This window comes from Hevea brasiliensis, chromosome 5 (genome assembly GCF_030052815.1).
Source record: "Hevea brasiliensis isolate MT/VB/25A 57/8 chromosome 5, ASM3005281v1, whole genome shotgun sequence".
Classification (NCBI taxonomy): domain Eukaryota; kingdom Viridiplantae; phylum Streptophyta; class Magnoliopsida; order Malpighiales; family Euphorbiaceae; genus Hevea; species Hevea brasiliensis.
This window is the reverse complement of record NC_079497.1, coordinates 101,014,458-101,086,546: the sequence shown is the minus strand read 5'-3', so window position 1 is coordinate 101,086,546 and position 72,089 is coordinate 101,014,458. Positions and strand designations below refer to the sequence as shown.

General features: G+C 36.0%; 2 protein-coding genes across 2 annotated transcripts; both read left to right on the top strand.

Moving 5' to 3' along the window:
• The first annotated feature begins 48,522 nt into the window (after positions 1 to 48,522).
• Positions 48,523 to 49,785, top strand: LOC131180132 (uncharacterized). Its single transcript, XM_058147750.1, has 2 exons — positions 48,523 to 48,810; positions 49,486 to 49,785. Exons 1-2 carry the CDS (start codon positions 48,523 to 48,525, stop codon positions 49,783 to 49,785), a joined length of 588 nt encoding a protein of 195 aa, XP_058003733.1.
• A 17,266-nt stretch (positions 49,786 to 67,051) lies between these two features.
• LOC110639783 (TATA-box-binding protein-like) lies at positions 67,052 to 67,899 on the top strand. The gene has a single exon (XM_058147862.1). It carries the CDS (start codon positions 67,192 to 67,194, stop codon positions 67,756 to 67,758), a length of 567 nt encoding a protein of 188 aa, XP_058003845.1. The 5' UTR covers positions 67,052 to 67,191; the 3' UTR covers positions 67,759 to 67,899.
• Positions 67,900 to 72,089: the final 4,190 nt, after the last annotated feature.

The following is a 72,089-nucleotide window of genomic DNA, read 5'->3' as shown; positions in this document are numbered from 1 at the left end:
AAAGTGACCAAAACCAACAAGTTTTGAATACAAAATGTGGTATGTTGGGAGTATTAAAACCAATGTACCTATTGTTTATGCAAAAGTCAACATTTTAGTTGACTAATGAAATGAATAGTGACATGAAAACTTGAAATTCAAAAATTGTGAAACTTAAAAATGCAAAATGCCCTAGTAGGCCTAATGTGATTGGTTTGGATAGTTTGGCATGCCAATAGGGTATTGTTTTAGCAGTACTGCAAAAGGAAAGGCTTTATGCCTGTATTCATGGCTTTATGCCCGTATCCATGGCTTTTATGCCCGTATTCATGGCTTTTATGCCGATTATGTGATATCATGGCTTTTTAGCCATACTGACTGCATACGTGGTTGACGTTCTGCGTCCCATGGTATGACGGCCCGAGGCACCGCGGTGTCTAGTGCCAATGACCCGTTATCCAGTCCAGTCGTTCAGTATAGGTTACTTGGGCATGGAAAAGTATAACTGTGATTGAACTGATTATTAAAGAAAATACGAAAATTAAGTATCACGATGATTACAAAAATACAAAGAAGCTCAAGATCATGAAGAAAATAATTAACGAAATGCATGAAGAAGTTAATATCATAAAACAAGATTAGCCCTCGACTAAACAATAAGTTAGTGATTATTCATTTCTTATGAACACAATAGCAAGAAAATTATTATTTTTATTTGCATATTATATTTTCTTGTATTATTGGCACCACTAAGCTTTATGCTTAGCGCGTCGCTTTTGCAACGCGTAGGTACTGAAGATTTGGACAGAGGGCCCAGTAGACCACAGATTGGGTAAGGCCGTTCACAGTTCTACATCGTGTCCGTGTCACCTCAACTTCTGCAGTGCATTGGTAGGACATTAGGTGTCATTTTGACATTTTGTAACTTAACTTTGTCTTTCTCATATGTAATTAAACTTGTGTAATGTATATTGATGTTTATGTAAATTATGAAAATTGTACTTGTGAATGGAAATGTAAATGTTTACTTGTGATTTATATGTGATCATCACATGTGATGGATGATTGAGAACTGGAATTGAAATGTTGTTGAGATCTTAATATTGATGAGATTTTATTGATAAATTGAAGTTGGAATTGTTTGGAAATTATTTGGAAGTGTTTTCTTAACAGGTTCCGAAGAACTGTTTTCTCCATTTTTAGCCGGTACTCCGCCGGATTTTCTTTAAAATTTTCGGAACCCCAAATAAAAAAATAATTTCGATAAATGGCTTAAATAAATCATATTTCATAAATTAGCTTCAAAAGCATGACACAAATTAAGTAAGGTATATTAGAGTGTGCCAGTACACCGTGTGGCATTACTTACTCGGGTATACTGTACACGGGTAAGGGGTGTCACATAAAGATTGCTAAATGTGTATGTAAATTAGTGGTGAAGTTATATGTTATGATAGTGGAGAAGTTATATGTTATGGTTAGGAGTGATTATGTGTATATATTGTTAGAATTGGATTTGGTGAATTGGAATTGTAATTGGTGTATTGTCAATTGGTTATATACTGCCCAAATTAACTATAATATGAAGTGAGGAATGGATTTGGTACCATATCAAATCAGAATTGGCATGAAAGAGTTAGCTTGGTAAGTATAGAATGTGTAATTGGTAAGTGATGAAGAATGTGTAGTAGGGCAGTGTATGTTTTGACTTAGAACCTTAAGTGTGTGGCTCCAATTGGTATGAGACCAATTGGAGGTGAAACTAGGCACAAAATGTGTCAACTTTCATGAAGGAAGCTTACCAAAATTCTGCCTAGAAGGTAACTTGAAAAATGACCAAATCCGGATTAGTGAATTGAAAGCCTGAAAATTGACCATTTGGGCAGCAGTTGGTGTTTTGGCCATAACTCACTCAAAACAGGTCCAATTGACCTAAACTTTTTACCATGAATAGTTTAGACATATATCTACAATTCTTATGAAGACACCAACACCCAGAAATGACCATAAGCAAGTCAAATAGTTTGCAAAAGTTCAGGTATAAAAATTGGCCGAACGAAAAGTGACTTAAAGTTACCATTTTGGTACATTCTGTCTAGCATTGGTAAATTGACCATAACTTGGTCTACACAACTCAGAATGACCTGAAATTTTGCCCCGCATGCAATAAGACATAGACCTACAAGTTTGTAGTTTGGACCAAAACTCGAAAACTGAGGGAACTAGGTCATCCGGCTAGGTCAAATTAGTATACCGAAATCCAGCAAATTGCAATAAAATGCAATATAATTGAAAATGAATTTGGTAACATGTACCAATACTAAAAGGCTATAAAATGTGACATATTGGTAATATTAAAACCTAATTCACCTAGAGTGCATCGAAGGTCAACATTTTAGGTTGACTAAGGAAAATAATAGAATTCAATAAATTAATTATTAAGCCTTATTCTTATAGACAGTTTAAATGAGTACTGAAACACTTCAAATTGTGTGTTTCAGTTAGCAAAGACTCAGGGAAGGGGAAGGAAACACTAAGTCAGGGCCAAGAGACATTTATCAGAAGTTTGTGCACAACTAGTTTTTAACTGATTTTGTTCTAAATATTTCATATGATTAAATGACATATTTTTCTTATGTATTATGTTTAAGAAGCATTGGATTTAATTCAATGATTATTGAAATTGTTATAGTATGTATGAATTTAGCTTTGTGAAATGGTATTTCCACAAGTATTAAGCATTATTATGAATTGAATAAATTATGTTTTTGGAAAATTGTGATAGAACATGTTTTGAATTGTGATGGGCAATTTGCATGGAAAAATGCAAATTTGTGATTTAAATTGCGATGAGCATAAAAAAAGTATTGGATATTGGAATTGACTTTGAATCAAATTGTATTGTGATTTATGCTCACTAAAAGGATTGTGATATTATTTTATATCTCACTATAGATGCTTGACTAGGTTATTACCCGTCTCTCTCATTTGTTGAGAAGACAATGGAGTTAGTTGTGTTCTGATTACCATGGTACGTGCACAGGCTTAGATTCTCCTCTTATTAGAAGTTAGATCTAAGTTTCTTTTTATGTTATGGCCCTTTTGGAAGTTTCATTATTGTGATGTGTACTGTGCACGATGATTCAACCTCCCCGACCATAGGGAGTTAGAATCACCCTGAAGATGGCCCTTTCGGATTAGTCTTGCATAGTTAGTGAGATAAAGAATGGTTTTTGAGATAAAGAATGGTTTTTGAGATAAAGAATGACTTTTGAGATAAAGAATGTTTTTGAATAGTAAAGAATTGTGATTTCAATTATGACTTATGTATAATTGATTTTGTTGGAATTACCTTAAATGGTTAGTTATGATTTGATAAATTAAACTTCGTGATCAAAGTCATTTTATACAAATGATTCATATAATTGGTAATGAATATTTTGAGTTTTGGAATTTGATGAGTATCCAGATTTCCAAATTATTTGCTGTAATTTTTGTTAAGGTATATTGTACTATGTTTTAAATTATAGTTGTGCACCACTGAGTTCACCACTTAGCGATAGCTTTGTATGTTGTCGCAGGTGAAAAGAGCATAGAGCAATTGAGTAAGCTTCTTTGAAGAGACATTCAGATCAGATCCAGGTATATCATAGGTATACCCATGTACACAGGTTTTGATGTATGCATGTAATAATATGTATGTAAATTATTTGAGCAGTTGTATAAAAACTCTTTTAAAATATTTTGGTATGTAATTAAATGTAAATTATTGTAAATGTAAATTTGAGATTTCATTTACCTGAATGGTTTTGTAATATTAATTTTTGAGTCTTGTAATCAATGAAATATTTCTTTTATGATGAGGTTGGGTTGAAAATGAAATGATTGATTATTGAGATTGTATTGTGAGATGAAATGAAGTTTCTTGGAGTTGTATTTGAGAAAATATATTGGGAGTGTTTTCTTTTTCAGGTTTGAAGAACTATTTTCTCAAAATACAGCCGGCACTCTGACGAAATTTTGAAAAATTTTTATAACACCAAATTTTAATCGATGATTTAAATTTCACGAAAATTGATTTAAAATCCCTTGTAGTATATTTAATCGGTTACCGGTAGGTAAAGTACGATAATTCATTAGGTGTACTACGGGATCATGTTACATCTTACGGAGGAGTAGGGTGTGACACATGTAGTATCGGTAGAGGGCATCAAGGTAGATCCAAGTAAGATAGAAGCTGTCCTTAATTAGAGGCCACCTAAAAATATCACGGAGATTCACAGTTTTCTGGATTTAGCTAGATACTACCATAGATTTGTGAAGGGATTCTCCATGTTGGCATCTCCATTGACCAAGCTGCTTAGGAAAGATGTGAAATTTCAGTGGACGGATAATTGCTAGCAGAGTTTTGATGAATTGAGGAGGTGTATGACTGAGGCTCTAGTCCTGACTTTACCTACACCGGGTAAAGAATATACAATTTACAGTGATGCTTCTCACAATGGGTTAGGCTGTGTACTGATGCAAGATCAAAATGCCATTGCCTATACATCACGCCAGCTAAAATCGCTTGAGAGGAACTATCCGACACATGACTTGGAGCTTGCAGCTACAGTATTTGCTCTTAAGATTTGGAGACACTATTTGTATGGGGAGAAATGCTACATCTACATAGATCATAAGAGTTTGAATTATTTGGGCACGCAGAAGGAGTTGAATTTGAGATAGAGGAGATAGTTAGAGTTGATAAAAGACTATGATTGTCTGATAGACTATCAGCTAGGGAAAGCTAATGTGGTGGCTGATGCCTTAAGTCGCAAGACTATGGCAAGTCTATAGGTTACTCCTTTGTCTATGGTTCATGAGTTGAGATCATTACATGCCAGCTTAGAGATTAATGATGTGGGGCAGACAGCAGTTGCATGGCATGTACAGCCAGTGTTGACTGATCAGATCCAAATGGCTGCTCAGAATGATCAGAAGTATCAAAGGTTGTTGGAAGAAGTTCGGCAGGGCAAGAAACTAGAATTCTCAATTAGAGATGATGGTCTGCTGCTACACCAGGGTAAAATGTGTGTTCCTATTGATGTTGATTTGAGACAGATCATTTTGAAGGAAGCACATGAGTCTCCTTTTGCCATGCACCCTGGTGGTATAAAAATGTATAGAGGGCTAAAGGAGCATTACTGGTGGATGGGTATGAAAAGAGATGCGGCCGAATTTGTTTCCAAATGCCTAACTTGTCAGCAAGTGAAGGCAGAGCACCAAGTACCCGCTAGGTTGTTACATCCATTATCAGTACCAAAATGGAAATGGGAGAGAATAAAATGGATTTTGCGATGGGACTTTCGAGGACACAGAAGAGTCATGATGCAGTATGGGTCATTATTGATAGACTGACCAAGTCTGCTCATTTTCTGCCAGTTCGGATGGACTATAGTTTAAAAAGATTAGCCAAGTTGTACATTGATGAGATTGTGAGACTACATGGAGTGCCAGTATCCATCGTATCAGATAGAGATCCTAGGTTCACTTCTGGATTCTGGGGTAGTCTTCAGAGAGCCCTAGGAACTAGATTGAACTTCAGTATGGTATTCCACCCTTAGACAGATGGCCAGTTTGAGAGGGTGATTCAGATCTTGGAGGACATGCTACGGGCTTGTGTGATTGAGTTTGAGGGCAGTTGGGACACGCATTTGCCTTTGATTGAGTTTGCTTATAACAACAGCTACCAATCAAGCATTGGGATGCCTCTATATGAAGCTTTGTATGGTAGAAAATGCAGAACTCCCCTGTGTTGGGATGAAGTAGGTGAAAGAAAGATGATTGGGCCAGAAATTGTTCAGCAAATTGAAGAGAAAATCAGATTAATCAGAGACTGACTCAAGGCTGCATCAGACCGTCAGAAGTCCTATATTGATCTGAAGAGGCGAGATATTGAGTATGCAGTGGGTGAGAAAGTATTCCTCAAGGTTTCCCTTTGGAAGAAAATTATGAGATTCGGTAGAAAGGGAAAACTGAGTCCTCGCTTCATTGGGACATATGAGGTTCTGGAAAGAGTGGGTCCTTTGGCATATCAGTTGGCACTACCTCCAGAGTTGGAGAAGATACATAATGTCTTCTATGTGTCCATGTTGAGGAGGTATCGATCAGACCCATCTCATGTACTACCAGTGGAAGAAATTGAAGTGAATCCAGACCTTACATATGAAGAAGAACCCATAGAGATTCTGGCTTATGAGGTGAAGCAGCTACGGAATAAGCAGATCCTGTTAGTGAAAGTACTGTGGAACCATCATTCGGGCTAGGAGGCTACTTGGGAACGAGAGGAGGAAATGAGGAGACAGTACCCACAGCTGTTCAGAGATTGATACCAGGTAAAATTTTGAGACGAAATTTATTTTAAGGGGGGGGGGGGGAGAATTATAACACTCCTATTTGCATAGCCTGGTATATTTTACTGCTCCAGTGACTGGTGTTGGTCTGGATAACTGAGGGGATTAGAACCACACTTAAGACAACTAGATAAGCCTTGAACACAAATAATTAGTAATTACCAATTAGTTAAGTATGAAGAAGAAAAAACAGAACATAAGAAGTTAAACGAGCCGAGAGTCACAGTGATGGGTGACCTTCTAGGGAAAGACTGCGAAGTCGATTTAAACTCAAATTTCGAACTGTAAAATGTGACATTGCGGTCCTTAGGGCTATTGCGAACATAGTGGAAAAGAGAAAATCATGAAAAAGAACTGTTAAGCCAGTCAAATAATTAGGTCAGGGATACGGAAGAAATATTGAATTATTTACAAACCGCGTCGAACCAGCGAGGGGAAATTTCGTCAATTGACCCCGAGAGCTGACTCCTGACCTAACTATCAAATAAAATCAGAGAAAAGAAAATTTCGGAATCGGGAATTAAATTAAAGAACCAATAGAAAAATAAATAGAAAAAAAAAGAAAAAGGAAAAGTGGAAATTGGTGACATCATGCATGACATCTTGCATGATGTAATAAACACTAATTAAAAAAAAGATAAAATTTGGAGAATTAGTGGTCTTCCATAAAGGATAAAAGATTAATAAAAGAAAAAGAAAAAAAAAAGAAAAAGAAAAGGGAGTCATCTTCTTGCCGTCCCTCTCTCTTCGATAGCTCCTCTATGTGCAACCCTCCATTAAAGCTTGTTTCAAGCTTTAAAACCTTTACTAAACCCTAGTTTCTTCCATAACCACTTCATAAAACCTTGTGTTTGAGCTTTGAGAAGAAGATTGAAGAAGAAAGAAGAGGAGAAAATTTAAGAAAAGGGAGGTGGAAAATTCTGCACTAAGGTTAGTGATCCAAACTTGAAATTTTTTGTTTAATTCTTGTGTTTATAGTTGAATAAACTTAGAAATTAACATAAAAAGAAACAAAAACAATTGTGAGGGACCAAACCTGAAATTTGGCTAGTCTATGGAGGGGAGTGATTTGCTTGTGTTTTGATTGAATTAATTATGTTAGGAAGCTTAATTGAGTGATGGACTGATGTTAGTATGCTTTGAATTAGTTAAATGTAACAATTAGTGTAGTTAGGGTTTTGGCACCTAGGGTTTGGAAGACAAAAATTTGGAGAAGTAGTCAAATGGTGTGTTTGACCTTGTTTGAGGTGAGAAATGGTCATTTGTGACCAATTAAGGTATGTTGGAAGTGTTGGAATTGAATGGAAATTCGGATTGCTTAGGGCCATTATGCAGGCAGTAGGACCAAGGTCCCTTTCAGGGACCAAAACTGAGAATTTACAAGCCCAATTGGTGTGAGGCCAATAGGAGCCAACACATGCCCATATACCCATACACAGTACAAGTATGAAAGCAGTATCAAACTCAAACCACCTATATACAAAATAACTGTGCTATCTCAGGTCTAAAGATTATATGCACTGATATGATTTATGACAATACATTGACAAGAGTAAACTCTATGTGCTTGTCATAAGTGTCACTGTTTCGGCCTACTTATCATGTATAAGTGCCTATCATGTTTGTTATATGGCATGAGACTCACTATTCCATCTTATTTATATCTCATATAAATAACTTGGAAACAAACATGGATACAATCTTTCTGGATAAGTCATGTCCTTATTATGAAGTATCCTCGATTGTGACCCTATTTAGGATACTTTGTAACACCCCCGTTTGCATAGCCTGGTAGATCTCACTGTTCCGGTGACCGGTGTCGGTCCGGACAATTAAGAGGATTAGAACCACACTTAAGACAACTAGATAAGCCATAAATACAAATAATTAGTAATTGCCAATTAGTTAAGTATAAATAAGAAAAACAAAACATAAGAAGTTAAACGAGCCGAGAGTCACAGCGATGGGTGACCGTCTCGGGAACGACTGCGAAGCCATTTTAAACTCAAATTTCGAACCATAAAATGTGACGCTGTGCTCCTTAGGACCATTACGAACACAGTGGATAAAAGAAAATCACGAAAAAGAACTGTTAAGCCAGTCAAATAATTAGGTCAGGGAGCCGGAAGAAATACTAAATTATTTGCAAACCGGGATGAACCGGCGAGGGGCAATTTGGTCAATTGACCCTGAGAGCTGACTCCTGACCTAACTGTCAAATAAAATCAGAGAAAAGAAAATTTCGGAATCGAGAATTAAATTAAAAAACTAATAGAAAAATAAATAAAAAAAAGAACAGAAAATGAGAAAGGTGTAGGGATATGACATCATGCATGACATCATGCATGATGTCATAAATCCCATAATTAATAATTTGATTAAATAGATTTTTGGGTCTTTCTAAGACATAAAAAGATTAAAAAAAAGAAAAGAAAAAAAAAACAAAAGTCTTTCTTCTTCCCAAAGTGGACGTCTCCCATTTCTCTCTCCCTCTCCATTGTTAAACCTCCATGGAAGCTTATTCTCAAGCTTCATACACCCCAATTTAACCATAAATTCCCCTAAAGTCCTTAAGTAAATCTTACCCCTAGACCTAGATAAACACTTTGGGAGCAAGAAGGAAAAGAAAACTGGGAGCATTGAAGAATTAGGAAATCTACAAATTGAGGTAAGTGCAATTTCAAGTTTATATTCTTATTGAATTCATGAATTTAAGTTTATGTGTGATGAAATTGCATTAGAAATAAAGGAAATCATGTTTAAATAACGAAAGAAAGAATGTGGCAGCCATGGAACCCTAAGGTTTTGATGGTATTTAGTTAGGTTAAACATGAAATCTTGGTGAATAGATGTTATATATGTGAATTGTATATTTAGATTACATGAATTGTGAAAATTGGACAAACTTAGGGTTTGAACATTAGGGTTGAGAGAAAAAAAATGTGAGAAACTTGTAAATGGTGTCTTTGACCTAATGTGAAGTGAGAAATGGTCATTTGTGACTTAATTAAGTGTGTTAGAAGTGTTGGAATTAAAGTCAAATTCGGAGGGAGTGTGGTCATGCTGCTGCAGCATGACCAAGTCAACTTTAAGAGACCAAAAATGAAATTTCACAAGTCCAATTGGTATGAGACCAATTGGGAATGAAAATAGGCACTAAATGACACAATTTTTATTTAGGAAGTATGCCCAAAAAGTGACTAAAACCTAGTGAACAAATGCACCAAAGTTGGAAAATTGCAGGCTGCCCTGTACAAACTGACCAAATGAATAGTGTTTGTTCATTTGGTCATAACTAGAGCTAGCCAGGTCAAAATGACCTGAAATTTTACCAGTGGTTAGATGAGATATAGACCTAAAACTTTCATGGAGAACACAAACCCAAATTATGCCATTAACCCAATCAAATTACTAAGCAAATTTGAATTACTGAATCTGCAGAATTGCAGAATTACCATATGAATAGTAAAGTTTCAATGGCTATAACTCTCTCTAGAAAACTCCGATTTAAGCGATTCTTGAACCATGGAAACCTAAGACATGGTAGAACATTTCATATGAAGAAAATTAGACCAAATTATGGACTTAACTTGATCAAATTACTGAACGAATTTGGATCAATAAATCTGCTAGAACTAAAATCTGTAGCATGAACAGTAACCGTAATTTGGATATAACATGAGCTACAAAACTCCAATTAGAGTGATTCAAAAAGGAGAATAAACTTAAGACAATAGGGAACATTTTTTATGAAGGAAGTTTTGCCAAATTCCAACAGAAAAGTGACCAATGGAACAGTGCAACCTTAGATACCAAAACTGAAAATTTGGCAATTTTGCCTAAAAGACCTAAGTTTTGAGAAAACAACCAAAACCAACAAATTTAGTGACCAAAATGTGGTATGTGGGTGAAGTTGGAATTCCCATACCTATTAAGCCTTAGAAAGTCAACAATTTGACTTGAATAGTGTAGTGAATAGTAACCCAAAACACAAAAATTTCAAGAATATCGAGTTTAGCACATTAGAGTTGGGTAAAAGTGAAGTTAAATTTATTTTGGATTTATGCTAAGTTATGGTATTGAAACACTGTAAAACTGTGTGTTTCAGTGGAAAAAGACTTGGAAGGTCTGAGAGACTGAGTCAAGGTCTAAAGGCGACTCACGTCAGGTTTGTGCACAATAAACCTTATTTGAGCCTTTTGTCATTGAAAAATTGATTTAGTATAATTTATGAAAAATTAATGTTAATCATGAATTGTGTTGCCACCTTGTGAATGAAATTATGACTTTGGAAATTTATCGGATTTCTCATGAATTATTTGAATAAAATGTTTGAAATGGATTTTTGATTCACACTTAGCATGACAGTGCCTTATTACTTCTCCTCCATTCATGGGGTGAGATCGATTATTTTTCCTCCCTCTCTGGTTTACCAGTTGAGGTTGTAGATCGGATGAGTTCTCATTAGCTAGCTAGCCACCTCCCTCATTGATTTCGATTCGTGGGGTTGTAGATTGCTTTGTCGTGGTGTACAACGTTGATCGAAAATTTTGTGTCATGACTTAAGTTGTGTATGACTTGGCAACACTGGGTTTCTTAAATTATTTGACTAAATTGTGTTATTATGAGTTTTGATAATTTGTGAAATGTGATTGAGAAATATTTAAATTGTGTTTTGTTAATGAATGATTTATGTATTGTATTTAAAATTTTTATTGTGCACCACTGAGTATTTTTATACTCAGCGATAGCTTGTTTTCCTGTCGCAGATAAGAGCAAGGAGAAAGCAGCAGAGTGAGCTGCTATCGATATTGAAGACTTCATTGACCTTTTCTGTACGGGTATTGTTTTATACCCTTGTAGTTATTTTGATGTAAATACTGTAATGTCATAAGTATCAATGTAAAGTGAGCAGTTGTATAATAAATTGTAATAATATTATTTTTTTGGAACTTCTTTTTGTAAATTAAGATTTGTGGTTTGTGAATTTCATACTTTATGCACTGTGAATGAAGTTATTAAATATTTTGAGATGATAAACTTTGATTGGATTGTGGAATTATTTTTGAAGTGGATTGAATTGAGTTGACTTGAAATTATTTGGTGGTTGGGAGTTGTGAAAAATTTTTGGAAGTGTTTTTCTCAGGTATTTGAAGAACTATTTTCTCCAAATACAAACGGCACTCTGCCAAAATTTTTATAAAAATTGCGAAAGAATAAAATGGACAAAATTTTTACCAGTTTATAAGCTTTGAATAAATGGTTTTAATTCCTACCAAAATGCTCACCACTTCCAAAATGTAAGAAAATGATTTTAAAATCCCTTGTAGTATACTTAATGAATTATCGGTAGGTGAAGTTCGGTAGTTCATTAGGTATTCTACGGGATCATGTTATGCCTTACAGAGGGGTAAGGTACAACATACTTTGTAGTGTTTCAGTACTCATTTAAACTGTCTCTAACGATAATGCTTGATAATTAATTCACTGAATTCTATTATTTGCTTAGTCAACCTAATATGTTGACCCTCGATGCATTCTAAGTAAATTAGGTTTTAATGTTACTAATATGTCACATTCAATAGTCTTTTAGGGTTGGTACATGTTATCAAATTCATTTCCATGTATATTGCGTTTTCTTGCAATTTGCTGGATTTCGGGATACTAGTTTGACCTAGCCGGACGACCTAGTTCCCTCAGTTTTCGGGTTTTGGTCAAAACTACAAACTTGTAGATCTATGTCTTATTGCACGCGGGACAAAATTTCAGATAATTCTGAGTTATGTAGACCAAGTTATGGTCATTTTACTATTGCTGGTCAAAATGCATCAAAATTGGTCACTTTAGGTCATTTTAGGTTCGGCCAGTTTTTGGACCCGAACTTGTGCAAGCTGTTTGACTTGCTTATGGTCATTTCTGGGCTTTGGTGTCTTCATAAGACTAGTAGATATGGGTCTTAACTATTCATGGTCAAAATTTCAGGTCAATTGGACCTGTTTTGAGTGAGTTATGGCCAAAATACTAACTGCTGCCCAAATAGTCAATTTTCAGGCCTTAATTGCATTTAATCCGGATTTGGTCATTTTTCAAGTTACCTTACAAGCAGAATTTTGGCAAGCTTCCTTCATGAAAGTTGGCACATTTTGTGTCTAGTTTCACCTCCAATTGGTCTCATGCCAATTGGAGCCACACTCTTAAAGTTCTAAGCCAAAACACACACTGCCCTATTACACATTGTTCATTACTCATCAAAGGTCACTTTTAACACTTACCAAACTTCACATTCATGCCAATTCTGGTTTGTATCCTAACCTAAACACATTTCACAACATATTTTTGGTCACTTTGGCAGCTTATAACCACACTCAATATGCTCATTATAGTCCAGAATTTACCAAGTCTAAGTTACACACAATTTAACTACATAACAAGCTCATTTACATGCCTAAACTCAAACCGTTGTACACATATACAATCTGCCATAACAAGCACCAAAATTAAACATTAATATTCCATAAACCAAACATGAAATAATATTTTTTTGGTTCACAATTCAAGCTGCCAATTTGTACCTCACTTTGAATAAAGTTCCAAGCTTCCAAATTCAAGTATACATTCACATATACTTAGTATACATCACCCAATTTATTCCTACAAACATAAACATTTAATCAACCCTTTAATCTACCATTTACAAGCAAGAATAAACTGCCCTTAAGGAGTTTCCATGGCTGCCAAAAATAAACATCTCCCTTAGAACATCAAACTCCAAAATTCTTTCCACAATTCAAGTACCCATAATATCCTCACAAACTTTAATGAAGCAATAACCAAAAACACAAACTTACCACTTGGAAACTCTTCAAAACCTCTCCAAAACTTGGTCTTCTTGTTGCCTATCTACTACCCAAGTGGTGTAGAGCAATTTTAGTGAAGGAAGCTTGAGGTTTCCATGGTTGGATCATGGGTAGATGAAGGTGGAAAAATGGGGCGGCCATGGGAGCTTCAATGGGAGTTATTTTCGGCTGGTGTTGAAATGAGGTTGAAGATGAAGTTTAAATCTGTCCAAATGCATTATAAAGGTGTCCCACAATGTGAGTTAGTGGACCACTAACTTTAGGAAATGACTAATTTAATTAAAGTTACCAAATTTGCAAATTTGCATAATTATTTCCACTTTTATATTATGTACCATATTTTTATTTTTCATTGCATTTTTAAAGTTTAATATCATTTATTTTTAATGGACATTTAGGTATAAAGACAACTCGGGGTGTCAAATGACCACAATGCCCCTGTTCGGGTTGTATTCCCGATTTTTCGGTAACATCGGGTTTTGTCCGTTTTTCGATTTCTCACTTTTCTTTGTACTAATTAATTAATTTTTTTTTAATATTTCTAATGATATTTATACTTCAATTGATGTCTCTTTAAGTCTCAAAAATGTTTTCCGGGTTCCCCGTGGTCCAGGGCTAGTCAACGGTCCACGCCGTGACTTCCTGGTGCGATCACCCATCGCTAGGGTTCTCGGCTCGCTTAACTTGGTTACATTCCTTTGCTATTATTTTTCCTTTGTTTTTCTTGTATTTTCTTTTCTTGCATTTCATTATTTTATGTCTCCTCATCAATATATAAGTGTAGTTCTAGGCATTCTAGCTGTACGGACAACACTGGTCACCGGAACAGTAGAACGCACTACCGAACTTCGGGGTGTTACAATTCTCCCTACCCTTAAAATAAATTTCATCTCGAAATTTTACCTGGCATTAGTCTCTGAACAACTGTGGGTGCTGTCTCTTCATATCCTCTTCATGTTCCCAAGTAGCTTCCTGGCCTGAATGATGGTTCCACAGCACTTTAACCAGGTGTATCTGTTTGTTCCTCAGCTGCTTCACCTCATAAGCCAGAATTTCTATGGGTTCTTCGTCATAGGAGAGGTCTGGATTCACCTCAATCTCTTCAACTGATAGTACATGAGATGGGTCTGATCTGTACCTCCTTAACATGGACACATGGAAGACACTGTGTATCCTTCCTAGCTCCGGAGGTAGCTCCAATCGATATGCCAAAAGACCCACTCTTTCCAGAATCTCATATGGTCCGATGAAACGAGGACTCAGTTTCCCCTTTCTGCCAAATCTCATAATCCTCTTCCAAGGAGAAACTTTGAGGAATACCTTATCACCCACTGCATATTCAATATCTCTTCTCTTCAGATCAACATAGGACTTCTGACGGTCTGATACAGCCTTGAATCTATCTCTGATCAATCTGATCTTTTCCTCTGTCTGCTGAACAATTTCTGGCCCAATCATCTTTCTTTCACCAACTTCATCCCAACATAGGGGAGTTCTGCACTTTCTGCCATACAAAGCTTCATATGGAGGCATCCCAATGCTTGATTGGTACCTGTTGTTATAAGCAAACTCAATCAAAGGCAAGTGTGTATCCCAACTACCTTCAAACTCAATCACACAAGCCCGTAGCATATCCTCCAATATTTGAATAAACCTTTCAGATTGGCCATCTGTCTGTGGGTGGAATACTGTGCTGAAGTTCAATCTAGTTCCTAGGGCTCTCTGAAGACTACCCCAGAATCTAGAAGTGAATCTAGGATCTCTATCAGATACAATCGATACTGGCACTCCATGCAATTTTACAATTTCATACATGTACAATTTGGCCAATCTTTCCAGGCTATAGTCCATCTGGACTGGCAAAAAAGTGAGCAGACTTGGTTAGTCTGTCAACTATGACCTATACTGCATCTTGACTATTCTGTGTCCTCGGGAGTTTCATCACAAAATCCATAGTTATTCGTTCCCTTGCAATGTTTCATAGGGTGCCATTTGTATGCTAGCTTGACACTTATTAATGTATACAAATTCTGTTAGTGGGATGTATCTGTCCCATCTCCCCTCGAATTCAATGACACAAGTTCTCAGTATATTCTCGAGGGCTTATCACATATTACAGGTTATTATTATCATTTCATTTCATTATTTACAGGAACTCAATGAGTTTCAGAATTTACCTGAATTACTCGTTTCAATTGTCCATCCATCTGAGGATGATAAGTTGTACTGATATCTCTAAGCTTATAGCAATTACTGTGGTACAGGTAGTTCACATTAATGTAACCGAGTCACTAACTCTAGCTACCTTACAAGTGTAGTCTTTCGATAGGCTAGTTCTGAAGTTTTAAATTTCTGACTTAAATTTTCACATTTATTTCCGATAATAGTACTCTATTCGGGCACAACTGTATCAATTTATAGATCACTTACAAATATTCTTAATTTATTGTACCACGAGGAAGCACGTAGCTCTACACAATAATCCGTGCCTGCATTGTAATCTGACTTACAATACAAACATTGAGAACATTACATAGTCACTACGTTATAACCTCATGGATTAGGTTTTCTAGCATCTTATCTTTCTCGAATCCACTAATATCCTAAACCGATTCTGATTACAATATCCATTAATAATTACTAACAGTAACATCTTTGCCCTCATCTAGAGCAATTCTATTACTGTAACTTACTTTTAGGTCCTCTTGCCTTACATTAAGTAGGCTCGCCAATTAGCTTTATAATTTATGGTGTGTTAGAAAATACTTTTAGCTAATAATTCTTCCAAAATTAATGTTAATCATACTTGTTATTGTAGTTTTGATCCTAAAAGACTAGTCACTAATGCATCAAAATTTATTCCCCTGTAAAGGAGTAGCAACAAAACATAGAATTCTAACACTAACATATAAATAAGTAGTGCTGGGATCAAATAATAACTCATTGTTTCCTTCAAAAATTAAGAACTTACTAGCAGCTACATCCGAAGTTTCTGCTCTTTCTCCTTGGCACATAGTAGATGCTCTGACTGGTGCGCTACTATATTCAGGTTGATTCACTGTGTTATAGTGGTGAGGAGTACCAACTCTATTTCTATCTCGACTCTGACTGACGGTCTGTGAACTCTGGAGAGTAGATCGAGGTGCTCTAGTACAATCTTTAGCAAAGTGTCCAAGTTTTCCACAATTGTAGCAAGCTCTAGAGGCCTTACGACAAATACCTCCATGTAGCTTACCACAAACATGGCAGAAACGGGCAGAATAGGAACTTTTGGTTGTTTGACGACTAGATCTTGGTGTTCTCTGCCCTAATGATCCGCTTCTGTCATATCTCTGAGCTCGGGGTTCCTCAAATTCTTTTCTCTTCCCCAAATTATTGCTCGAGCTCTGACCCATAGGTTTCTCCCTCTTCTCCATTTCATGTTGCCCTTGTGGGGGTTGGGTTTGTGCTTGAGTTTGAGCTGATAGAGTATCAGCCATTTATTGAAAGAAAGTGGCCATTTGCTGGGCCATTTGTGCAGTAATTTGTACTGGTAAAACTGGTACAGTCGGGCCTTCGACACTTTGTGGAGCTGGGGCCTCAACTTGTACTTCTGCCATCATGGACTGTTCTATTGTCTCATTCTTCTCTTCCATATCTTTTCACAGGATTTTCTATTCCTATACAACCAACACAAGGAGATTCCTCTCCACTAGTTCATATTTATGATGTAAATGTACTATATGTATCAAACATTTGAGCAGTTGTAGTTACCGACAAAAAGATTTCAAATTCACGGTTCGAAATTCACTTTAAAACCATGCTCTGATACCATAAAACATGTCACACCCTACTCCCCGTAAGATGTAACATGATCCCGTAGTACACCTAATGACTTACCGTACTTCGCCTACCGATAACCCATTAGATATACTACAAGGGATTTTAAAACAGTTTTCGTGAAATTTGAAACATCGATTAAAATCTGGTGTTATAAAATTTTTTTCAAAATTTCAGCAAAGTATCGGCTGTATTTTGAGAAAACAGTTCTTCAAAACCTGCAAAGAACAAACTCCCAATATGTTTTCTCAATGCAACTTCAATCACTTCATTTGAACTCATAATTCAAATCTCAATAATCAAATCAATCTCCTCATAAAAGAAACATTTCATTGATTACAAGACTCAAAATTAATATTACAAAACCATTCAGATAAATGAAATTCTAAATTTACATTTACAATAATTTACATTTAATTACATACCAAAATATTTTACAAGAGTTTTTATACAACTGCTCAAATAATTTACATACATATTATTACATGCATACATCAAAATCTATATACATGGGTATACCTATGATATACCTATAGCTGATCTGAATATGTCTTCAAAGAAACTTACTCACTGCTCTATGCTCTTTTTACCTGCGACAGCATACAAAGCTATCGCTGAGTGGTGAACTCAGTGGTGCACAACTATAATTTAAAACATAGTACAATATACATTGACAAAATTTACAGTAAATAATTTGGAAATCTGAATACTCATCAATTTCCAAAACTCAAAATATTCATTGCCAATAATGTAAATCATTTGTATAAAATGACTTTGATCACGAAATTCAATTTATCAAATCATGACTAACCATTTAAGGTAGTTCCAACAAAATCAATTATACATAAATCATAACTGAAATCACAATTCTTTACTGTTCAAAAACATTCTGTCTCAAAAACCATGTTGTATCTCAAAAACCATACTGTATCTCAAAAACTGTGCTGTATCTAAAAAATCATGCTGTATCTCAAAAATCATTCTTTATCTCACTAACTATGCAAGACTAATCCGAAAGGGCCATATTCGATGTGATTCTAACTCCCTATGGTCGGGAAGGTCGAATCAGATTCTAACTCCGTATGGTCGGGGAGGTCGAATCATCGTGCACAGTACACACCAGAATAATGAATCTTCTGCAAGGGCCATAACGATAAAAAACTTAGATCTAACCTCAAATCAGAGGAAAATCTAAGCCTGTGCACGTACCATGGTAATCAAAGCACAATTAACTCCATTGTCTTCTCAACAAATGAGAGAGACGGGTAATAACCTAGTCAAGCATCTATAGTGAGATATAAAACAATATCACAATCCTTTTAGTGAGCATAAATCACAATATAATTCGATTCAAAGTCAATTTCAATATCCAATAATTTTTATGCTCATCACAATTCAAATCATAAATTTACATTTTTCCATGAAAATTACCATCACAATTCAAAATATGTTATATCACAATTTTCCAGAACATAATTTATTCAATCCATAACAATGCTTAATACTTGTGGAAATACCATTTCACAAAGCTAAATTCATACATACTATAACAATTTCAATAATCATTGAATTAAATCCAATGCTTGTTAAACATAATACATAAGAAAAATATGTCATTTAATCATATGAAATATTCAAAACAAAATCAGTTAAAAACTAGTTGTGCACAAACCTCTGATAACTTTCTCTTGGCTCTGACTCAATGTTTCCTTCCCCTTCCCTGAGTCTTTGCTAACTGAGAAATACAATTTGAAGTGTTTCAGTACTCATTTAAACTGTCTCTAACGATAATGCTTGATAATTAATTCACTGAATTCTATTATTTGCTTAGTCAACCTAATATGTTGACCCTCGATGCATTCTAAGTAAATTAGGTTTTAATGTTACTAATATGTCACATTCAATAGTCTTTTAGGGTTGGTACATGTTACCAAATTCATTTCCATGTATATTGCGTTTTCTTGCAATTTGCTGGATTCCGGGATACTAGTTTGACCTAGCCGGACAACCTAGTTCCCTAGGTTTTTGGGTTTCGGTCAAAACTACAAACTTGTAGATCTATGTCTTATTGCACGTGGGGCAAAATTTCAGGTCATTCTGAGTTATGTAGACCAATTTATGGTCATTTTACTATTGCTGGTCAAAATGCATCAAAATTGGTCACTTTAGGTCACTTTAGGTCATTTTAGGTTCAGCCAGTTTTTGGAACCGAACTTGTGCAAGCTGTTTGACTTGCTTATGGTCATTTCTGGGCTTTGGTGTCTTCATAAGACTAGTAGATATGGGTCTTAACTATTCATGGTCAAAATTTCAGGTCAATTGGACCTGTTTTGAGTGAGTTATGGCCAAAACACTAACTGCTGCCCAAATAGTCAATTTTCAGGCCTTAATTGCATTTAATCCGGATTTGGTCATTTTTCAAGTTACCTTACAAGCAGAATTTTGGCAAGCTTCCTTCATGAAATTTGGCACATTTTGTGTCTAGTTTTACCTCCAATTGGTCTCATTCCAATTGGAGCCACACTCTTAAAGTTCTAAGCCAAAACACACACTACCCTATTACACTTTGTTCATTACTCATCAAAGGTCACTTTTAACACTTACCAAACTTCACATTCATGCCAATTCTGGTTTGTAACCTAACCTAAACACATTTCACAACATATTTTTGGTCACTTTGGCAGCTTATAACCACACTCAATATGCTCATTATAGTCCAGAATTTACCAAGTCTAAGTTACACACAATTTAACTACATAACAAGCTCATTTACATGCCTAAACTCAAACCCTTGTACACATATACAATCTGCCATAACAAGCACCAAAATTCACCATTAATATTCCATAAACCAAACATGAAATAATATTTTTTTGGTTCATAATTCAAGCTGCCAATTTGCACCTCACTTTGAATAAAGTTCCAAGCTTCCAAATTCAAGTATACATTCACATATACTTAGTATACATCATCCAATTTATTCCTATAAACATAAACATTTAATCAACCCTTTAATCTACCATTTACAAGCAAGAATAAACTGCCCTTAAGGAGTTTCCATGGCTGCCATTCAAATATTACTGCTCAAATGGCAATTCTGCAGTTTTGCAAGTACAGTAACTCAACTTTGCTCAATAATTTGAATGGGTTAATGGCATAATTTGGGTTGGTGTTCTTCAAGAAAGTTTTAGATCTATATCTCATCTAATCACTGGTAAAATTTCAGGTCAATTTGACTTGTCTAGCTCGAGTTATGACCAAATGAACAAACACTGGTCATTTAGTCAATTTGTGCAGTGGCAGCCTGCTCTCATTTCACTTTGGTCAATTGGTTCACTAAGTTTTAGTCAGTTTTTGGCCATCGTCCTTTAATGAAAATTGTGCTATTTTATGTCTATTTTCATCCCCAATTGGTGGCATATCAATTGGACTTGTAAAATTTCCGTTTTGGTCCTTCAAAGTTGACTTGGTCATGCTGCCAGCAGCATGACCATTTGCCCTACGAATTTAACTTTCATTCTCACAATTTCCACACATCTCTTTTGGTCATTATTGACCATTTTTCATCTCACAATAGACCAAAGTCATCATTTAAGCATTTCTCCAAAAGTTGGTTCACAAACCCTAACATTCAAACCCTAACTCATTCATCTCATGCATTTAATCACAATTAGTGTACTTAACCTTAACCATTCAACTAATCAAAGCTTTTAAACTCATTCTAATGCATCAAACCATACAATTTCATACTCACCTCAACCAGGCCGAAATTTCAGTTTGGTCCTTTTCCCATGTTTGTTTCATTTAAAGGTTATTTACAAGCTCTTAATGCCATATAAACACTAATTAAACAAAGAAAAATTGAGGTTTGTATTACCAACCTTAAGCAGAATTTTCTTCCTCCTTTTCTTCAAATTTTCCTTCTTTCTTTCTTGCTCAATCCTCTTCTCAAGTTGCCTAGATAAGCTTTAACTATGGTGGCTTACTTTTCTATGGTGAAATCTCATAACATACAAGCTCAAAATTGAGCTTTAATGGAGTTTGTGGAGAGGGAGAGTTGAGAGAGGGAGTGAGGCGGCAAGTTTATGGAAGAAGAAGTGATTTTAGTTTTTTTTTTCTTTTGTTTTCTTTTTATTTATTTTGCTTTGGAAGACCATAAAAATCTAATTTAATAAATATTTAATTAATTCTTTTATGACATCATGCATGAGGTTATGCATGATGTCATCACCTTTTTACTTTTTGATTTTTCTTTCTTTTTTTTTCTATTTATTTTTCTATTAGTTCTTTAATTTAATTCTCGATTCCGAAATTTTCTTTTCTCCGATTTTATTTGACAGTTAGGTCAGGAGTCAGCTCTCGGGGTCAATTGACCAAATTGCCCCTCGCCGGTTCATCCCGGTTTGCAAATAATCCAATATTTCTTCCGGCTCCATGACCTAATTATTTGACTGGCTTAACAGTTCTTTTTCGTGATTTTCTCTTTTCCACTGTGTTCATAAGGGTCCTAAGGACCGCGGCGTCACATTTTACTGTTCAAAATTTGAGTTTAAAACGACTTCGCAGTCATTCCCGGGGAGGTCACCCATCGCTCTGACTCTCGGCTCGTTTAACTTCTTATGTTCTGTTTTTCTTATTTATACTTAACTAATTGGACATTACTAATTATTTGTATTTATGGCTTCTCAAGTTGTCTTTAGTATGGTTCTAATCTCCTTAATTGTCCGGACCGACACCAGTTACCGAAACAGTGAAATATACCAGGCTATACAAATAGGGGTGTTACAATTCTCTCCCCCTTAAAATAAATTTCGTCTCGAAATTTTACCTGGTACTAATCTCTGAATAGCTGTGGGTGTTGTCTTCTCATGTCCTCCTCTCATTCCCAAGTAGCTTCTTGGCCCGAATGATGGTTCCACAGCACTTTTACCAATGGTATCTGCTTGTTCCGTAGCTGCTTCACCTCATAAGCCAGAATCTTTATGGGTTCTTCCTCATATGTGAGGTCTGGATTCACTTCAATTTCTTCTACTGGGAGTACATGAGATGGGTCTGATCGATACCTCCTCAACATAGACACATGGAAGACATTATGTATCTTCTCTAACTCTGGAGGTAGTGCCAACCGATATGCTAAGGGACCCACTCTTTCTAATACCTCATATGGCCCGATAAAACGAGGACTTAGTTTCCCCTTTCTGCCGAATCTCATAATTTTCTTCCAAGGAGAAACCTTGAGGAAAACTTTCTCACCCACTGCATACTCAATATCCCTTCTTTTCAAATCAATGTAGGACTTCTGCCGGTGTGATGCAGTCTTAAGTCGGTTTCTGATCACCCTGATTTTCTCTTCAGTCTGTTGAACAATTTCGAGTCCAATCATTTTCCTTTCACCCACGTCATCCCAACACAACGGGGTTCTACATTTTCTGCCATACAAAACTTCATATGGAGGCATCCCAATGCTTGATTGGTAGCTGTTATTGTAAGCAAACTCAATCAAAGGCAAGTGTGTATCCCAACTACCTTCAAACTCAATCACACAAGCCCGTAGCATGTCCTCCAAGATCTGAATTACTCTCTCAGACTGGCCATCTGTCTGTGGGTGGAATGCAGTACTGAAGTTCAATCTAGTTCCTAGGGCTCTCTGAAAACTACCCCAGAATCTAGAAGTGAACCTAGGAGATCTGTCTGATACAATGGATATTGGCACTCCATGAAGTCTCACAATCTCGTCAATGTACAACCTGGCCAATCTGTCCAAACTGTAGTCCATTCGAATTGGCAGAAAATGAGCAGACTTAGTCAGTCTATCGACAATGACCCATACTGCATCATGACTCTTCTGTGTTTTTGGAAGTCCCATTACAAAATCCATTGTTATTCTCTCCCATTTCCATTCTGGCACTGGTAGTGGATGTAACAACCCAGTAGGTACTTGATGCTCTGCCTTTACTTGCTGACAAGTTAGGCATTTGGATACAAACTCTGCCACATGTCTCTTCATACCCATCCACCAGTAATGCTCCTTTAGCCCTCTATACATTTTTGTACCACCAGGGTGCATGGCAAAAGGAGACTCATGTGCTTCCTTCAAAATGATCTGCCTCAAATCAACATCATTAGAAACACACATTCTGCCCTGGTGTAGCAGTAAACCATCATCTCTTATTGAGAACTCTGGTCTCTTGCCCTGCCGGACTTCTTCCAGCAGCCATTCTGATCTGATCAATTAACACTGGCTGCACATGCCATGCAACTGTTGTCTGCCCATCACCATTAATCTCTAAGCTGGCATGTAATGATCTCAACTGATGTACCAAAGACAAAGGAGTAACCTGTAGACTCGCCATAGTCTTGCGACTTAGGGCGTCAGCCACCACATTAGCTTTCCCTGGCTGATAGTCTATTAGACAATCATAGTCTTTTATCAACTCTAACCATCTCCTCTGTCTCAAATTCAACTCTTTCTGGGTGCCCAAATACTTCAAACTCTTATGATCTGTGTAGATGTAACATTTCTCCCCATACAAATAGTGCCTCCAGATCTTAAGAGCAAACACAATGGCTGCAAGCTCCAAGTCATGTGTCGGATAATTCCTCTCATGCGGTTTCAGCTGGCGTGATGCATAGGCAATGACATTTCGATCTTGCATCAACACACAACCTAACCCATTATGAGAAGCATCGCTGTAAACTGTATATTCTTTACCCGGTGTAGGTAAAGTCAGGACTGGAGCCTCTGTCAAACATCTCTTCAATTCATCAAAACTTTGCTGGCATTTGTCCCTTCATCAAAACTTTGCTGGCAGATGCCAACATGGAGAATCCCTTCACAAATCTACGGTAGTATCTAGCTAACCCCAGAAAACTGCGAATCTCTGTGACATTTCTGGGTGGCTTCCAATTAAGGACAGCTTCAATCTTGCTAGGATCTACCTTAATACCCTCTGCTGATACTATGTGCCCCAAAAAGGATATCTCCTTCAGCCAAAATTCACATTTCGACAATTTGGCGTATAGCTGTTTCTCCCTCAAAGTCTACAGTACAATCCGCAGATGTCTATCATGCTCTTCTGCATTCCTCGAATAGACCAATATATCATCAATAAATACCACAACAAACTGGTCGAGGTATGGTCTGAAGATAGTGTTCATCAGATCTATAAAAGCAGCCGGAGCATTAGTTAACCCGAATGGCATGACCAAGAACTCATAATGGCCATAGCCGGTTCTAAAGGCAGTTTTAGAAATACTATGCTCTTGTACTTTCAGCTGATAATAACCTGATCTCAGGTCAATTTTGGAGAATACAGCTGCACCTCTCAACTGATCAAATAAGTCATCAATGCGGGGCAATGGGTATCTGTTCTTTATTGTCACCTTATTCAATTGCCGATAGTCAATGCATAACCGGAGAGTGCCATCTTTCTTCTTTACAAACAACACCGGTGCTCCCCAAGGTGACACACTAGGGCAGATGAAGCCCTTATCAAGCAACTCTTGCAACTGTTCTTTCAATTCTTTTAGTTCTGCAGGTGCCATTCTGTATGGTGTTATGGAGATTGGGTCCACACCAGGCATAACATCAATTTCAAACTGCACTTCTCTTTCTGGAGGTAATCCTGGCAATTCTTCAGGAAATACATCCGGAAAGTCACATATAGTAGGAATGTCCCTCAGTGCTGGTCTCCCCACTTGGGTGTTTATCACATGTGCCAAGTACTCCTCACACCCTTTTCTAATCTTTTTCCTGGCCAGTGCAGTTGAAATGATGTTTGAAGGTAATAACTGTCTCTCCTCATGTATTACTACATCACCATACTGAGGAAGACCAAAAGTGACATCTTGATCTCTGATCCAATCATGGCGTGATGCCTGGCTAACCAATCCATGCCCAAGATAACGTCATAATCTCTTAAGGGCATTTCAATTAAATCAGATAGAAAAGTATGTCCTTGGATCACCAAAGGACAGTCCCTATATAGCCTATTTACGTTGACCTCCTGGCCTAATGGACTAGTTACTAGCACATCATAGTCCACTGGTACACACTGAATAGCGGTAGAACACATCACACTAGCACTAACATACGAATGTGTGGAGCCAGGATCAAATAACACATGTACATCTTGGTCAAGGATAGAAAAATTACCAGCTACAACATCTGATGTTTCATCCTCCTCCCTTTGACGCATGGTATACACTCTAACTGGTGCGCCACTGGGTATTGGCTGGTTAACTGTGCTTTGACTTCCAGGAGTGTTACCAGGACCCCTACTTTTGCCTCTACCTCTAGCAGCTGACTGTGACCCTCTAGGTGTAAAGACTTAGGCTGATCCCTTAGATGTAGCAGGAGGTCCAGACCGGCGCGGACTAGTGTAATCCTTAGCAAAATGTCTGCTCCCTCCACAATTAAAACATGCACCTGTGGCCTTGAAACAAACCCCACCATGAGTTTTACCACAAGTTTCACACTGTCGTACTGATAGAGATCCTCGAGAAGCTTGTTGGGTCGGCTAACCAGACCGAGGTGGTCTTTGGCCAGAAAATCTGCCTCTGCCTCTACGGGAGCTGGATCCCCCAAACTGTTTCCTCTTGCCAGAACCACTTTCAGATGCTTGTCCAGTAGTCTTTTCAGCCTTTTCTTTCTCTTGTGAACCCTTCTTCACTGCCCCTTCAGATTCTATCCTTTCTAATTCCAAGGCCTGTGAGATCAATTCAGCAAAATTCTGATATCGAAAACCCACGACTTGCATTCTCAAATTCTGCCTTAACCCAGACTCAAACCTTTTGCACCTATCTCTGGGGGTGGAGACTAAGCTTCCAGCATAGTGGCTTAACCTTGAGAAGTCTCTCTCATACTCTGCTATGGTTCGGTTCCCTTGTTTCAAACTTAAAAATTCTTGCAACTTCATATCCACATATGCATCGGGAACCCATTTCTATCAAAACTCCCTCAAGAAGTCTGTCCATGTAAGGACAGGTGGCTCCACCAGGCTGTGGGGGATGGTCTTCCACCATTCATATGCATCCCCTTGGAGAAGAGATATTGAATACTCGAACTTCAACTCTTCCGTACACTGTAGCTTTCTAAAAACTCGCTCCATTCTTTCCAACCACTGTTCTGCCTCCAGTGGATCCACAGTGCCTTTAAACTCGGTGGCCCCAAATTTCATCAATTTTTCATACTGCCGAGCTGAGGGATGTTGTTGTGCTACAGGTACTGGCATCTGAGCTTGGGGTGGCACATTACCCGCCATTTGCTGGAAAAATGCAGCCATTTACTGTACAAAGCGAGCGAGGCTGCGGTCTTTGGAGCGAGGCTGGAGTGGTGACCCACTCACATGCTGGAGGTCTTTGGGGCTTCCTTGAACCTCAGCCTCAACAGATTGTTCTTCGGAATGATCTCCTCCTTCCATTCCGTTTTTCACAATTTTCTACTTCCTGAGATCAAACACAAGGAGGTTGACCTCCGTTAGTGCATATTCATGATTTAAATACGTCATATGTATCAATTAAAGACACTTGAGCAGTTATACTTATCAATAACATATTCATACACATAGTCAAAATTTATTGCAAAATCATGCTCTGATACCACTAAAACATGTTACACCTTACCCCTATGTAAGGCATAACATGATCCCGTAGAATACTTAATGAACTACCGAACTTCACCTACCGATAACTCATTAAGTACCCTACAAGGGATTTTAAAACAATTTTCTTACATTTTGGAAGTGGTGAGCATTTTGGTAGGAAATTAAAAACCATTTATTCAAAGCTTAAAGACTAGTAAAAATTTTTGTCCATTTAAATTTTGTCCAATTTTTATAAAAATTTTGACAGAATTCCGTTTGAAACTGGAGAAAATAGTTCTTCAAATACCTAAAAAAAATACTTCCAAAAATATTTCACAACTCCCAACCTTCAATAACTCAATCATCTCAATTCAATGCACTTCAAAATAATTCCACAATCCAAATCAAAATTTATCATCTCAAAATATTTAACAACTCCATTCACAAGGCATAAAATATGAAATTCACATGTACAATTATTAATTTACAGAAGGAAATCCAAAAATAATATGATTACAATTTATTTATAACTGCTCAACTTACATTGATACATACAACATTACTATATTTACATCAAAATTAACTACAAGGGTATAAAATAATACCCGTACAAAAAGATCAGTGGAGGCCTCAATTCAATAGTAGCTCACTCTGCTGCTTTCTCCTTGCTCTTATCTGCGATAGCAAAATAAGCTATCGCTAAGTATAAAATACTCAGTGGTGCACAATAAAAATTTAAAATGCAATACATAAATCGTTCATTGATGAAACACAAATTTGAATACTTCTCAATCACATTTCACAAATATCAAAGCTCATAATAACACCATCTAGTTAAATAATTTATTAAACACAGTGTTGCCAAAATCATATACACTTAAGCCATGACACAAAATTTCCGATCAATGCCGTGTTGTACACCACGACAAAGCAATCTACAACCCCATTAATCGAAATCAATGAGGGAGGTGGCTAGCTAACTAATGAGTACTCATCCGATCTCAACCTCAACTGGCAAGCCAGAGAGGGAGGAAAATAAACGATCTCAACCTCATAAATGGAGGAGGAATAATGTGATACTGTCATGCTAAGTGTGAACACAAAATCAATTCAAAATAATTTATTTAAATAGTTTATGAGAAATCTGATCAATTTCCAAAGTCATATTTGCGATTATAAAATGGCAACACAGTACATAATTAATCACAGAAGTCAAATTTTTGAGAATAAAATATTTAAACAAGAATTATTGTGCACAGACCTGATGTGAGTCGCCTCTAGGCCTTGACTCAGTCTCTTAGAGCTTCCAAGTCTTTTTCAACTGAAACACACAGTTTCATAGTGTTTCAGTACCATAACTTAGCATAAATCCAAAAATAAATTTAACTTCACTTTTAACTAACTCTATTGTGCTAAACTCGACGTTCTTGAAATTTTTGTGTTTCGGGTTACTATTCACTACACTATTCAAGTCAATTTGTTGACTTTCAAAAGCTTAATAGGTATGGGAACTCCAACTTCACCCACATACCACATTTTGGTCACCAAACTTTTTGGTTTTGGTTATTTTCTCAAAGCTTAAGTCATTTTGGCAAAATTGTCAAATTTTTGTTTTGGTGCTCTTAGTTGCACTATTCCATTGGTCAATCTACTGTTAGAATTTGGCAAACCTTCCTCCATAGAAAGTGTTCCTTATTGTTTTAAGTTTATTCTCATTTTTGGATCACCTCAATCGGAGTTTTTTAGCTCAAGTTATGGCCAAAATACAATTACTGTTCACGTGCACTGTTCATACTGGTATTTTGGTTCTGGCAGATTTTTTATCCAACTTTGTTCAGTAATTTGATCAAGTTAAGTTCATAATTTGGTCTAACTTTCTCCATATGAAATGTTCTACTATGTCTTAGGTTTCCATCGGTTCAAGAATCACCTAAATCAGAGTTTTCTAGAGAGAGTTGTAGCCATTCAAACATTACTGCTCAAATGGAAATTCTGCAGTTTTGTAGGTACAGTAACTCAACTTTGCTCAATAATTTGAATGGGTTAATGGCATAATTTGGGTTGGTGTTCTTCATGAAAGTTTTAGATATATATCTCATCTAATCACTGGTAAAATTTCAGGTCAATTTGACCTGTCTAGCTCGAGTTATGACCAAATGAACAAACACTGTTCATTTGGTCAATTTGTGCAGTGGCAGCCTGCTCTCATTTCACTTTGGTCAATTGGTTCACTAAGTTTTAGTCAGTTTTTGGCCATCGTCCTTTAATGAAAATTGTGCTATTTTATGTCTATTTTCATCCCCAATTGGTGGCATATCAATTGGACTTGTAAAATTTCCGTTTTGGTCCTTCAAAGTTGGCTTGGTCATGCTGCCAGCAGCATGACCATTTGCCCTACGAATTTAACTTTCATTCTCACAATTTCCACACATCTCTTTTGGTCATTATTGACCATTTTTCATCTCACAATAGACCAAAGTCATCATTTAAGCATTTCTCCAAAATTTGGTTCACAAACCCTAACATTCAAACCCTAACTCATTCATCTCATGCATTTAATCACAATTAGTGCACTTAACCTTAACCATTCAACTAATCAAAGCTTTTAAACTCATTCTAATGCATCAAACCATACAATTTCATACTCCCCTCAACCAGGCCGAAATTTCAGTTTGGTCCTTTTCCCATGTTTGTTTCATTTAAAGGTTATTTACAAGCTCTTAATGCCATATAAACACTAATTAAACAAAGAAAAATTGAGGTTTGTATTACCAACCTTAAGCAGAATTTTCTTCCTCCTTTTCTTCAAATTTTCCTTCTTTCTTTCTTGCTCAATCCTCTTCTCAAGTTGCCTAGATAAGCTTTAACTATGGTGGCTTACTTTTCTATGGTGAAATCTCATAACATACAAGCTCAAAATTGAGCTTTAATGGAGTTTGTGGAGAGGGATAGTTGAGAGAGGGAGTGAGGCGGCAAGTTTATGGAAGAAGAAGTGATTTTAGTTTTTTTTTTTCTTTTGTTTTCTTTTTATTTATTTTGCTTTGGAAGACCATAAAAATCTAATTTAATAAATATTTAATTAATTCTTTTATGACATCATGCATGAGGTCATGCATGATGTCATCACCTTTTTACTTTTTGATTTTCCTTTCTTTTTTTTCTATTTATTTTTCTATTAGTTCTTTAATTTAATTCTCGATTCCAAAATTTTCTTTTCTCTAATTTTATTTGACAGTTAGGTCAGGAGTCAGCTCTCGGGGTCAATTGACCAAATTGCCCCTCGCCGGTTCATCCCGATTTGCAAATAATCTAATATTTCTTCCGGCTCCCTGACCTAATTATTTGATTAGCTTAACAGTTCTTTTTCGTGATTTTCTCTTTTCCACTGTGTTCATAAGGGTCCTAAGGACCGCGGCGTCACATTTTACGGTTCGAAATTTGAGTTTAAAACAACTTCGCAGTCGTTCCCCCGGAGGTCACCCATCGCTGTGACTCTCGGCTCGTTTAACTTCTTATGTTCTATTTTTCTTATTTATACATAACTAATTGAAAATTACTAATTATTTGTATTTATGGCTTCTCAAGTTGTCTTTAGTATGGTTCTAATCTCCTTAATTGTCCGGACCGACACCAGTTACCGAAACAGTGAAATATACCAGGCTATACAAATAGGGGTGTTACAATTCTCTCCCCCTTAAAATAAATTTCGTCTCGAAATTTTACCTGGTACTAGTCTCTGAATAGCTGTGGGTGTTGTCTTCTCATGTCCTCCTCTCGTTCCCAAGTAGCTTCTTGGCCCGAATGATGGTTCCACAGCACTTTTACCAACGGTATCTGCTTGTTCTGTAGCTGCTTCACCTCATAAGCCAGAATCTTTATGGGTTCTTCCTCATATGTGAGGTCTGGATTCACTTCAATTTCTTCTACTGGGAGTACATGAGATTGGTCTGATCGATACCTCCTCAACATAGACACATGGAAGACATTATGTATCTTCTCCAACTCTGGAGTTTCGACAAAAGTGGGTCCCCGATGCATATGTGGATATGAAGTTACAAGAATTCCTGAGTTTGAAACAAGGGGACAGAACCATAGCAGAATATGAGAGACACTTCTCTCGACTGAGCCATTATGCTGGAAGCTTAGTCTCCACCCCCGGAGATAGATGTAAGAGGTTTGAGGCTGGGTTAAGGCCGAATCTGAGAATGCAAGTTATGGGTTTCCGACATCAAAATTTCACTGAGTTGATCTCACAAGCCCTGGAACTGGAAAGGATAGAATCAGAAGGGGCAGTGAAGAAGGGTACACAAGAGAAAGAGAAGACTAAAAAGACTACTGGACAAGCACCTGAGAGTGGTTCTGGGAAGAGGAAATAGTTTGGGGGATCCACACGTAGATGCGGTAGAGGCGATTCTCGGCCAAAGACCACCTCGATGCAGTCGTGAGACCCAGCAAGCACCCCGAGGAGCTCTATCAGTACGGCAGTGTGAAATTTGTGGTAGAACTCACAATGGGGTTTGTTTCAAGGCCACCGGTGCATGTTTTAACTATGGAGGAAGCGTACATTTCGCTAAGGATTGTACTAGTCCGCGTCGGTCTGGAGCTTCTGCTACATCTGAAGGATCAGCCCAAGTCTCTGCACCTAGAGGGTCACAATCAGCTGCTAGAGGTAGAGGCAGAGGTAGGGGTCCTGGTAACACTCCTGGGAGTCAAAGCACTGTTAACTAGCCAATATCCAGTGGCTCACCAGTCAGAGTGTATACCATGCATCAGAGGGAGGAAGCTGAAACATCAGACGTATTAGCTGGTATTTTCTCCATCCTTGACCAAGATGTACATGTGTTATTTGATCCTGGCTCCACACATTCGTATGTTAGTGCTAGTGTGATGTGTTCTACTACTATTCAGTGTGTACCAATGGACTATGATGTGCTAGTAACTAGTCCTTTAGGCCAGGAGGTCAGGGTAAATAGGCTATATAGGGATTGTCCTTTGGTGATCCAAGGACACACTTTTCTGTCTGATTTAATTGAAATGCCCTTCAGAGATTATGACATTATCTTGGGCATGGATTGGTTAGCCAGGCATCATGCGATGATTGACTGTAGACTGAAGACAGTCACTTTTGGTCTTCCTCAGTATGGTGATGTAGTAATACATGGGGAGAGGCAGTTATTGCCTTCAAACATCATTTCAGCTGCACTGGCCAGAAAAATGATTAGGAAAGGGTGTGAGGTGTACTTGGCACATGTGATAGACACCCAAGTGGGTAGTCCAGCATTGAGAGACATCCCCACAGTATATGACTTTCCGGATGTGTTTCCTGATGAATTGCCAGGATTACCTCCAGAAAGAGAAGTGTAGTTTGAGATTGATGTTATGCCTGGTGTGGAACCAATCTCCATAACGCCATACAGAATGGCACCAGTAGAACTAAAAGAATTGAAAGTACAGTTGCAAGAGCTGCTTGACAAGGGCTTCATCTGCCCTAGTGTGTCACCTTGGGGAGCGCCAGTGTTGTTTGTAAAGAAGAAGGATGGCACTCTCCGGTTATGCGTTGACTATCGACAGTTGAATAAGGTGACAATAAAGAATAGATATCCATTGCCCCGTATTGATGACTTATTTGATCAGTTGAGGGGTGCAGCTGTGTTCTCCAAAATTGACCTGAGATCAGGTTATTATCAGCTGAAAGTACAAGAGCAGAGTATTTCTAAAACCACCTTTAGAACCCGCTATGGCCATTATGAGTTCTTGGTCATGCCATTCGGGTTAACTAATGCTCCGGCTGCTTTTATGGATCTGATGAACACTATCTTCAGACCATACCTCGACCAGTTTGTTGTGGTATTCATAGATGATATATTGGTCTATTCGAGGAATGTAGAAGAGCATGATAGACATCTGCGGATTGTACTACAGACTTTGAGGTAGAAACAGCTATATGTAAATTATCGAAGTGTGAATTTAGCTGAGGGAAATATCTTTCTTGGGGCATGTAGTATCAGAAGAGGGCATCAAGGTAGATCAAAGTAAGATAGAAGCTGTCCTTAATTGGAGGCCACCCAGAAATATTACGGAGATTCACAGTTTTCTGGGTTTAGTTGGATACTACCGTAGATTTGTGAAGGGATTCTCCATGTTGGCATCTCCATTGACCAAGCTTCTTAGAAAGGATGTGAAATTTCAGTGGACGGACAAAGGCCATCAGAGTTTTGATGAATTGAAGAGATGTTTGACTGAGGCTCGATCGACTTTACCTACCTTTGGGTAAAGAATATCTGACTTCTGACGATGCTTCTCACAATGGGTTAGGCTGTGTATTGATGCAAGATCGAAATGTCATTGCCTATGCATCACGCCAGCTAAAACCGCATGAGAGGAATTATCCGACACATGACTTGGAGCTTGCAGCTATTGTGTTTGCTCTTAAGATCTGGAGACATTATTTGTATGGGGAGAAGTGATACATCTACACAGATCATAAGAGTTTGAAGTATTTGGGCACCCAGAAAGAGTTGAATTTGAGACAGAGGAGATGGTTAGAGTTGATAAAAGACTATGATTGTTTGATAGACTATCAGCCAGGGAAAGCTAATGTTGTGGATGACGCCTTAAGTCACAAGACTATGGCAAGTCTACAAGTTACTCTTTTGTCTATGGTACGTGAGTTAAGATCATTGCATGCCAGTTTAAAGATTAATGATGATGGGCAGACAGCAGTTGCATGGCATGTACAGCCAGTGTTGATTGATCAGATCAGAATGGCTGTTCAGAATGATGAAAGGTATCAGAAGCTATTGGAAGAGGTCAGGCAGGGCAAGAAACCAGAATTCTCAATAAGAGATGATGGTCTATTGCTACACCAGGGTAGAATGTGTGTTCCTAATGATGTTGATTTGAGGCAGATCATTTTGAAAGAAGCACATGAGTCTCCTTTTGCCATGCACCCTGGTGGCACAAAAATGTATAGAGGGCTAAAGGAGCATTACTGGTGGATGGGTATGAAAAGAGATGTGGCGGAGTTTGTTTCCAAATGCCTAACTTGTCAGCAAGTAAAGGCAGAGCATCAAGTACCAACTGGGTTATTACATCCACTACCAGTGCCAGAATAGAAATAGGAGAGCATAACTATGGATTTTGTGATGGGACTTCTGAGGACATAGAATAGTCATGATGCAGTATGGGTCATTGTTGACAGACTGACCAAGTTTGCTCATTTTCTGCCAGTCCGAGTGAACTACAGTTTAGAAAGATTGGCCAGATTGTACATTGATGAGATTGTGAGACTGCATGGAGTACTAGTATCCATCGTATCAGATAGAGATCCTAGGTTTACTTCTAGATTCTGGGATAGTCTTCAGAGAGCCCTAGGAACTAGATTGAACTTCGATCGCATTCCACCCACGCATGCATGGCCACCCGAGAGGGTAATTCAGATCTTGGAGGATATGCTATGGGCTTGTGTGATTGAGTTTGAGGGCAGTTGGGATACACACTTGCCTTTGATTGAGTTTGCTTATAACAACAGCTACCAATCAAGCATTGGGATGCCTCCATATGAAGCTTTGTATGGCAGAAAATGTAGAACCCCATTGTGTTGGGATGACGTGAGTGAAAGAAAGATGATTGGACCCGAAATTGTTCAGCAAACTGAAGAGAAAATTAGAGTGATCAAAGATCGACTTAAGACTACATCAGAGCATCAGAAGTCCTACATTGATCTGAAGAGAAGGGATATTGAGTATGCAGTGGGTGAGAAAGTTTTCCTCAAGGTTTCTCCTTGGAAGAGAATTATGAGATTCGGCAGAAAGGGAAAACCGAGTCCTCGTTTCATTGGGCCATATGAGGTTCTGGAAAGAGCGAGTCCTTTGGCATATCAATTGGCATTACCTCCAGAGTTGGAGAAGATACATAACATCTTCCATGTGTCCATGTTGAGGAGGTATCGATCAGACCCATCTCATGTACTACCAGTGGAAGAAATTGAAGTGAATCCAGACCTCACATATGAGGAAGAAACCATAAAGATTCTGGCTTATGAGGAGAAACAGCTACGAAACAAGCAGATACCATTGGTAAAAGTGCTGTGGAACCATCATTCGGGCTAGGAGGCTACTTGAGAATGAGAGGAGGACATGAGGAGACAACACCCACAGCTGTTCAGAGATTAATACTAGGTAAAATTTCGAGACAAAATTTATTTAAGCGGGAGAGAATTGTAACACCCCCGTTTGCATAGCCTGGTGGATCTCACTGCTCCGGTGACCAGTGTCAGTCCGAACAATTAAGTAGATTAGAACCACCCTTAAGACAACTAGATAAGCCATAAACACAAATAATTAGTAATTGCAAATTTGTTAAGTATAAATAAGAAAAACAGAACATAAGAAGTTAAACGAGCCGAGAGTCACAGTGATAGGTGACCGTTTCGGGAACGATTGCAAAGCCATTTTAAACTCAAATTTCGAATCGTAAAATGTGACACTACGGTCCTTAGGACCATTATGAACACAGTGGAAAAAAGAAAATCACGAAAAAAAAATGTTAAGCCAGTCAAATAATTAGGTCAGGGAGCCAGAAGAAATACTGAATTATTTGCAAACCGGGATGAACCGGCGAGGGGCAGTTTGGTCAATTGACCCTAAGAGCTGACTCCTGACCTAACTGTCAAATAAAATCGAAGAAAAGAAAATTTTAGAATTGAGAATTAAATTAAAGAACTAATAGAAAAATAAATAAAAAAAGAAGAGAAAATGAAAAAGGTGTAGGGATATGACATCATGCATGACATCATGCATGATGCCATAAATCCCATAATTAATAATTTGATTAAATGGATTTTTGGGTCTTCCTAAGACATAAAAAGATAAAAGAAAGGAAAAGAAAAAAAAAACAAAAGTCCTTCTTCCCAAAGTGGACGTCTCCCATTTCTCACTCCCTCTCCATTGTTAAACCTCCATGGAAGCTTATTCTCAAGCTTCATACACCCCAATTTAACCATAAATTCCCCTAAAGTCCTTAAGTAAATCTTACCCCTAGACCTAGATAAACACTTTGGGAGCAAGAAGGAAAAGAAAACTTAGAGAATTGAAGAATTAGGAAACCTACAAATTGAGGTAAGTGCAATTTCAAGTTTAGATTCTTATTGAATTCATGAATTTAAGTTTATGTGTGATGAAATTGCATTAGAAATAAAGGAAATCATGCTTAAATAACGAAAGAAAGAATGTGGAAGCCATGGAACCCTAAGGTTTTGATGGTATTTAGTTAGGTTAAACATGAAATCTTAGTGAATAGATGTTATATATGTGAATTGTATATTTAGATTACATGAATTGTGAAAATTGGACAAACTTAGGGTTTAAACATTAGGGTTTAGAGACCAAAAATGTGAGAAACTTGTAAATGGTGTCTTTGACCTAATGTGAAGTGAGAAATGGTCATTTGTAACCTAATTAAGTGTGTTAGAAGTGTTGGAATTAAAGTCAAATTCGGAGGGAGTGTGGTCATGCTGCTGCAGCCTAACTAAGTCAACTTTAAGGCACCAAAATGAAATTTTACAAGTCCAATTAGTATGAGACCAATTGGGAATGAAAATAGGTACTAAATGATACAATTTTCATTTAGGAAGCATGCCCAAAAAGTGACGAAAACCTAGTGAACAAATAGACCAAAGTTGGAAAATTGCAGGCTGCCCTGTACAAATTGACCAAATGAACAGTGTTTGTTCATTTGGTCATAACTCGAGCTAGGCAGGTCAAAATGACCTGAAATTTTACCAGTGGTTAGATGAGATATAGACCTAAAACTTTCATGAAGAACACAAACCAAATTATGGCATTAACCCAATCAAATTACTGAGCAAAGTTGAATTACTGAATCTGCAGAACTACAGAATTACCATATGAACAGTAAAGTTTCAATGGCTGTAACTCTCTCTAGAAAACTCTGATTTAAGTGATTCTTGAACCGATGGAAACCTAAGACATGGTAGAACATTTTACGTGAAGAAAATTTGACCAAATTATGGACTTAACTTGATCAAATTGTTGAACGAAGTTGGATCAATAAATCTGCTATAACTAAAATCTGTAGCATGAACAGTAACCGTAATTGGGATATAACTTGAGCTACAAAACTCCAATTGGAGTGATTCAAAAGAGGAGAATAAACTTAAGACAATAGGGAACATTTTCTATGAAGGAAGTTTTGCCAAATTCCAACAGAAAAGTGACCAATGGAGCAGTGCAACTTTAGACACCAAAACTGAAAATTTGGCAATTTTGCCTAAAAGACCTAAGTTTTGAGAAAACAACCAAAACCAAAAAATTTAGTGACCAAAATGTGGTATGTGGGTGAAGTTGGAATTTCCACACCTATTAAGCCTTAGAAAGTCAACAATTTGATTTGAATAGTATAGTGAATAGTAACCCAAAACACAAAAATTTCAAGAACGTCGAGTTTAGCACATTAGAGTTGGGTTAAAGTGAAGTTAAATTTATTTTGGATTTATGCTAAGTTATGGTACTAAAACACTGTAAAACTGTGTGTTTCAGGTGAAAAAGACTTGGAAGGTCTGACAGACTGAGTCAAGGCCTAAAGGCGACTCACGTCAGGTTTGTGCACAATAAACCTTATTTGAGCCTTTTGTCATTGAAAAATTGATTTAGTATCATTTATGAAAAATTGATGTTAATCATGAATTGTGTTGCCACCTTGTGAATGAAATTATGACTTTGGAAATTTATCGAATTTCTGATGAATTATTTGAATAAAATGTTTGAAATGGATTTTTGATTCACACTTAGCATGACAGTGCCTTATTACTTCTCCTCCATTCATGGGGTGAGATCGATTATTTTTCCTCCCTCTCTGGTTTACTAGTTGAGGTTGTAGATCGGAGGAGTACTCATTAGCTAGCTAGCCACCTCCCTCATTGATTTCGATTAGTAGGGTTGTAGATTGCTTTGTCGTGGTGTACAACGCGGCATTGATCGGAAATTTTGTGTCATGACTTAAGTTGTGTATGAATTGGCAACACTAGGTTTCTTAAATTATTTGACTAAATTGTGTTATTATGAGTTTTGATAATTTGTGAAATGTGACTGAGAAATATTTAAATTGTGTTTTGTTAATGAATGATTTATATATTGTATTTAAAATTTTTATTGTGCACCACTGAGTATTTTTATACTCATTGATAGCTTGTTTTGCTATCACAGATAAGAGCAAGGAGAAAGCAGCAGAGTGAGCTGCTATCGATATTGAAGACTTCATTGACCTTTTCTGTACGGGTATTGTTTTATACCCTTGTAGTTATTTTGATGTAAATACTGTAATGTCATAAGAATCAATGTAAAGTGAGCAGTTGTATAATAAATTGTAATAATATTATTTTTTTGGAACTTCTTTTTGTAAATTAAGATTTGTAGTTTGTGAATTTTATACTTTATGCACTGTGAATGAAGTTATTAAATATTTTGAGATGATAAACTTTGATTGGATTGTGGAATCATTTTTGAAGTGGATTGAATTGAGTTGACTTGAAATTATTTGGTGGTTGGGAGTTGTGAAAAATTTTTGGAAGTGTTTTTCTCAGGTATTTGAAGAACTGTTTTCTCCAAATACAAACGGCACTTTGCCGAAATTTTTATAAAAATTGCGGAAGAATAAAATGGACAAAATTTTTTCTAGTTTATAAGCTTTGAATAAATGGTTTTAATTCCTACCAAAACGCTCACCACTTCCAAAATGTAAGAAAATGATTTTAAAATCCCTTGTAGTGTACTTAATGAATTATCGGTAGGTGAAGTTCAGTAGTTCATTAGGTATTCTACGGGATCATGTTATGCCTTACAGAGGGGTAAGGTGCAACATACTTTGTACTAGAAATACTGTCACTCATATTCTTAACAACTTAAAAATAGAATTTCTAACAAAATATCAATGGACCTTTTCTATTACTCATAAATATATTATGTAAATGGAAAAGTGAAAATGCCTTTTATTAATAAAAAAGATGTACAAGATACATACTAAATGATATGCTCTAGGGCATACTACTAACAGTACTCTAATCAGCCTATCATTGAAAAGATGGCGAAGTTAGCAATAAGTCAAAAGAATGAACAACAATGGCAAGAGCAAATTCTAAGCTTTAATAGTCACAGTTATTGCTAGAGGAAGTTGTAGACTACAGGCCAACCCATCTTGATCAGTACAAGAAATTATCATTTTGTACCTTCGGTAAGGCTAACTGGATGTACGAGTTATATCCCAGCTATAGTAATGAGGCAATTCTGCTCGACTTAATTCATTCCCAATATTGAAGGGTTCCATCGAACTCATTTCTATCATGAACACGGTAGAGAGGACGAACTGAAAGCCTTGCGCAAATCCTGGGAAAAGATAATCTTGATGGAACGTTCACCTAAAGGGCCAAGTAAAATAGAAAAGTATCTCTTATGGAGAAACAGGAGGGGCAAGGAGTATCAAGTCTCCAAACTGATAGGGTCCGAGGGTAGCATGTCTCACTAAGAAGTCCGCTCAGAAGAAGTTAGTACTAGATTGGTTAGTCTTCTTCAGAGTTCAACCACCGAGAATTAGCAACTAAAGGAATGCATAAAACAGTTAGAAGATCAACAATAAATCCTAAAAAAGGAGGTAAAAAGGCTTAGAGAGGGAATGATAGTAGGGGAGGCAGAATATGAGGGACAAAAAATCCAGTGGAAAAAAAGAGAAAGCCTTACTCCAAACCATGGTAAAAGAGGCAGGGATACAAAATGGCAAGTTACGAGAAAAATTGGAATATCATGAGATACTGGTGGAAGAATACAAACAAGAGAATAAAAGGAGGAAGCTTGAGCTTAAGGATCAAGCACAACTAATCAATGATATCTTGAAGGAATGTGCCAAGGAAAGAAATGAAAAGGACAGACAAGCCACCATCTATCAAGAATTGCGAGAAAATGTTGACCGGTTAGAAAAGATGATAGTGCAAGGAAAACAAGAGCTGCTGCCAAAATCCGAATATGCTTTAAGGATGTTCAATCCTGTAAAAAAAAAGCAAGATTATATGAGTACCTCAAAAGATGTCATTATATTTTAAGGAGCCTTCCTGAGCCTAGGCAATAGCATAATGCTATGTATGCTTTACGAATAATAGAATCGTGTTTTGGGACCTTAAAATTTATGAATGAATAGTATAACTCCCGTGGGATTTATCCTCATTAAAGCAATGCGAAAAGACCTATGCGCCATATGAACAAGTATCATAGCCACACATACGCCCCGTCATTCACGGTTGGACTATCGAATGATGCCATTATAAAGATTAACGTGATTCACCCTCGACAGACACCATTTTAGCTATTACTTGCTGCAGTATCCTTTAATCAGTCAGGATGTTAGTTATGATAAAATTATTTTAAGAAATAAAACTGATAATACATTTTCTTTACAGGAAACCAATATTGCTCCCAATAAAGCAAATCCGATTGAGCAACCAATTGTGCCAAAGAGAGTTTACTTAACAAGATCTCGAATGAAGAGAATAATGGAAGAACAAGAACAAGTATAGAACTTGCTGGGACAAGTTTCAGAATTAAGGGAACAGATCTCAGAGGTAATGAAAATGATGAGAGAAATGTCCCAAAATAAAGAAATCACCCGATCGGCACTAGAACTAAATTTACCAGTAATTCTCCCACTTACAACAACAATTGATTCTCATACCCAAAAGCTTCATGATTAAGCCTCAACTTCTTTCACCTTCCAAACTCCCATCCCTGACCCAACAATCACCTTCAATCTAACATTCCCAAGTAGTGAATTACCTGTCTCCTACCATCAGGCTATCCTAAACGCAGAATTTCATCCTTCAGCACCAATCCCTTCAGTTTACCCTACAATTAATCTTCCAACTGGGGGAATAGCTTATGCAGTAGGGGGAGAAAATAAAGAGAAAGAGAATAATTGTCTGCTCTAGAGGAAAGACTAAGAGCTATTGAAGGGCTGAATACGTATGGCTCAGTTGATGTGTCTTCACTGAGATTAGTACCAGATGTAGTGGTACCACCAAAATTCAAAGTCCCAAAATTCAACAAGTACAGTGGAAACTCTGACCCTCGTATCCACTTGGCCACCTATATAGCCAAAATGTCCGCTCTTATAGAAAATAACAGACTCTTAATACACTTTTTCATGAAAGCCTCTCAGGAGCAGCCTTGCGTTGGTGCATATAATTGGATAGGAGTAAATTACGCTCCTGGAAGGATTTGGCAGATGCTTTCCTCAAGCAATATAAATTCAATTGTGATGTCGCCCCCACAAGGAGAGACCTCCAAAACCTGGTGCAGAAAGAAAGGGAGAGCTTTAAGGAGTATGCTTAGAGATGGAGAGAAAAGGTCGCTGAGGTTTATCCTCCTGTGACAGACAATGAACTTTGCTCTTTGTTCATTGAGACCCTGAAGGCCCCTTATTTGAACTTGATGATTGGAAACACCTCCAATAGCTTCTCTGATATTATCCAGATGGGGGGAAGGATTAAACTAAATCTCAGGTTGGGGAGGTTACAGGAAGTAGCAGGGGAAAGTTTTGCGAAAAAAACTACTAATTTTGGAAAAAGGAAGGAAGGGGATGTGCACTCCATTTCTAAGCAAACTCACTCACAACCACAAAACAATTTTTGCCCATACCTCCGGCCCAAAGCCCAATAATAGCAAACATTCCTCCTCTATTCCCAAATTTTCATCACCTACAATATCCTCCCCAAGCTGCTTATAATCCTAGACCCCCTGACCAACCTGCTCCATTCAGGCCACCTACTCCTCAACCCAGTCCAAGACCATCAAGGAATCCTGACCTGCCATTACCTCTCCCACTCAGTGAAATCTACTGTTACTTAGGGGGTATCAATTAGATAGTGCCCATCCCACTAGACCCTGTCCAGCTGCCATCTCCCAGGTGGTACGATGCCAGCGCTAGATGTGAATATCATGGCGGGGCTGTGGGACATTCAACAGATAACCATGGAGCACTTCGAGGAAGGGTACAATCCCTGATTAGGAATGGGTGGCTGAAGATTAAAGGGAATAGCTCTGCTCCTAATGTCACTTCAAACCCCCTACCCCATCATGATACGGGAAAAGGGAACGGTGTGAATATGGCAGAGTTCCTAGATGAGAACTTGATTATGGAAGTAAATCAGTTGATCCCATACTTTGATGAAGTTCTCACAATGGTAGTATAGGAAGGGTAAATGCACCCACGAGGATTCGACTTTGAAAATGATCAGCCAGGCTCAGGATGTCCCTATCATAATGGAGTAGCCAATCATGAGCTACAGAACTGCGATGAATTCAAGGAGGAAATCTGGAGAATGGTATCGCTTAGAATCTTGAGGTGCCAATTGAAGTCAAAAGAAGAAAAGGAAGTAAACACAACTAGATATGGTGAAGACATCTCAATATCCACTCCAAAGATGGTTTTTTCTGCACCTACCACACCAACACTGCCAGCACCACCCTTGATAATCATATGAACCCCACCACAGCTGCCAGTTACTGTACCTTGGAATTATAATTTCCAAGTTTTTACACAGAGTGCATCTAGCAACACTTCTACTCCTACCCTCGACCATACCTACACTCAACCCATCACTACCCATAAACCATGTTTCACCCCCTATGACTCACCCATACCAGATCAAGAAGTAGAATTTATTACTAGAAGTGGGAAGTGTTATGGAACTGATGAAAAGAAAAATAAAAGGAAAGCAGAGGCAAGAGAATCGCCCGTGAATGGAGAAAAAGTGGGGAAAGTAATGGAGAAAGGAAAATCCAGTGAAAAGAAAAAGGAAGATGAACTGTTGTTGCAAATCATGAAGTAGAGTGAGTTTAACGTGATTGAATAATTAAAGAAGACACCTGCTCGAATCTCCTTGCTGTCATTAATATTGAGCTCGGAAGTGCATCGCCATGCCTTACAGAGGGTTCTGGACTAAGCCTTTGTAACCCCCATTGTAACATCCTCACTTTAGCTAGTCCGTACAGTCTACTATTCCGGTGACTAATATCGGTCTGGGCTGCTAGAATGTTTGAAATTATAATTAGAATAGAGTGGGGAGTTATAAAGAAACCAAATAATGCTCATAAAAATCAAGGAAAATTTTTAGGAATGAAATGCACTAAGGTTAAACGAGCCGAAACCCCAGTGATGAGTAACCCGAAGGAGAAGTGACGGTGAAGGCCGTTAACAACCCTAAACCCAGGGGAAAATTCATAAAATAATTTTTGGGACTCCAGAGAAGGGTCATTGAGGTTTCTAAGGCATTAGAATGCCAAGAAAATGCTTAAAAAAATTTTTCAATCGATACAGACAATTTTAACTCGTTAAGCCAAACGGAGGGCATTTTGATCATTTTATCTTCAGACATGATTTTTGGCCAACTTGTTCAGTTAAATAAATAATTTATATGACATAAAATGTGAATAAATATTGTTAAAAATTTAATTGGAATTAAATAGGCAAGAAAAGGATGGAAAATGAGAGAAATTGGACTTATGACATCATAATGATGTCATTATAATCCTCCCACCTAATCAAATGTTGACACATGGCACAAATTTATTTAAAAAGACTTAATGGGCAAAAAAAGGAAAGAAAAAAAAAATCAAAAGCTCCTTCTTTCTTCTCCAAGCTGAAACCCTCTCTCCCATTCTCCACCATTATCAAGCTTACCAAAGCTTGATTTCTTTGGTTTTTCACCCATTAAAGCCTAAGTTCCCAACACAAAAACTTGCTCTTTCATCTTGGTGAATCTTTTGGGAGCAAAAAGAAGTGTAAAAGAAGAACTCTTACTAGGTTGAAATTCACTCCATTAGAGGTTAGTGACTTAACTTGCCTTTTCTCTTTCAATTCTTGTTGAAAGAGTATAATTAAGTGTAAATTTATAAAGAAACTTGTTAAACATCATGTGTATGCCCATCCTAAATTTTTGGCAGCCTTGAACTTGTTTGAGTTTTGAAGATTTCTTAGAATTAAAATGATATTGTGACTACCCTTAACACTAATATATTGATTAGGAAGGTGAAGTGCAAGTAATGCAACAATCTAGAATGGTGGAGCTAGGGTTTAGACCCAAATTGAGACTTTGTTCATGTATTTGGTGAAAGAGAGTTTTAATGGTCAATTACTGACCATTGGGCTGTGTGTGAATAAGAAATGAAGTGGTTTGTTTAGTGGGAATTGAAGTTAGTGTGGCTGCCCTTGGTGACCTGCAGGACTGGGCATGAGTCCAGCAGGTTTGGGCAGCAATAACTAGAGTTGTGGAGGTTCAATTGGAGCAAGGCCAATTGGACATGAAACTAGACACATAATGGCACAACTTTGGTGAAGAAACCATGCCCAGAAAACCAAACTAAGTTGACCTAAAGATTGCCCTAATCCAGGTGACCTGCATGCTGCCTGGCAAAATGACCAAATGAACAGTGTTTATTCATTTGGTCATAACTCAGTGTAGAAAGGTCCAATTGACCTGAAATTTTACCAAAAACTATCTAAGACATATATCTACAACTTTCATGAAGAAACCTAACCCAAATTTTGACAATAATATGTTCAAAAGGTGACCTGTAGTCACTGTACAAAACACTATAGATTTGGTCAGTCCAGAAAATTTGGGAAGTTGGCAATCCGACCAATCATGGTATTTAGGCCATGACTTGAGCTACAAGACTCCAAATGGAGTGATTCAAAAAAAGAAATGTAAATAGACACAATAAGAAACAACTTTCATGTTGACAACTTTGCCAAATTCCCACTGCAAAAATGACTAATGGAACAGTAAACACAAAGCTTGAAATCTGAAAATTTTGAACAATTAACATTAAGCTTAGAAATGGTATTGGCAACCAATACCAACAATTTTAGAATGCAAAATGTGGTATATTGGGAGTATTAAAACCAATGTACCTATTGTCTATGAAAAAGTCAACATTTTTGTTGACTAATGGAATGAATAGTAACACCTAAACTTAAATTTCCAGAATTGTACAATTTAAGAGTGTAACATGCCCTAGTACACCTAACAAGATTGGTTTGGATAGGTTGGCATGCCAATAGGGTTCTATTAGCAGTACTACATATGGCTTCATGCCATTCTGTGTTTTATGGCCTCACGTGCCATTCTGTGATAAAATAGCCTTTGGCTATGTTAATTGAGTTATTATACTTGAATTTTATCCCTGATGATTATTACGGCTTATTAGCTATTCTGTTGCACACCGGGAGACACAATGTGACCGATGGTGTGATGGTCCGAGGTACTTAGTATCCAGTGCCAGTTTACCCGTTTATCCAGTTCAGTCGACTAGTAGGGGTTACTCGGGCAATGATAATGAATCTTACAAAATTTTAATCGAATCATACTGCAATAAATACCAGAAATTAAGTCTACCTAAAATGTAACCATACATTCTGCATATTTATGTTATTTTAGTTATTTTATTTTATATTGTCACCACTAAGCAGAATTGCTTAGTGCGTTGCTTATGCCACGCGCAAGTACTAGAGACATAGCTGGGGAGTCCAGCAGACCTCATACTGGGTGAGCTTTCAGATCTGCACACAGAGTCCAGAGTCACCTCACATTTGCAGTGCATTGGTGGGACATTAGGCTATTTTTGGTCTTTTGTATTTGTAAACTTTTGTTATGTATATCTTAAATGCATGTAATTATGCTTTTGATGTAATTATTTATGAATCAGGTTCAGTAATAATTTGAGTTTTTCTTATGGAGTTGAATATGATATGAATGAATTGAATTTTTGAACTATTGATGTCATCTAAGAAATTGTGGAAAGATGTTGGTAGTTGACTGAGATTGAAATTATGATTATATTGGAAGTGTTTTTAACAGATTCAGAAGAACTATTTTTCCAATTTACAGTTGGCACTCTGCTGAATTTTCTATAAAATTTGCGAAAAATTCAGATTAATCAAAATTATAAATAAATGAATTAAAAAGGGTAAATTGTAATGAAAATATGATTTGGTGCTCCGGCACACTGTGTGGCATATCTTGCTTGGCTACACTGTAGACAGGTAAGGGGTGTCACACCCGTTATTACACCGAGGCAATTTGAGAAGATAGTTGGACAAATTCAGGCATCCAATTTCATCACTTTCTCAGAAGACAAAATAGACCCGGCTGGCTTGAAGCATACCAAAGCTCTGCATGTGACAGTTAAGTGTAAAGGATGTATGGTAGCTGAAGTCTTGATTGACAATGGTTCGGTGCTCAATGTCTTACCTAATGCAACCCTGGCAAGACTCCCAGTAGACCCATCTGGGTTACGTCAAAGTGCTATGATTGTGAGGGCATTTGATGGCACGAAGAGAGATGTACTAGGAGACATTGACTGGCCACTTCAAATTGGGGCATGTACTTTCGATGTTACATTCCAGGCAATGGATATTGAACCAGCATACACTATACTGTTAGGAAGGCCCTAGATCCATTCAGCAAATGCGGTGCCCTTAACCCTGCACTAGAGCATTAAATATGTCATGAATGGCAAAATTATCATGGTGAGAGGAGAAGAAGCTATGCTAGTCACTAAGCCCCAGTCAATTCCTTATGTGGAAGCAACTGAATGATCCTTAGAGAGTTCATTCCAAACAATGGAATTGCAAGGAACTGCCCTAGGAGATGGGGGAGCTGCGGTCATGGTTGCAAAAGTGATGCTGAAAAATGGCTATGAAGAGGGCAAGGGATTAGGTGCTACCTTGTAACGAATTGTTGAACCTGTGTCAGCTACTCGGAGAAATGGTCAATCTGAGTTGGGATATGATGAAGATGCCTTGACTGACGGAAGGTTCTGGATGAGGAACATGCTCAGGGATCAGAGACTTGACAAATCACTCGAAATGAGGAAAAACGTTTCGAAAATCGTAGATGTTTTTACTAGGCCAATCATTGAAAACATAGAAGAAGAGGATGGAGAATCTCCCTCAGGGCTATCTATCAATGTCCTACACCTAGATCCCATGTCCGAAGTGCTGATCTCACTAACTGCTGAGGGGCAAGAGCTTGACAATTAGGAAGCCGATGATATCTCTATGCTTTATTTCAAGTAAAGTATATTTTGTTACCAACACTTGATTACTTTGTCCATGGTGTCAAGTGTAATTCTGTAAATGGACCTTTTCTTATGATTAAACGATTAAAAAATTAATAGCGCACTTTCCCAAGCTCTGTGTCCGATATTTTCTTTTAAAAGTTCATTGTTAAAATCTATTCTTTAATATTCTCCATTTTCATTTCTTCAAGACCATTGACCAACCCAGCCATAATAATCCAATCAACTCTGAAATTCCTTGTGTTAAGTTTGAGAGTCCCATAATCGCCATTGACACAAGTGATTCCGAAGAAGAGTCTATGAAAGAACAGGGGGAAGCGAATGAACCCAATCTGGTACCCTGTGGAGATGAAACAAGTACCTTAAATTTGGGGACAGAGGAAAATAAGAAGGAACTTAAAATAGTGAATAACGAAGAATTAGAAGACATGATTCAATTGCTAAAGGAATTCATCGATGTATTCGCTTGGGGTTACGATAATATGCTGGGACTGGATCTCTAAATAGTCACACATAAAATTCCCTTAATTCCTGGGACAGTCCCAGTTAAACAAAATTTGAGGAGAATGAACCCTAACACACTGCTCAAGGTTAGGGATGAAGTTAAAAAGCAATACGATGCCGAATTCCTAGAAGTGGTAAAATACCTTGAATGGGTAGCTAATGTCGTCCCCGTAATGAAAAATGATGGTAGGGTAAGGGTATGTGTTGACTATAGGGACCTTAATAAGGCAAGTTTGAAAATGATTTTCCTCTCCCACATATAGATGTGCTAGTGGACAATGCTGCAGGATTGGGGAGAAGTTCATGTATTGATAGAGCCTCAGGGCATAATCAGATTTTGATGGACAATGATGATAAAAAAAAAGACTACCTTTATCACCCAGTGGGGAGTCTCTTGCTATCGGGTGATGCCCTTTGGGCTAAAGAACGCTGGGGCTACCTACCAACGTGCCATGGTCACATTATTCCATGACATGATACACAAAGAAGTGGAAGTTTATGTGGATGACATGATCATTAAATCCAGAGGGACTAAATGCCACGTACTAGTATTAAGAAAAGTGTTCGAAAGGCTCAAAAAGTATCAACTGAAGCTGAACCCGGCTAAATGTGTGTTTAGGGCAAGATCAGGAAAGTTGTTGGGATTTAGAGTGAGTGAGAAAGGAATAGAAGTGGATCCAGACAAAGTTTGAGCCATTCAAGAAATGCCATCCCCAAAGACGAAAAGGGATGTGCGTAGTTTCCTAGGAAAATTGAACTACATTTCAAGATTCATCTCTAATCTCATCGCCAAGGCTGAACCCATTTTCAAGTTACTCAAGAAGAATACCGCTAAGTGGGATCAAGCTTGTCAAGAAGCTTTTGAAATGATTAAGCAGTACTTGTCAAATCTGCCAGTAGTGGTTCCTCCGATAATGGGTAGGCCGTTAATCTTGTACATGGCAGTTCAGCAAAGCTCGATGGGTTGTGTTCTGGGATAACATGATGACACTGGGAGGAAAGAAAGAGCCATTTACTATTTAAGCAAGAAATTCAATGAATGCGAGTCAAGATACTCATTCTTGGAAAAACCTATTGTGCATTGGCATGGATAACGAATCGACTCAAACATTACATGTTGAATCATAAAACGTGGTTCATCTTCAGAATGGATCTAATCAAGTACATATTTGAAAGTCTATTCATACCTGGAAGAATATCAAAATGGCAGGTCATACTTTTTCAATATGACATAGTCTATATGACAAGAAAGGTAATAAAAGGAAGTGTGATAGCTGATCTCCTGGCTGAAAACCCAATCAATGATTACGAGGCTCTAGATTTCAAATTCCTAGATGAGTATATTAATGTAGTAGGCGATGATGCTGAGGGACCAGATGATGTGTGGGAAATGTATTTTGACGGAGCAGTCAATTTATCCGGTAATGGGATTAGAGCAGTGCTGGTAGCCCCAGATGGGAAACATTTCCCAATAGCTGTTAAGCTAAGATTTTACTGTACTAGTAACGTAGCAGAGTATGAAGCCTGCGTGAGTGGCTTACAGGCTGCCATTGAAATGAAGATAAGGAAATTAGAGGTGTATGGGGATTCAGTTCTGATCATTTACCAAGTCAAAGGGGAATGGCAAGCTAAAGACCCGAAACTGATCCTGTATCAGAAATATCTCCTTGAACTGATCAAGGAATTTGAAGAGATTTCTTCCACTCACCTGAGCCGTGACAAGAACTAATTTACCGACGCCTTAGCTACTTTAGCCGTGATGACCCAGATGGAGGAAGGGCAGATAACGCAGTTATTACAAATTAAAGCAAGGAGTGAGCCAGCATACTACTTTATGATTGAAGAAGAAACAGACAGCAAACCCTAGTATCATGATATCCAGGTGTACATCAAAAATAGGGAATATCCTCCTGGGGCAAGAAGAAATGAAAAAAGAATGATCAGAAGGTTAGCGATGGGATACTTCCCTAGTGGGGAAATCTTGTACAAGAGAAGCTCCAATGGTGAGTTATTGAGATGTGTGAATGCAAAAAAAGCAAGAAGAATTCTATTTGAAACCCATGAAGGGAACTGCACTACTCACAACAATGGGTATATGATGGCAAAGTAAATCTTAAGGCAGGGTTACTTCTGGACCACATTGGAAAAAGATTGCATTGAGTACTTTCGAAAATGTCATAAATGCCAAATTTATGCTGATCAGATAAATGTCTCACCTCATCAGCTCTACAATCTTATCTCACCATGGCCTTTTGCAATGTGGGGTATTGACGTAATTGGTCCAATTAATCAAAAAGCATCCAATGGACACAGGTTCATTTTGGTGGCCATCGATTACTTTACTAAATGGGTTAAAGCTACCTCATATGCTCACATCACTCAAAAAACATTTTTGAAGTTCCTTAAGAATAATATTATCTGCTGGTATGGTCTTCTTGGTGAGATTGTCACTGACAATGCCAAGAATTTAAATGGTCCGAAGATTCAAAAGTTGTGTGATTAGTATAAGATACGGTATCTCAATTCATCACCATATCGACCCCAAATGAATGGAGTTGTAGAAGTTGCTAATAAAAATCTCAATCGAATAATAAGGAAAATGACTATCACTTATAAAGATTGGCATGATATGCTTCCCTTTGCCCTTCATGCCTATTGGACTACGGTAAGGACGTCGACTGGGGCAACTCCATATTCGCTGGTCTATGAGATGGAAGCTATTTTGCCAATAGAGGTGGAAATTCCTTCCTTAAGGATTTTAAAAGAGGCAGAATTAGATGAGACAGAATGGGTTCAATCAAGGTTAGATCAACTGAATTTGATGGATAAGAAAATACTAACAGCAGTATGCCACGGGCAGTTGTACCAAAGAAGAATGGCTAGAGCATTAGATAAGAACGTACTCCCGCGCGAATTCCAATAAGGAGATCTAGTTTTAAAAAAGATCCTCCCAAATCAAAGCAATTCCTGGGGCAAGTGGTCACCAACTTTTGAAGGGCCTTATGTGGTCAAAAAGGCATTTTCTGACGATGCACTAATCTTGACTCACATGGATGGGGAAGCATTGCTAAGGCTGGTGAATGTAGATGCTATAAAAGGTATTATACGTATAAAAAAAAAGGTGGAGGTGAAAACCCGAAAGGGCGCTCCTAGCAAAATGGGGGAAAGAAGGTGAAAACCCGAGAGGGCGTCTTCTGCAAAATGAGCGAAGGGTGAAAACCCGGAAGGGTGCCCCAGAAAAGAGAGCTAAAAAAAAAAACCTAGGAGTGAAAACCCGAAAAGGGCGCTCTTAGTCAGAGATGGTGGAGAAATAAGGAGGGTCTTAAGATCAAGGGACAATAAGTTACACAAAACGCTTTTCAGAAGGTCACTTGGAATGCTGGCGATTGAGGGACTTCAAAGTTAACTGAGATTGTTTGTGAGATTTATCCTTGTACCCTTTTCTCTAAAAATTGTATCTTTATTCTTTTGATCATAAAATCATAGTATGATTATCTTCTTACGCCATGAATAAATTTGTGCATATCTTGTCTACCTTGGTTTATTCACTATTAATTTGTTGAAAGCTTTCTTATAGGATGAGAATTTAAACACATGTAACTTCATATACTTTATTTTGAGATTTGCAGGAGGGTAAACAATTATCAGGCAACTGGTGCATCTAAGAGTGAAAACCCAAAAGGGCGCTCCTAGTAAAATGTGAGAAAGGAGGTTAAAACCCGCAAGGGCGCTTTCTGCAAAATGAGAGAAGGGTGAAAATCAGGAAGGACGCACTAGGAGTGAAAACCCAAAAGGGCACTTCTAGCCAGAAACGGTGAAGAAATAAGGAGGGAGCTAAAAGGGCGCTAGGAGAAAATCATGGGCCAAGCCTTGAGACTCGTTTTGACATTTTTCATTAATCATTTATCTTTGAGACCTTGTTAAGTAAACTTTGCTTAGATAAACACCTTGCATCAGATTTTCTTTGTGAGCATTAAAGGTACATACATAAAACTTATCTACAACAATTGGTTAAGTCAGCTTCAAGTTGATTTTGATTTCCTGCTATCAACCTCTGAGTTCAAGACCCAAGTTGATTTTAATTCTCAGCATTTAATTTCTGTTATCAACCTCTGGATTCGAGATCCAAGTTGATTTTAATTTCCAGTTATCAACCTATGGATTCAAGATCCAAGTTGATTTTAATTTTCAGCATTTTAAATTCATGTCATTAACCTCTGGATTTAATATCCAAGTTAATTTTAATTTCCTGCCATCAACCTCTGGATTCAAGATCCAAGTTGATTTTAATTTTCAACACTTTAATTTCCTGTTATCAACCTCTGGATTCAAGATTCAAGTTAATTTTAATTTTCAGCACTTCAATTTCCTGTTTCCAACCTCTGGTTTCAAGATCCAAGTTGATTTTAATTTTCAGCACTTTAATTTCCTATCATCTACATCTAGATTCAAGATCCAAATTGATTTTAATTTTCAGCACTTTAATTCTTGTCGTCAACCTCTGGATTCAAGATCCAAGTTGATTTTAATTTTCAATATTTAATTCCTGTTATCAACCTCTGGATTCAATATCCAAGTTGATTTTAATTTTTAACATTTAATTCCTGTTATCAACCTCTGGATTCAAGATCCAAGTTGATTTTAATTTTCAATACTTTAATTTTCTGTTATCAACGTCTGGATTCAAGATCCAAGTTGATTTTAATTTTCAGCTTTTAATTCCTGTTATCAACCTTTGGATTCAAGATCTAAGTTGTTTTTAATTTCTAGGATTTTAAATTCATGTCATCAATCTCTGGATTCAAGATCCGAGTTGATTTTAATTTTCAGATTTTAAATTTCCTACCATCAACCTCTGGATTCAAGATCCAAGTTGATTTTAATTTATGTCATCAACCTCTGGATTTAAGATCCAAATTGATGTTAAATTTCCAGTTACCAAGCTCTGGATTCAATATCCAAGTTATTTTTAATTTCCAGCATTTTAAATTCATGTCATCAACCTCTGGATTTAAGATCCAAGTTGATTTTAAATTTCCAGTTATCAACCTCTGGATTTAAGATCCAAGTTGATTTTAATTTTCAGATTTTAAATTTCTTGCCATCAACCTCTGGATTCAAGATCCAAGTTGATTTTAAATTTCCAGTTATCAACCTCTGGATTCAAGATCCAAGTTGATTTTAATTTTTAGATTTTAAATTTCCTGCCATCAATGTCACACCCTACCCTTCCGTAATATGTAACATGATCCCGTAGTACATCTAATGAATTACCGTACTTCGCCTACCGGTAACCCATTAAATATACTACAAGGGATTTTAAAACAATTGTTGTTCATTTTTAAATTGGTGCATAAATTTTTTTTTCAGATATTAAAAACCTTTATTTAAAGTCCAAACATAAATCAAATTTTTAGATATTTAAAATCTCCGCAATTTTTACAAAAATTTCGGCAGAGTGCTGTCTATATTTGGGAAAAACAGTTTTTCAAAACCTGTGAAAAATACTTCCAAATAATTAATTTCAACCCCATTTGCAACCACCAAGCTTCAAATCAACAGCAATAGCAATACTTCAATTCAAAATCCAAATTTCAAATCAAGAATTGATATCTCAAAATATTTTATAAACTCCTACACATTGCATTTTAAATACTTAATTTACATTCATAAGTTAATTTACAGATGCAAAATCTCAAAAATAATATTATTATACATTGATTGTACAACTGCTCAATCTACCTTAATACATATGACACTAAACCATTTACATCAAAACAATTACAGAGGTATTAACAAATACCCGTACAAAAATTCTTCAACTGTGCTCCTCTCTGGCTGTAGCAGTTCACTCTGCTGCTATGTTCTTTTCTCTATCAGCGACAGCATTTTAAAGCTATCGCTGAGTAAAGTTTACTCAGTGGTGCACAATAAAACGTAAAATGCATAATATAAAACAGTCATGAACAATTCATAATTCAAAAATCTCATAATCGCATTTCAAAATTTTTCAAATCACATTTATAACAAATCATAATTTTCAAAGCTTAATATAACACAACTTTGATTAAACAATTTAATAAACATAGTGTTGCCAATAAATAACACAACTTAGGCCATGACACAAAATTTCCGAACATGCCGTGTGTACATCACGATAAGGCAAACTCACCCCACTAATCGAAATCAATGAGGGAGGTGGCTAGCTAGCTAATGAGTACTCATCCAAACTCACCTCAGACTGGCAAGCCAGAGAGGGAGGAATATAATCAAATATCAAACTCACCCCACAAGTGGAGAAGGAACATAGTGATATTGTCATCCCAAGTGTGAATCAAAAATAATTTAAATCAAGTTATTCAAATATTTTATGCAAAATACAATAAATTTCCAAAGTTAAATTTCCATCCATAAAGTGGCAACACAGTAGTTCTCAAAACCCATAATTAACACAATAATTTCACAATGCATAACTAAACAAATTTTCTATGAGAAAACGATAAATTAAGGTTTATTGTGCACAAACCTGACGTGAGTCACCTCTAGGCCTTGACTCAGTCTCTTAGACCTTCCGGGTCTTTTTTTAGCTGAAACACAAAATTTATAGTGTCTCAGTATCTTTACTTCATAACAATTCCAATAACTAATTCCAATATGTTTAAACTTACATTCTTGTAAATTTTCATGTTGAGGTTACTATTCATGATACTATTCAAGTCAAAATATTGACTTTCTTATACTTAAAAGGTATGGAAACTCCAACTATACTCACATACCACATTTTGATCACCAATTTTGTTGGTTTTGGTTGTTTTCTCAAAACTTAGGTCTTTTAGGGAAAATTGTAAATTTTCAGTTTTGGTGTCTTATGTTACTCTGTTCCATTGGTCATTTTGCTGTTAGAATTGGGCTAAGTTTTCTTCATAGAAATTGTTCCTTATTGTCTTAAATTTATTCTCCTTTTTGAATAACTCCATTTGGAGTTTTGTAGCTCAAGTTATAGCCATTTGAATCATGGTTTCCGGATTGGCCTAACCCAGATTCCTGGGCACCAAAACTGGTTCTGGCAGTTTTAAGTCACCAACTTTGGGTGGCTAAATGACTTGGTTAAGGGAATAATTTGGGTTTATGTTCTTCATTAAAGTTTTAGGTCTACATCTCAGCTTTCCACTGGTAAAATTTCAGGTCATTTAGACCTGCCTAGCCCAAGTTATGTCCAAATGAACAAATACTATTTATTTGGTCATTTTTGTACAGGTCATATTGCCTAAGTCCGGATTTGGTCAATTTGTTCACTAGGTTTTGGTCACTTTTTGAGCATAATTCCTAAATGAAAATTGTGTCATTTTGTGTCTAGTTTCATTCTCAATTGGCCTCACACTAATTGGGTTGGTAAATTTTCAGTTTTGGTCCCTGAAAGGGACCTCGGTCATGCTGCCTGCATAATAGCCATATCTAATCCGAATCTAAACCTAATTCTAACACTTCCAACATACCACAATTGGTCACATATGACCATTTTTCAGCTCAAACAAGGTCAAACACACCATTTGACCAATTCTCCAATTTTTGTCTTCCAAAATCCTAGGTCAAAAACCCTAATTCACTAATTGTTACATCTCACTAAATCAAAGTATATAAACATTACCAATCAACTTATTCAAGCTTATTTCTAGGCATTTTACTCAAATTAAGTTGAAAAGATGAACTTACTTGTTGAGCAGAATTTGTAACTCTAAATCTTCTCTTCTTTTTTTTTATTTTTCTTGTTTCCAATCTCTCTATCAAAGCTAAAGAGCAAGACCTTACTTTGGTGAGTATGAAATTTATGAAGAAATAATAGGGTTTAAGAAGCTTAAATGACCATTAATGGAGGAAATTGAAAAGAGAAAGAGAGAGGAGAAAATGGGAGCCGGCTAAAGTTGTTGGGAAGAAGGAAAAATGCTTTTTCCTTTTAATTTTTATCTTCTTATAATAAGATAATTATCCCATAATTAATTAATTAATTTTTAAAAGTTTAATTATGCCATGCATGAGGTCATAATTCAATTATATTTTGAAATTTTCATCATTTCATTTTTTTTAATTGTCTTTTAAGTCAAAATTATCTCAAAGTTTCTTAAATTAAAAATTATCATTTATTGGGTCATGCATGTGTCATCCACCATGATGATGTCATAATTCAAATTTTCTTTTCTTTTCTTTTTCTTTTCTTTTTCCATAGTTCTTTAATTTAATTCTTAATCCCGAAATTTACTTTTTTTCGATTTTATTGGACAGTTAGGTCAGGAGTCAGCTCCAGGGGTCAATTGACCAAATTGCCCCTCGCAGATTCGACTCGGTTTGTAAATAATTCAATATTTCTTTTGGATCCCTGACCTAATTATTTGACTGGTTTAACAATTCTTTTTCATGATTTTCTCTTTTTCACTGTGTTCGCAATAGTCCTAAGGACCGCGGCGTCATATTTTACGGTTCGAAATTTGAGTTTAAATCGACCTCGCAGTCCTTCCTGAGAAGGTCACCCATCCCTGTAACTCCCGGCTCATTTAACTTCTTGTTTTTTGTTTTTCTTATTTATACTTAACTATTTGACAATTACTAATTATTTGTGTTCAAGACTTATCAAGGTCTCTTAGATGTGGTTCTAATTCTCTTAATTGTTAGGATCGACACCGGTCACCAGAACAGTATAACTTACCAGGATATGAAAATAGGGGTGTTACAATCAACCTCTAGATTCAAGATCCAAGTTGATTTTAATTCATATCATCAACCTTTGGATTCAAGATCCAAGTTGATTTTAAATTTCCAGTTATCAGCCTTTGAATTCAAGATGCAAGTTGATATTAATTTTCAGCATTTCAGCCGCCCAAAATATGGTTCTATATCTTGACATGAATTCTATACGAGAGATTTTTATTCTCCCTACCAGAAAACATGTAAAGAGGGGCAGCTGTAGGCACCACATTTTAGGCTGATCTCTAGTCACGATTTGCATTTCAGCCGATCCTCCTCATAGGCGTTTTACCCAATCTTTACCATTTACTTGACCTCAAGTCATTTTCCCTGAATCCACAATAACTTATTTTCAGATGAATAGCAAATCCAGAGTCTATCCAATCTCATGAACAAATTAAGTATTTTCCGATCCCTATGTTTATTCGACCTGTTATTAAACCACCGAAATTTTCATTGTGTTTTTCTATTCCCTAACCCCAAACTTCAGGTAATTCCAGGTAGTTTCAGGATCAGGTCTCACTCGCATTATTCAAATTAATATCTTATTCGATCTGTAAATGATCCTGAACCTAGCAAAATTGAACCGAGACCTGGTTTCAAATCATTTATTTTGAAACGTTTTCTAATCTCATCTTTGCGCTTAATGTTTACTGAGCTCTTTAAGCGATCATGCTCGATAACCGATCTTAAACTTTTTGTTTGGACTTATCCAATTAATTGGGAATTGAGTTAATGCTCATTCATTCTTAATTTGGTATTTTTCTGATCTCATCAAGAACCAATCACTAAAGAAATTAAAATTCATTCCAAAGAAAAATTATACAAAAGTTATTCGATAGGAGGGTCTTCCTTAACCTGCCCTTCAGTTATATTTTCGATCTCGACATTCTCTCTCCTCTCTCTCAGGCTCTTCCTCGCTCTCATCTTCAGCTCTTGGGATGAGCTCCTCCATCCAAGAGAAGTCCTCTTCAGGATAGCGTTTCACGAGTTCGGCCAAAAGATCACTATGGGCATTCACATAGGCACTAGCCTCTCTAGCCAGGGCCTCTTCCTCCTTTGCTTTGAGCTCTTCAGTAAATTGAGCGAGATCAGCAGATCGGCAGGCCCAAGCATCTTTAAGTTCCCCCTCCAATTTGGTTATCCTTTCTTCATAAGACTTCGCCCGATCTTCTAACTTAGCAATATGATCACTAGCGGTTGAGAGTTGGACTTTAGCGGCTATTGTGTCCTGAACCACTTTTACAATCTCTTCTCTTAAGAGATGAGCCTTTTCTCTGATCATATGCTGGTTTGCAATAGCCTCCAAACCCAAGCTCATCGTCTGAGTCAGGAGATCGTCAATGCTATCCTGGGCCATCCTATTCCAATCTTCTTGAAAACAAATGGTAGTGCCCAGGACCTTAGCCAGATCATGATTTCTCTGAACTGAGCGATTCCTTTCCAGAGATTGAAGGAGAACCTGAACTTCTTAGGAGAGCATCTTAACGGTTGGTCCGGAAAACCCCCCTTCTGCACTTGAAGAGATCGGAAGAGGTGGAGGTTCGGCCTATCAAGGCAGAGAAGGAATGACCTCTACCTTTGAGGTTGGCTGTTCTGAGGGTCAGAACGGAGAGCTTGGTACTTCTACTAAGTCCTGTCTTGGCGTCTGGACAGCAGCAGCAGCTTCTTTCATCTCTTATACTTTTCGGGTGAGCTCCCTCTTTCGCTTATGGCTTTCCTTTGCAGTCTCACCTCCTGCCATACCTGCGCAAAGAACAAGTTAGTGAGTTCACTAATATAAAGAGACTAAGGATCTAAATTATACCGATCCCAGGGCCGAGGTCAGAGAGTTGTAGCTTATAGTCCTCACGGGTGATCACCCGCATCATCCACCATTTTAGTTCGGCCATAACCACATCCAAACATGAATACTTATGAGTGGTCGCCTGATCTTTCAACTCCTTCACCATGGCATCCTTGTCTTTATTTAGGGTGATCTTCTTCGGTACTTTAGGAACTAAATACTGCCAGCTATGTGGAATTCCTTCAAAACCGTTTGGATCCTTGCTCCTCAGTATGAAAAACCGAATTTTCCAGTTCTTTAGCGAGGAGGGGAGATCGGTAAAGAGCCCGCAGTTCAGCTTGGCTTGGAAAAACCAATATTCGTCATCTCTTCGCCGAGCGAGCCTATGTAATTGAGCAAAAACCTTCACCATGGGCTCAAGCTTTTTAGCCCGGCATAGACCTCTGAAGGCCACTAGGGTTTGCCAGGAGTTCGAATGCACCTGGGCTACACAAACATAGTGGAACTTCAGAACGTCTTTATAGAATTCATCTAGGGGAAATTAAAGCCTGGCATTTAATTGCTCTTCATACACTATGATCAGGTTGATTTCGTCAAAGAAATTATCAGCCCGAAGATCAACATGGCATCTGATAAGTTCAAAAGAGTCAATTGGAAGGTTGTACTCTTAGCTAATAGACTGGAGATCAGCCTCCCATAAGACCGATGGCAACTCGTCCACAGATAAGTTCTCTTTCCTTGAAGTCGACACTTGTTTTAACCTAGTTGCTTGACCATGGATGGGGATAATAGCTGTGGAAGGTTCAGGTCACTCACTTGGCCTGACCACATCACCTTCATCTGACGTCCATGAAATGTGAATAGAGGGAGGGCTCGCAACTCTCTAACCATCAGTACCACTCATTTTCAAAGATAAAGATAAAAATTGATCAGAAAAAAGATTAAAGCTCTTACCGGAGTGTAAATCAGTGCTAGAAAACTTTAGAAAATGAAAGAGAGAATCGTAGTTACTCAGGGAATCTGAAAATGGCGTAAGTGGGCAAATGGTCAATAATCCTTCCTATTTATAGCTGCCCAAGCATTAAATGCTCACGAAGCTCTAAGTGACGCATCGATTAGTGGAATCTGACCGTTTTAATAACTCATCAAAAGAGAATTCCAGAAATATAGCAGGGAGATCGGATAGTTAAAGGTCAGTTACGAAGGATCAACCATAGCAAGTAGTTTTGAATCAAAGAGATCAGTCGATGAGCGTGATTTGGGAGATCAGATGGGACACAGTTATAAGAAATTGAGAAAATAATGCAATAATAAAACAAAATAAACAATCAATTTTGAATAACTAAAACTTCATTTCATTTCCAAAAGGTCAGATTACATCATTTGGGCGAGCTCTCAAGATTAATAATTACAAATTTCCCTTCACTACATTCTACCTATCTGGCTCCTATGGTTCGGACCACTCTTGATTCCAGGATGCCGTTCAAGAGATACGTGGAGATCAAGAGGGTAGCTCTTATCAACTATGGCAAAGACTATGGGAAGCTCGGTGTCTTTATCAATGTCATCGATCAGAACTAAGCTACGATCGAGACCCCTGATATGGTTAGGAGCCAAATGAACTTCAAGAGGTGGTCACCGATATCAAGATTGAAATAAACGGTCCCCTTGTTAGAGATTGGTCTGCAGATCATACTGGTAAACAGGTCCGAGATCGGCATGGTAGTCAATTTCGACCCTGATTGGTCAAATAGTCCAGTTCACTCATCGTCATCAGAGGTTGCCCTCATAAGTCTTTGATCGCCAAAATCATCCATTTTCAAGCAATGGGCAAGAAAAACATTCTAAAAAAGATCAAGGTGGTTTTCATGAGGAGAATTCTTGCCGAAAAAGTCAAGAGCAGAAAAGTAAAACATTAGAAATTCACCAGAGAAGGGAGAATGTGAGTGTGTGAAGGACGAAATTCCTCTACGTATATATAGGGCCTTGGCATTTATTATGTGTAGAACTCAAAGCAGTTTATCGCTAATCGAAGAATTAATTGCTTTAAGGGGTGAGGAAGGGATCAGAAATTAAGATTGGGAAAAAAAGATATCAGATGCAGAAAGAGTCAAATTGAAAGATCAGAACAAGAGGTCTCAGGTCTACCAACCATAAAAGAGATCGACTAAACTGAGAAATGACCTATAGAGATCAAAGGGCTTGGAGAATCAAAATCACTTTCAATCATGACCCTCAAATTTGTAAGATTAACTCCTCACCATCGGATCTCAAACTGTTAAAGCAGCCTAATACATCTCAATTTGACACCATTGATCACACTTGTAAGGACAGATTTGAGACCTTCAGATCAAAAGTGAATAACTGATTTGGCACCTTTTGCTCCCAGCCCTTGGTTCCATTCTGTAAGGCAGAATTCCTGATCGTTGGATTAAAGAATGAAAGGACAGAGATTTTGAACCAAATCCAAACCCTCAATCTTGATTCTCTTTAATTCTAAGACGTCAGATCACGTCCTTTTAAATCCGAGCCCTCCATCTTCTCCTGCTAGAATCCTAACCCTCTATTTTGAATACCCATTCCCTATAAATACCTGCATGCAATACTGTAGGAGGGGATAGCGATTATCGTGAGGAAACCTCTGAATTTCAATATAGTTTTATTACCCTTCATTCTGAAGCTCTTGAAATTCCTAGAGACTTTAGAAACAAGTTTTCTAAAGGATCTTTTCACTAAAACTATAGGTCTTGCAATCCATACCCTTAGCAATCGTACACCCTCTTGAAAGCCCAACCGCAATTCGTCATTAAAGCCTCATTGTCATCTCCTTTGGCAGCTCAAAGTCACTCCGTCATCCCAGCTATAGCAGCTCTAGAGTTCACAGAGCATCGGTATTTATTCATCCATTGTTTCAGCTCTCTACAGGTAAGCATTTAACTTGTCAATCTCTAAATATCGCTAGTTTGCATTCATGACGTGGGTATTCTTAAGGTGCCTTATCACACCGAATTTTTAGAATAGGGTCATATCAAGTTTGACTTGTGTCATATCAAGTTTGACTTGTGTCATAAATATTATCTTAGGTCTCCTATCATTCACAAGTCTTATAGTTATCATTACTTTTAATTTTTTTATTTCATATGAGTGAAAGTTCGGGTCGCTAACACTCCGTAAATGCCGTAAGGAGTATGGATAAAAGTGATGACTTGGAAATTTTTGATCTGAGTAAATAAGGAAAATAGATTATTCCTGATTGATGTAAAAGGTTTGGATGAGTTGTGAGGTCGAAAATCGAGATTAGCCCTGACAAGTAAATTATGAGATAAAAAAAAATTGAGGCAAGCCCGAATGATAAACTATAAGATCGAAAAATCAAGACAGACTCAAATCATAAGACACGAAACCCGGGATAGAAAAGTTCGGACAATAAGCTATAGAGGTGAAAACAAAGGAGTTCGGATGGCATAAAGATCGAGGAATTATGCGGAAGATCGATGAAGAGTTTGGATCAACATTCGCGACTTTTAAATTCACTTTTCAAAATAGGGAGTTCAGAAGAGAGTCCTTTCCTGCAATTCCTATAGTTTTATATTTTATAAAGTGTTCGATGTCAAATCAAAGAATCGGGAGAAAGTCTTTTCCTGAATTCTCTTAGCCAAAATTCTAATAAAAATATTTTAGGAGATCCATAGAGAGTCCTTTCCTGAATTCTCTTAGCCAAAATTCTAATAAAAATGTTTTAAGAGATTGGGAGAGAGTCCTTTCCTGAATTTTCTTAGCCCAAATTCTAATAAAAATGTTTTAAGAGATCGGGAGAGAGTCATTTTCCGAATTCCCTTGGTCAAATTTCTAATAAAGATGTTTTGCATAAATTAGGGGAGATTGGGAGAGAGTCCTTTCCTTTCAAGCCCCGATACTTTCATTATAAAATTTATCATATATTCTAAACAATGGGTCTGTGGGAGAGTCCTTCCCAAGAATCTCGAATCTTATATTGAGGCCCGATGGAGAGTCCCCCTCAAGGCCCTCATGTTTATATTATTAAGGTAGAGTTATTCCTTCAGTTTGGCTTAATCAAAATATCAAATGTTCCTCACTTCAACAACAGCGACCAACATCATAGTACTAACCCCAAAATTATCGATCTTAAATTATAAGGAGCACATCGTTAAATCTACTTACCCTCATTAATCGATAAGGTGGGGTGCTTAACATCTTTTCCACCCGTGAACGGATCCCGAACCTAAAATATCTGTTTTAGAAGTGGTTTTTATAAATTTTTAATTTTTTTTTATTTTTTACAAATGGTTTCCTTTAATTTCCCTCAAAATTAAAGTGGCGACTCCTCACTTTTTCTACTTCAGTGAGAATCGTCCAACGACCGCAAAACCCTTACGACACTTGGCTTAAATTGGGTGATAAAAAGACATTTTTTTTCCATGCTCAAGTTATTCAAAGGACAAGGAGGAATTTTATTGATGCTATTTAAGACATTAATGGAGATTCGATTTATGGTTATGATAATGTTAAGGCTGTGGCTATGCGATACTGCTCCAACTTTTACACCACTACTCACCCTATCATTAATGATGATATGTTGCCCCATTTTAGTCCATGGGTCACATCATATATGAATAATGAGTTGATCATACCTATTTCAATGGCAGAGGTAAAAAAAGCAATTGTTTTCTAAAAAAAAGCAATTGTTTTCTATCAATCCCTCTAAAGCTCTTGGCCTATTCTATCAAACTTCTTGACACATTCTAAAGAAAGATTTGATAGCAACTATACTTGAATTTTTTAATACTAGTAAAATGCTTCGGGCCCTTAATCATACTTTGTTATCTCTAATTCCAAGATTAAAAATGTGTAAACTATGAAGGATCTTCCTCTTATCGGCTTATGCTCAGTGTTTTATAAGATCATTTCTAAGATCTTGGTTCATAGGTTGTAACCCTTCGTGGCCATATCTCACCTCCTTGGTTAATGCATTTCTGAAAGATGTCCTATCATAACTCACCTCCTTTTTGCAAATGACTCCATTATTTTCTCCAAAGCTAACAATCATGAAGATATGTTGATTCATCAAGTCCTTGATCAATATGAATCCATCAATGATCAAGTTATCAAATTATAAAAGTATGCTATTGTTTTTAGTAAAACCTTATAGCCAAATAAGAAATTCAATTTCTAATATTCTACAAATCCAGAACATTTCAAGACGTGATTTTTTTTGGGACTTTCATCAATTATTCCTAAATCACACACTCAGGTTTTTGCCTTTCCAAGAGATCATTGCCAAAGCTCTCAACGTAATTGATGAATTTAATATGGCTAATCAAAATGATCATCCATTGGCTTTAGTTGTTCTTACTCCTGCACCCACATCTTGGCTTTCACCTCCTTTCTCATAGATTAAGATTAACTTTGATGTTGCAGTAGATAAAAGAACATAGGTGTTGTTGCTACAATTGCTAGAAATAGTGTAGGTGTACCTCTTGGCTGGTATTGCAAATGGTTTCTTGGGATTACTGATCCTTTGACTATGGAAGCTTTAGCTTGTAGAGAAGTAGTGCTCTTAGTTGAGAATCAATGTTTCAATGCATTAATTGTGGAGAGGATTCTAAGAATATTATCTCTACAACTCAAGGACATTCTATTCATAGTGATTTGGATGGGATTTTTTAGGATATTTTTGCATTTACACATTTTTGTTCTACCTTAGAATTTACTTTTATTTGTAGATCTTGTAATTTTGCTACTCAATTTTTGGCACAAAAAATGCTACATGATGACTCTTTTGCTTGTAATCCTTTGCAGAAGACTACTTTTGTAATTTACTCTTTACCTCCTTATATATATATATATGTCCCATAAACATGCAAGTGGGCCTTAAAACCCAAAAAAAAAAAACTACGTAAAAGTTTTTTTTTTTTTATTTAATATCTGTTTTGATCCAAATGTTTAACTTTTAGTGGCTTGCTATTTCACATTTCTTTCCGACATGGAATCAGAGTAATTGTGTAAAATTACTCTTATGTTGTCCTTCGATGCCCTGAGTGCTTTAGCAATGCAATTAAATATTGTAATTAAAAAAATATAATTTTATAATTTCACTTTAAATTTAAATTTTATAAAAAGAATCCCCTATACATTGTTCATGTGTTAACATTGTTCATGTGTTAAATTAAAAAGTCATTATATTTATATGAAGGAAAATTAAAACCAATGCTATTAAATCAGGTTCTCCCCCACTGGATTGATGTAGTAAATTGTTCTTAATGGATTGACATGACCTCATTAAATATCTAGAATGTCAAAATTAAAATATGACAATAATAATAATAAAAGATTATTGATGGCTATTAGTTTAAAAAAAATTGGCCATTAATTTGTGATTTTATAATCACTTATAATATAATTTAATCAATTTTAAATTATTTCATATATTTAATAAATATTTTTATTATATTATTATATTTTCTATTAGTTTAATATGAAATCTTCATTAAAAATTTAAGAGACAAAAAATATAGTTTACATCAAAAGTTATGAAAATAAAATGTAGATATTTGACTTATTTATAATTAGTATATATTATTTTTAATGTTAATAATTTAATTTTTTTTATTTCACTTTTCTAATATTAATTAATACTTATTATTATTATTATCATTATGACCAGCTTATAGCCATTGAATTAAAACAACCAAGTAAATGAAAAATATTTTACTATTATAAGAATTGAATTTAAATGCTTTTGTTACCGTATTTCAATTAAATAATATTTAATTATAAAATTAATTTTTATTTAAATGATTTCCATTTGTTTGTCATATATAATATGTCATATGAGACATTTGATATATATCAACTACTATCTTCTCGCCATATATTTTCATTTTACCTAAGTGCTCTCAATTCTTTTTTTAATTTACTCTTTTTTTATTATTTCTTTCAAAATTTATTAGTTGTTAGTTATTATTCTCAAATTTATTTATTTAAATATATTTAATTAATATTTATTTAATAACTAATTTTTTTTATAAATTTATTATTTAATATTTCTTAAATTTTTAATATTTTATTTCATTATAATTATATATCGAATACAATTATAGCTAATATTTTAATTATTTATTTTTTATTATCATTAATTTTTAACATAATTATTTTTAAATTTTAATTAAATATATAAATTGTTATACATAAATTATCTCTCAACTATATTTTTATATAGAAGCAGAATTTCAAAAATAAATTAGCTACAAGATAATAAAATTAAAGTTGCAATATCAAAATTACGAGATCTGTCTTTTGAAAAATAATATATATTTTTAATATTTATTATATTAATAGAAAATGATGGTATTTTAAAATTTTGTTTTTTATGAAATATATTTATCTTATATCATAAATTAATGTAAAACGTTAGCAATTTTTGTGAAAAAATTATTTTATAAAAATATATCAGATTAATAAAAAAAATTTACACTTTAAACAAATTTAAAGATATAGTTTTTTTTAATAATATAATAAAATGTTTTTTAATTGATAATAATGTTATATATTTTCATTATTATTAAAATTAAATAATTCAATTCATTATTAATAATTTAATATATTTTTTATTTTATTAATAACAAAAATTATTATATTTATAATTTTTTAAATAGCATTTTTTTCATATTAATCTAATATATTTTCTACATTGATATAAATTATGAGATAAAATATAAAATTTCATGAAATTTAAATCATTTTCTAAATAAAAATTTTTTATTACATTTTAAACAAAGTAATTATAGAAACTATTATTAATATATGTATAAAATAAATTAAATAAGTATTTTAATTAATTGCACCATAAATTAATTAAAACATTATTATTATAATAGATAAAACTTTATTTAAATTAAATTATATAAGAGAGAAATTTTTGTTGAAAATTAATTTAATAGTAATAATTTATCTTATTTAGAATGTAATTAAAAATAAATTAAAAAATAAAAATTATAAATTGTTTATGCATATCATGAGTATTATATTAGTTTATAATAAATGAGCTGTAATATTCAACATTGATTGATTTTGTTTAGGATAAAATTATTATTTTTATAAAAAAATATATTTAAATTCAGCTATAATAAGTTTCACATTTTATGTAAATTAAATTTAATTATATAGCTATATATTTTATTTGATAAGTAAAGATCATACGAATTTTATATGTATAATTTTTAAGAAAGTTTTATCATGCAACTTTTAAAGATTTAATTGCTTATTAAAAATAAAGTTTTCTGCTTTGAAACGAAATTTACGGTGTAAAAAATACTTAATTAGAATTCAAATAAAATTAGGATGTATTAATAATAATAATTAAAAATATATATATATATATATATATATATATATAGTAATTATAATTTTCATATTAAAAATAATATAAGAATTAAAAAATTTTATTATTTTATCTGACATAGAAAAATATTATATTTTTATAATAAATAAAATTAATTATACAACATTAATAATTTTAAATTTTGAATCTTATTAAAATATTTAAATAATTTAAAAAGTGAATATATTTTATTTATTTTTAATATTATTTAATAAAATTTATAAACACAATTAAAAACATATGTAAATATTTTAATTACTAATTTTGTCAAATAAACGGTGCCCACTTTGTCACGTCGCCATTGCAGACCAGATTAATCCGTCTTAGCGAAGCTATTTCAACTTGGTGGCCAAGCTGGTACTGGAGATATCTTTCTTTTGCAAGTTTCTATTTTCCTTTTTAGAGAGTATTTGGCTTAATTAATAAGTCAATCAAATTTTATTATGAGTAAAAAATTATAAGTAAATTGATGTTTAATTTAGTTTATAAATTAAAAAATTATTTAAAATAAGTTAAAAATTATAAATAAAATATCTATTATTAATGACTTATCTACCTATTTTAAAATTATAATATGATTAAATAAAAAATTATATTATCCTAATAATTTTTTAAATATTAGTATTATTATCATTTTCTGCAACACTTGATAATATATCATTTTTGTCATTTTCATAAATTGAATTACATTTAAATGTCTTTTAATTAAATAAGTTAATTTTAAATAATTTTACTAAATAATTAATTATTTATATTTAAATTAATTTATAAATTAAAAATATATTTTAAGTTAAGTATAAACCAAACAACCTCTTACTCACAATTCTATTGAGATATGGATTTATTCATCTCTGTATATATTTATAGACGGAGAGAACGATCCCAGATTTTAATTTCTCATATTGTTTCTTGCTTTCTATAGAAAAATAGACATCAAATCTTTGGAAGTACAATAACCCAAGAAGAACAAGAAGAAGAAGAAGATGGCTGCCAGGAGGAACAACCCTTCAGGTATAGTTCCTACTATACAGAACATTGTATCGACAGTAGATTTGGACTGTGTATTGGATCTTAAGCACATAACACTGCATTCTCGCAATTCTGAGTTCTTTCCTAAGCGTTTCTCCGCTGTGATTATGAGAATCAAAGATCCCAAAACTACTGCCTTGATTTTTGCCTCTGGCAAGATGGTCTGCACTGGTGCAAAAACCGAAGCGCAGTCTAAACTTGCTGCCAGGAAGTTTGCAAGAATTATTCAGAAGCTAGGGTTTCCTGCCAAGTTTAGAGACTTCAGGATTCAGAATATTGTTGCCTCTTGCGATGTTCAATTCACTATCAGACTTGAGAAGTTTGCCTGCACATCCTATGGTGCCTTTTCCACCTACGAACCTGAACTCTTCCCTGGCCTTATCTACCGCATGAAAAAGCCAAAGCTCGTGTTGCTTATCTTTGTCTCTGGGAAGGTTGTGATCACTGGAGCCAAGAAAAGGGATGACTTCTACACTGCCTTCGACAACATATACTCTGTTCTTGCAGAGTTCAAGAAGTAAGGGAGGTCTTCTCGGTTATGATCTGTAGAAATAGATAAATTTTGGCCTAGAATTAAACCAATCACTGCAATGATTCATGCCACTCACATTGGGCAATGGGTCCCATTTTATAATGACAAATACTATTCCTTGTTTTACCAAGTTTTACTTTCTTTTTCTCTTCTGTATGAGTCCCAATTCTGAACCTAAAACACACAGATATCACATGCAAATTAAGCAAGCATATATGATGTAGAATGTGTCTTATTTTGTTCTTCACGGAGGCAGTAATTTCTTTTTGCTAGGCAAGGTAATTAATCCATACATTTATAAAATAAAGTTTTATTGATAAAAATTTTTTTGCTTACCTCAGATTACAGAAGCAACCCTCTAAAGTATATTCCAATCAATAACCATGCTGAAAAAGAAAATTACATATATCTAGAATTCAATCAAATCAGGTAAACAACAAATTTCTGCAATAAGAACTTCATGGCAATTAACTTTCTCTCATTTCTCTTTCCATCTCCTTGGCATCCACAGTGCACATATGCATTTCTGCTTCTAATCATGCAACTGAAGTTTGGGACTAAGAACTAGAGCACCACTAAAAAGTAAAACTTCAAAGTGAAAATCAGACTTAGAACTTGAAGTTTCTAGTGAGTACAACAACAGCATTAGAACATGATCAGTTGCATGAGACAACCAACATAAGGAGCTCGAGGATATTTTCTCTTTAGTTGTGGCCATTGCACATGAAACTGATCAGCCACGTGCAACTTGTAGAGAAGCAAACCACTTAAAGAAAGCCTTTTCACTCTTGCTATACTCTCAACATAAAAAACAAATAACCGCCTAATCCCTACCACCTTGAGTAAATTTTTATTTCTCCCTCTCTCTAATGTATTGATTTTATATATTGGCCACAGAGGCCAGCCTTCCAATCATAAACTCCAGATGCTGACTTTAGTGCAGTAAAATGAATTTTTCAGTTAAATTATTTATTATAATACAAAGAAAAACTAGGCAAACAAAACAAGAGTCTTAGAAGTTGATACTCTCTAACCAATATAAAGCCTTCCAACCTTTCTCTCACTATATTCAATTAAGACACTGTAGGAGAAAACATCCTGTCATCGATGCCCCTTTTTTAAATTCCTCCTCACCCCTCTTTAAAATTCTTCCCCACCAAATCATAAAATTAACACCATTTAAGTCCTAATAATACGATTCTTTCATTCTTCATCAATCATGAGCCACATAGACTTTTCTCTTGGGGAGATAATTGATAGACTCCAGAATCTCTCATTTTTCAATTTATTCTTGCTATGGAAACTTAGCTAGAAGCAGGGGAAGATATGCATATTTGCCATCTTTCAAGCTGCAACATATAACTTGAAGGTATCACATTACACTAAACCTATATCAAAGATACCACTTCCTATGGAAAAGCAAGCAACAGAAGTTTACACAAGAAAATTGTTTGCAGTCGTTCAGGAATAAAATTTTCAATCTCTTTTGTTTGCTGTGAAGTTATACAGAAACGATAGAGGAACTGAAAAAAGAACCCACAGGTATGAAGTAGCAAAGTTTGATGAATAACAAAAAGTATACTTTGTTGCTTTAAATACATCTAAACAAACAGCTAACTGTATTCGCAAGATGTTTGAGTTTGATGGGATAATATACAGACATCTGATTGCACTATTCAGGCAATGTTTTTAGGTGGGCTTTTACAAAAATTGCAAGTGAAATTTAGCCAAAGTGTTAGAAATATATATACGCACATCGAAAATGAATACAAATGAAAGGGTGAATATAAGTGATTAGGTTATAATATGACTTGATGAGTCATTTTTATGTGTTAAGTAATTCAATCATTTATATAAATCCAAATTAAAATGAATTAATATGAAATTTGCATAGCATTCAGTTGCATAACCACCATATTTAAAAAATAAAATTATATCAATTTTTAGAAAGAAGAATCCATTAACAAGTAACTATTATCACCCTAACACAATGTGGTAGGTGGCCCTTTGCAAACAATGGAGAGATATAAGGAATATCATGGATGAAAAAAAAAAAAAAAACAACTAGTAGAATTGATGGGAAAGCAATGCAATGCTTAGGATTCAGTATGACTATGGATTGGGAACATAGGACATCAAGATGTAGAAGACTAAAACAGTTACACAGAGCATAGAATTGTCTGTTCCATCAATAATAATTTAGAGAGGAAAAAAAAAAACTTCACAAAGTATTGAATTGTGTTTTCTATCAATAATAATAAGAATAAAAAAAAATAGAACCTTCTAAAAATCAATAGTCTTACCAATTGAAAGTATTTCCCATCAATAATAGAGTAGAGATACATTGAGAAACTAACCTAGATTTGAACATGAGTTCCAAATGTACAAGAAGAACGCTTACTTAATGTAGAATATGAGTTGATGCAACGCTAGAACCCTAACTTGCTTTCAACCAACTAATAATATTAAAAGCCTTTAAAGAAATAGCTTGGATCTTTTCCTTCTATCACAGTCAAACTAAGTATGGCGAGTGAATCGCCTTAGTGCTCCACCCCTTACTAGCCTCTCAATCTTATCTTTTAGCTATATGCATTCATTGGTATTATGGCAGAAATCATCATGAAATCTATAGAGCTTACTTTAGTTCCCTTTGTGTGTAGTTTTAGGATTCACCTTCCTTGGGTACTTGATTGGCTTCCCATTCTTTTGTATCCATATTAGTACTCTAGTCAAGGACTCATTCAGGGGTATGTAATTTTTGTATTTGTCGCACCCTCTATCCCTTTCTCTAGTAGAATTATTTTGTCTTTTTGGCATGTTGTCTGGGCTACTCTTCTTATCCTCAGTTCTAGTTTCCTTGTCTAGCTTTAATAACTGCTTTTCATCATCCCGAGGGATGTACTTCTGGGCTCATTCCATGAATTGATATTAATTGTGTGGTGTTTTTTATGATGGAATTAACAAACTTGACATTGGTGTACCCCTTTTGTCGGCTTCACAAGCAATTTCATGGTTTAGTGCTTAACCTAGATGGCTTCTGCATTGAAACAATCAATGTAACTTCTTAATGACTCACCTAAATTCTGCCTAACCTTTTGTAAGTCTGATGATAGTTTCTTTGGTGGGATGCAGATAATGAATCTTTGTTTGAACTTTGATGCTAAGTGTTGGAAACTCAAGATTGAACTAAGATGAAGGTGTTAATACCACTTCTAAGCAAGCTCTGTCTAAAGACCCTGCATAAGATAAAGTCATTAATATTTTACAGTTGCATTGTGGTTTTGATATTTGCTAGGTGACACCTGAGGTTAGATTTGCCATCATATTTCATTTGAACTTATTGGGAAAAGGTTTAGCTAGAATTTCATCCATTAATGAAGAATAGTTTCCTACACCAAAGTTGTAACATCCTCACTTTAGCCAATCTGTACGTTTTACTGTTCCCGTGACCAATGTCGATCCAAACAGCTAGAATATTTGGAATCATAATTAGACTAGAGTGAGGAGTTATAAATAAACTAAATAATGATAAGAAAAATTAAGGAAAAGTTTTAGAAATGAAATTCACTAAGGTTAAATGAGCCGTAGCCCTAGCAATGAGTGACCTTAACGGGAAGTGATGATGAAGGTCGTTAGCAATCCTAGACCAGGGAGAAACACCATGGAATAATTTTCAAGATTTCAGGGAAGGATTATTGGGGTTTCGATGACAATAAAATGCTAAGAAAACACAAGAAAATTAAATCAATCGGTACACACAATTTTAGCTCGTTAAGCCAAATGAAGGGCATTTTGGTCATTTCGTCTTCAGAGATGATTTTTGACCAACTTGTCCATTTAAGTGGGTGAATTATATGGCATAAAATATGAATTAATATTGATAAAAATTAATTAGAAGTGAGTAGAAATGAAAGAAAGAAGAAAAATGAATAAAATGCCTAATTATGACATCATAATGTTGTCATTTAAAACTCTCCCACCAATCACCATTTAGTAAGTCTTCTTAAAACAAATAAAAGAGATAAGAATTAAGGAAAAAAAATAGAATTGTCTTTCTTCTTCAGCTGGCCGAACCACCCTCTTACATCCACCATTGTTGTCCCTCCAACCAAGCTTGATCTCCCACTAAATTACACCATAAGACCTCTTCCTCTTTTCATTAAAACTTTATTTTACATCTTAGGCAAGTTAAAGGCAATAAAAAGGAAAGGAAATAAAGAGATTTTTCAAGCTTGGATTTGGCTTACATAGAGGTTAGTGACCAATTCTTTCTCTCTTTCTTTAAATTTCTTGTTAGGATGATGAAGTGAGTTAGGATAT

Bases quoted from the DNA above. Each gene is read 5' to 3' on its own strand.
- LOC131180132 (XM_058147750.1), top strand. From the start codon at position 48,523: ATGACAAGAAAGGTAATAAAAGGAAGTGTGATAGCTGATCTCCTGGCT. The intron at 48,811-49,485 runs GTGAGTGGCTTA...TATGCTGATCAG, and splicing joins TAGCAGAGTATGAAGCCTGC to ATAAATGTCTCACCTCATCA.
- LOC110639783 (XM_058147862.1), top strand. From the start codon at position 67,192: ATGGCTGCCAGGAGGAACAACCCTTCAGGTATAGTTCCTACTATACAG.